Below are 72,089 nucleotides of genomic sequence, written 5' to 3'. Positions count from 1 at the left end.
TGCAAGTGAAGTGTCCTTAGAAGACCATTGCCAGTACAAGTATCTCTTCAACTACCGGGGAGTAGCGGCAAGCTTCAGGTTCAAGCACTTGTTTTTATGCGGCTCGCTAGTGTTTCACTCCGAAGACAGATGGATTGAGTTCTTTTATCCCAGAATGAAGCCATGGGTCCACTACATTCCTGTCAGAACTGGTGCCTCTAAAAATGAGATAAGGTTAGCATTGTCTGAATGGGTATGTATGACAGTACTACAAGATCTTTTGTAAAGTATCCATTCATTTTGATTACATCTAAATCGCCTCCAATGTGATCTTATGGTTAGTACTTCCATCACTGGAAATATTTCAGAAAGTGTTGTTTTAGAATGTCTGCAAGCTGCTTTGTTCCATTCGTGATGTTCTTTGGCTTTTTCAAATAATGACCTTTTCAACAATATCTATGCTTTGAAAAACAGCTAGAATGTAAAGCAAATCATATTTGGAGGGTAAGAAGTTTAGCAAGTATGAAGCATTCTACATTTAACCAATAAATCCCAAATCAGGTACAAAGAAAGAGTTACAACATTGTTGTGATGCAGCTGTTAATTTGTAATTTCTATACCTGTTCCCAAGCGAGTACTACTTGGAGGTCTCGTACAGTCCCTGCGTAACACCTGGTTCCAGAAAAATTCAATTCCAGCAAATATCAATTGATTCATTAGTAAAACACAAACTGACTAATAATATGGAATATAGTTCAATTTAATAGGAGGGATGCATGCTGTGTGAGTCTACATATAGATGTCAATCTGGAATGCCCATTTGTGGGGAAACTATATATTAGAAGTATGGATATTGACTTTTTTTTTTTTTTTTTTTTTTTTTTTTTAGTACACTCATTTGTCCTGCTGCTGGGAAGGTGTTAATGATCTAAACCAAACTCTTGTCCCATCCACTCCAACACTGATGATGCTGATGATTTCACCCTGAACGTTTCCTTATCTTTCATTTACAACTCACCCTTCAGGAAGTAAGCAAATCAATCAGGGAAGCCACAGAATGCCTTTTGATCGCTCTACAATTACTGATTAAGGCAGAGCAAACTTAGTATTGTTCAATGCCTCAAAAATATTCTTCTATGTATTAGCTTGATACAACCTACCAGATTATCCCCTTTCCTTCAGTGACACTCAGCTGTCCCCTTCTTCTACATTGAACATCCTCAATCTCTCCTTTACTTATAATCTAAACTGGAAATTTCACATCTCATCTTTAGCTAAAACAAGTTTGGCATTCTGAGGTGTGTCTGTCAGTTTTTCTCACTTCCCCACTTGCTATCTTTGTATTGGAGACTTATCCATACATGTATGGAATGTGTTTCACATGTATGGGGGGAAGGGAGGTTCAACTCATACAATTCTTTATACATGATAAAGTCAAAAGTTTTTTGTCTTGTCAACTCCTTTCCTCTAACTGATTGTCTTCAGCCACAATGTTGCATCTCTTGCTATCATCTACTACAGTCCTCATGCCAACTGCTCTTTTGATCTTCAAAAAACCATTTCCATTTTCTCACTTTTTCTGTCCACCTCTCTCAATCATTCATCCTTCTCTCTGGTAAATTCTGGAACTCTCTGCCTACTTTCATATTTCCACCTTCTTTTGACTTGATCTCATTTGAAAAGGAAATTTCAAGATACCTGCAATATTAAAAGATAAATAAAATCTGCTGTTGTGTCAGGATTGGGGAATGTGTGGAGTAGGGAACAGTCTCTCTATGAGGCAACATTGGTAGACTATAGTATGTTGTTAAATGGCTATGCTATGCAGATATGTGGCTATGTGTGCTATGGTTTAACTCTGGATGTAGTACATGATAATATTCCTTTCCAGCAGGAGTTGACAGAGTTAAGGGTGTTAATGATATACAAGTGTGTGTGTGTGTGTGTGTGTGTGTTAGTGTGGAGTGCTTTATTAGGGCTACACCATGTATGATTGTAGATAGTGTTTAACTAACATACAGAAGTGTACATAACAATGCACGTAGTATACATGACAAAGTACACATTATAACTTATAACTGCAATAGTACACTAAAATTTTAATCAATATTTAATTGGAATAACAAACTCATCATTAGTGTGAGCATTGAAATTTTAGTAAAAATTTGTTCAGAATAACAAACTAAAACTCACAGGACTAACCCAGCAGCTGTGTGAACCACTGCTTGTCTATTGGCTGCCTGTCTCTTCCTTCTTTTTTTCCTTTTCCTTGCCTTTCTTTGGTGTTCAGAGATGAGAGAGAGAGAGAGAGAGGAACTGGTGGGATTTACTATAGTATGCATATGTATGATGCAAACAATAGCTAACTGGGACTCATATTTGCCAGAGTAGCTCAAATAGGGATGATAATACGCAAAACCCAGGATCAAAAGAATTTGGAACTAGGCACAAATCTTGGGTAGGGTACTGTATATATTTGATGTGTTATTTCAAATGTAGTCATGAAAATATGCTCATTTTCTTTTTTCTTTTGAAATAATGGAATTTTTTCTTATTTTCTAATTCCCTAGAACAAATTACTTTTTTTTTTCCATTGCACATTTTTCATAATGAATGTTCATTGTCATGTGTTTCAGGTTCCAGTAATTAGATGTTGTAATATTTGAAATGTACTATTACCTTGCAAAAAATCTAATAATTTCAGGGAACTTCTTCAGTTTGCCCAAGAGAATGATCCTGTTGTTTCCCAAATTGCTGAAAGAGGTCAGAACTTCATCAAGAACCATCTAAGGATGAAGGATGTGCTATGCTACTGGAAAAAACTTCTTGTTTCATATGCCAGTCTGTTGAATTACCAACCACTTCATGAGGATAAACTGGTTGAAATTACTAAGAAGTCTTGAGTAAGGGAAAATGTATCAGGCATTCTTGAAATTATCTGTTTTTACACTTTTATGAAGTAAGTCTGTAATGTTGCATTTGCCTGGAGCATTGATCTGTGGTTATTAGGATAATGAAACTACAAATTTTCAAATTTGCTTAAGCAATGAATTATCAATCACCTTATGGTGGTTTGTAGTAAACTTCATTAAATGCATGTTTTATGAGTTAGTAGCCTTCACTCATATTGTGTTTATTTATACTGTATTATGTATTATATTGACTGCAAATCCTATTCAGCTTTCATAACAAACCAGTTCATGAGCTATGAATGTTGGCTTTGTAGTCGATAAATTGCACAGATACTCCTGACTTACGAACATCCAGAAACGTGACCAAAAATCTCTGCATGTCCAGATTTTGTCTGTTATTCCATTTGAGTTTGTTATTTGTTACATACCTGCTGCCTGTGTCACATGGCCAATACCCATGCTAATCAGCCAGGTGTACTGTAGAAATTAACTGTATGGAGGATACTGTTTGTTTTTCTTCATTAGTAGTGCCATTCCAAAGGCCTGGTAACATATTCCCAATGATTCTTAAGTAGGTGGAGTATGTTTAATGCTGAAGTTATGTTTCGTTTTATGCTCAACTTCCAAGACCATTTCTTAAGTCTTAAGCACAAAAATTAAGCACAGTTCAGATATACTTAACTGTGTGCTTAAGACACACCCAGAAAAACAAATTTTATTCAGTCTATTCACTTATAATTTAGTGACATCGATCCAAAGGTTTAAATTCATTGTATGAAAATGCCTTCATGCCTAACAATTCATATATTCATACACTTAAATCAGCACTACAGAAAGAAAGGTCCTTACCTGGTTGAGTCATTGATGATGAATGCATTGTCTGCATATATAGGACTATTAGACATTAGCAGCCTCCACAAAATAATTCTTCTGCAATGAAAGACTCCATCTCTTCATTCTCTGACCTCATAATTCATCTTAGTTTGACCTTGTCACCTTGCAGTTCCCTTCCCCTTTGTAGGCTTATCACTCCAGGATTACTCCTTTCTCTTACTCTCAGCCCTCAAATTGCTGCAGCATTTCAAAGTTGATGGATTTTGTTCCTCTTCTCAACAATGCAATTCTAACTAAAAAATGATGAAATCTTATTGCAAACCTTTTTAGTTAATTGGAAGAAATAAAAGTAAATGTCTTAGATGTTGAAAAAGTACTTAAAGTGTGTGTGTATTTACCTATTTGTATTTACCTATTTGTGTATTACAGGGCCCGAGCTAAGCTCTCTGTGACCTATCTCCTTGTCCATTCCTGTCATATCTCTCTTTCATCTGATTGACACACACCGCGTCAACGACATCACTGCTCAGTTTATTCCACTTATCAATGCTACGATGCGGGAAACTATTTTTTCACGTCATTTAGACAGATGTCCTTTATTAGCTTTTTTCCATGTCCTCGGAGATGATTACTTATGGTCACCTTTATCAACTCTCTGTCCAGTATGTCAATCTTGTTCACCAATTTATACATAGTTATTATGTCTCTTCTTGTTCTTCTCTCTTCTAATGTGGTCAGCCCCAGCTTCCTCAGTCTTTCCTCATAGTCTAACTCCCTGAATCCTGGTACCATCCTTGTTGCCAGCCTCTGTACCCTTTCCACCTTCTTCACATTTTTCTTCATATGCGGTGACCAGACACATGCTGCATATTCTAACTGGGGTCTTATTAAGGTACATAATATCTTCTTCATTATTCCTTCATCTAGGTAGTGGAATGCAAGGCCAATATTTTGAAGCATGTTGTATGTTTTCAAAAAAATCTTGTTAATGTGTTTCTCCGGTGACAAAGTGTTTTGCACGGTTACTCCTAAGTCTTTCTCCTCATTGGTCTCTTTAATTTTCTCATCACCCAGCCTGTAATCCCTGTTTGGTCTGTATCTACTTCTTCCCATTTTCATAACATGGGTCTTGTCTATATTAAATTCCATCTGCCACTCCTTACTCCACTCATATATTTTATCAAGATCTTCCTGTAACTTGTTACAATCTTCCACATTCTTTACTCTCCTCATAATTTTAGTATCGTCCGCAAACATGTTCATGTAACTGTCAATTCCTACTGGCATATCATTAACATAAATCAAAAACATGATGGGACCCAGCACTGACCCTTGTGGAACTCCACTGGTTACCTTCTTCCACTCGGACTTCCTTCCTCTCACCACTGTTCTCATTTCTCTTCCCATTAAGTAATTTTCCATCCATTTTGCTAGTTTATCATTTACTCCTCCAATCATCTTTAGTTTCCACATCAGTCTATTGTGTGGTACTTTATCAAAGGCCTTTCTCAAGTCCAGGTAGATAGCATCCACCCATCCCTCTCTATGTTGTAGTATGTCAGTCACTCTTGAATAAAAACATAATAAATTGGATATACACGATCTTCCTTTTCTGAAACCAAACTGCCTTTCACTCAGAATGTTTTCACTTTCTAGATACTCACTCCACTTAGCTTTAATTACTTCTTCACATACCTTGCACAATATACTAGTCAACGATACTGGTCTATAATTTAGCGGTTCCATTCTACTACCATTCTTATATATAGGCACAATGTCAGCTCTTTTCCACTCTTTCGGGACTAATCCTGTTCGTATGGAGGTTTCCACAATATCAAATACGGGGTTCAACAATTGATCCTTACATTCATTTAGCAACCTCCCAGATATGCCATCAGGCCCCATTGATTTATTAATATCCAGATTGCTTATAATTTTCCTTACATCTTCCTTAGTAACCATGATGTCCTGCATTTGCTTTATTTCCGTAGGCCTTCCTCCCATAAAATGCTCCTCCTTTGTAAACACTTTGCAAAAGTTGTCGTTCAAAATTTCAGCTATATCTCCAGCATCTTCATATACTTCTTCCCGTTTTTACCTTTTCTATTGCCTCCCTTTTATTTAGTTTTCCATTTATGAATTTGTAAAACATTTTGGGTCACTATCACAGTTTTCCACCACCCTCTGTTCATATTCCTTCTGTGCTGTTCTCCTTACTTCAACATATCTATTCCTTGCTGTTTTGTAGACTTCCCTTGATAATACATCACTGTTTTTCTTAAGTTTCTTCCATGCCTTTTCTTTGTTCTTTTTTGCTTCTTCACAATTTCTATTAAACCACTGTTTATTATTTAAAGTCCTCTTTCTGTGATATGGCACAAACTTTTCACAGCAGAGTTATACAAATCCATAAATTTATCGTATTTCAATTGCATATCCCTTTCCTGGTATACCACGGACCAGTCAATTTCATTAAAGAACTCCCTTATATGGTTATAATTTGCCCTAGTATAATTTAATTTTTCCTCCCTGCGTTCCACAATCTTATTCGTGCTTAATTCTGTATCCAGCTCAAAGCTTAGGACATCATGATCGCTTTTCCCCAAGGGACATTCATGTTCAATTTCCTCTTTTAGAGAGATTCCCCTGGTAAATACCAAATCCAACCTTGCTGCAACATCTTGTCCCCTGCACCTTGTTGGTGATCTCACCCACTGTGTCATCAAGTTATTTGTTGCTACCTTTAACAATTCTTCTGCCCACTCACCACCGTTCACCACTTCGTAGTCTTCCCACACTATTTCTATGCAATTAGAGTCTCCAACTATCATCACTCTATCCTTTCTGATGAGTTCTTGCTTCATTCTGTCTAGAGTATTTCTCATCACCATTTGGTACTGTTCATATTCCCAAGCACTGGTTCTGGATGGTATGTATACTGTTGTAATATTAATGTCCCTCTTGCCATCTGTTATAAGCATACTTATCACTTCCTCATTTCTCTTACTATAGTTCACCTCCTTCACTATCAGATCTTCCTTAGTAAGAACCATTATACCACCACCTCTTATATTTTTTCTATCATTTCTCCATACTTTGTAGTGTTTTACAACAAACAAGTCTAGCTTTATTTCTGGCCTTAGCTTTGTTTCCACTACACACATTATGTCCAGTTCGTTATTTCTTAGGTAATCCATACATTCTAGCCTCTTAGACAGAAATCCATCTATGTTCGTGTAAGTCACTTTTATTCCATTCCTAGTCTCATTCTTCCATGTAATGCCTATTCCGTCTATTTTATCCACCACTTCTTTAGCCTCCCATTTCTCATCCTCCAAAAAAACTTGGTCTTTTCCTCCTCTGTTCTTTCTTTATGTCTGTGTGTGTGTGTGTGTGTGTGTGTGTGTGTGTGTGTGTGTGTGTGTGTGTGTGTGTGTGTGTGTGTGTGTGTGTGTATTTACCTAGTTGTAGTTTTACAGGGCCTGGGCTTGATGCTCGTGTGGCCCCGTCTCCATATCTATATTTATCCAATCTTACTTTAAAAGTATGCACACTCGTTGCAGACACTACTTCTTCATTTAAACTGTTCCACGTCTCAATACATCTCTGCGGGAAACTATATTTTTTAATATCTCTCAGACATCTTCCTTTTCTCAGCTTTTTACTATGCGATCTTGTGTTTCGGATGTAATATTCTTCTCTCAGGATCAGTTTCTCATTATCCACTTGGTCCATTCCGTTGATCAATTTATAAACTTGTATCAGGTCTCCTCTCTCCCTTCTTTGTTCCAGGGTTGGTAGATCCATAGCTTTTAGTCTCTCCTCATATGTCATCCCTTCAAATTCTGGAATCATTCTTGTAGCTATTTTTTGTAGCCTCTCCAATTTCCTTATGTGTTTCTTTTTATGAGGGGCCCACACTACTCCTGCACATTCCAATCTAGGTCTTATTATAGTACTTATCAATTTCTTCATCATTTCTTTGTCCATAGTGAAATGCTACTCCAATATTCCTTAGCAAATTATGTTTCTCAAAAAATTCTATCAATATAGTTTACTGGTTGATTGTTTTCTTCCATCATCACTCCTAAGTCCTTTTCCTTTTTGACTTTCTCCAGTTCTACTCCATCTCCCATCTTATAGATTCCCACAGGTCATCTTTCACTCTTTCCCATTTCCATGACATGGCTTTTGTTCACATTGAATTCCATTTCCCACTTCTTACTCCATTCCCAGATCTTATTTAGGTCTTCTTGCAGTATTTCACAATCCTCCTTTTGCTTTATAACTCTGCACAGTTTCGTATCATCTGCAAACAGATTTACGTAGCTGTTCACTCCTTCTGGCATGTCGTTAATATAAATAAAAAGTACAGGCAACCCCCGTTTAACGAAGGTTCACACAACGAAATTTCGCTATAACGGTTTCATTTTACTACCATCTTGCTCGTTTAACGAACACCAAACTCGCTTTAACGAAGTTTTATCCAGGTATTTTTTTTTCCAAATTTGAAAGCCCCACCGTATCATGCAAGCTGACAGGCTTTTGAATACATCAGGAGCTGCTGGTACTAAGGCCTGCCTCAGGAGAAATCCTGAGACACCTGTAGAATAAAGATCAAGATCAAGCCTCTCGTGGACATCACAGGCTCTGCCGATACAAAGGTCTGACTCAGAAGAAATTCTGTCTCACCTGTAGCATCAAGATCAAGATCAAGATCACACGCACCACTCACTGCCCAGTCAAAACATAACAGCGTCACCTGCAGCTCATCTTCCTTAGTTCAACTTACCACCAAAACGCCCTGCAATGTGGCCTAACGTTCCTAAGAAGACCAGGAAGTGTCTTACTCTCGAATTGAAGCTGGGTATTATTCACAGACAAGAGAAAGGCCAGAAAACTAATAACATTGCTTCCCACCATGGCTTGACTCCATCTACTGTCTACTATTTTCAAGTCAAGAGACTCTATTAAGAAGGCTAGTGAGACCTCATCTTCCTTGCAAGCTAAAAGAACCACCAGAACTCGTGACTCTACAATAGATAAAATGGAAAGCCTTGTGGAAATGTGGTACATAAGTTTTGTATATGTACCATGATGCACACTTTGTTTACATTCCACAGGTTGTCTTAGTGTATTTCCTGTTTCACTCTCCTCCTTCATAAAGTTAAGATCATCAACATTATAAAGGAACGTACTACATACATTAGTGTACATTATAATGACTTAAATTAAACTACCTAAATGTTTAACTTCATAATTTTTACTTTCATTAAACCTTTTACTGTACTATGATGCACTCTCACTTTGTTTACTCTCAATGGAAGTTCAAATCAGGGGTTAAACTTGTTATAATCGGTTCGCAACAAGTTTCGCTTAAAGTTTTTAGGAACGTAACCCCTTCGTTAAACGGGGATTGCCTGTATTGGTGCCAATACTGACCCCTGTGGCACTCCGCTTTCTACTGCTCTCCACTTGGACTTCATATCTTTAACTACCGTCCTTATTTCTCTCCCCCTCAAATAATTTTCTATCCATCTCAATGTGCTTCCTTTTAAGCCATCCTTTTCCTCTAACTTCCACAGTATTCTTGCATGTGGCACTGTCAAACGCCTTTTTTAAATCCAAATAAATACAATCAACCCATCCCTCTCTCTCTTGTACTCTATCAACTATTCTAGAATAGAAACTCAATAAATTAGTTACACAAGACCGTCTTTTTCTAAAACCAAATTGGCTATTTGATATTAATTTGTTGTCTTCAAGGAATTCGATCCATTGTTTCTTTATTATTCTTTCACACATCTTGCATATTACACCAGTTAGTGATACCAGTCAGTAATTTAAAGGTTCTTCTTTCCTTTCGCTCTTATATATGGGAACCACCTCAGCTCTTTTCCATTCTACTGGTACTGTTCCATTTTCTATTGAGCATTTTATGATATTGTATATAAGACTTGCTAGTTCTTCCTTACATCCTTTCAGTATTCTGCCTGAGACTTCATCTGGTCCCATTGCCTTCTCTTCATCCAGTTCCTTCATTAACTCTTTTATTTCATGCTTGGTTACTTTAATCTCTTTCATATAGATTGTCTCTCTATTACTGTGTGGCCTCTCACATTTGGATTCCTTAGTAAAGACCTCCTGGAATTTTTTATTTAATAGTTCTGCCATACTTTTTGGGTCTTCCACCATCCCGTTCTCTCCTTTTAACCTTTCTATTGTTTCTTTTTGCCTAATTTTTCCATTTATGAATCTATAGAACAATTTTGGTTGCTCCTTACATTTTTCGAAGTTCTTTTCCTCTTCCTTCCTCACCTTAACATATTCATTTCTCGCTGCTTTGAAGTTTTCCTTATTTGCTGGATTTCTATTTCTCCACCTTTTCCATGCTCCATCTCTTTTCTCCTTTGCCTTGGCACACCTTGCATTAAACCAATCTTTCTTTCCTTCTTCTTTAGGTTTATATTTCGGGACATATTCCCTGACTCCTGTTTTGTATATTTCCAAAAATAAGTTATATTTGTCTTGCATTGTCTCTGAGTTTTCCATCTCCTCCCAGTCTACGTTTTTAAAATAGTTCTTGAGATTCTCAATATCAGCCTTTCTGTAATTTAATCGGTCTCCTTTGTATGAATCATCTCTATCTTCCTTTCCCTCTTCTATATCTATTTCTATTATTGCATGGTCACTCTTTCCCAATGGGCACTTATATCTTATATCGTCATTCATTTGTATACCTTGTAAAAACTAGGTCCAATCTCGCCGGCTCGTCGTTTCCTCTGAATCTTGTGCATTCCTTTACTCTCTGGTCCATCATATTGTCTATCATTAGGTTCAAGAATCTTTCTCCCCAGGCTTCTTCCCCCCATACCACTTTCATAATTTTCCCAGTCCACTTCTTTACAGTTGAAATCTCCTACTAATATCACTTTTCTCCTTTCTTTAACGATTCTCGTTAGACTCCTTATTGTGTCATCTATCATGTCTTTATATTCTTGATTGGTCCATGAATTTGTTTTTGGTGGCACATATGTTACAATGATTGTTAACTCTTTTTTATTAATATGCATCTTAATATACAATACTTCTGCTTTTCCTTCCCCACATTCCATTTTGTTTATCACTATCTCCTTCCTTAACATAATCATGACTCCTCCTCCTCCTTTGCCCACTCTGTCTCTTCTCCATACATTATACCTATTATCCAAGTCTATTTTGATTCCCTTATTTAGTTTTGTTTCACCCAGGCATACAATATCTGGATTTTCTTTTTTTATGTAATCTCTTAATTCTAGTTTACTTGATAAAACCCCGTCTATGTTCGTATACATCATTTTTAGTCTTTTGCCTTTATCATTTATAGTTAAACTTGTTTCACTTTTTTCTCTTTCTTCTTGTTTATTTCCTTATCCTGTCTCCTAGAATTCTCTAAAAAAATGCCTTTTTCTCCTCTTCTGACCTTTCATTATTCTTTTCCCTTACTGCTGCTGCCAGTTCATTGTATCTCTTCCTTTCTTCCTCATTTCTATTCTTCTTTATATAGATATCCTTGCAGCCTTCTGTTTCTCTAAGTTTTGTTGTTCTATATAATATTTCTTTTGTTGCTGCTTGTGATTTTAGTAGTATTTTAATTGGTCTCGTTTTTCCTTCTTGATATGGTCCCATTCTGTTTATTTCTTCTACTTCCTCTTCCAAGTTCTGCCTATCTTCGTCGTTTAAATTCTTCAGTAGGTCTTTGGCTGATTTCATTTCTTCTTTTTCTCTTTTTGGTCTATATTTTATATTTTTTTCTTTTATTCCAAATACGACTACACTCTTCTTTTTTTCTGCAATTTCTCTAACTAAATTTTCTTTTGTCTTGAGGACTCCTATCAATTTGCTTGTCATATTTTCTTCTTTTTCTTTAAGTTGTTCTTGAATCACCTCCTGAAAATCAGCCTTATCTTTCTTATCTTGGACTCTCCATGCTTGTACTTCTTTTTTAATCACATTCTGTACTCTTTCCTCTTCTTTGTTTACTAGATCTTTCAGCTTCTCTTTTTCTTAATCGGCTTTACCGAGTCCTTCTTCCATCTGCTTTTTGTAGTTAGCTACTTCCTTTTTAAGTTCTTCGTTTTCCGCTCGTAGCCTAGCTTCATTTTCTTCCACTTTTTTTTATCCTTTCTCTCAGTTTTATAAACTCTTTATCCTGTTCTTCATTCACTTTCATTTCCATATTCTCCTTTATCAATTTATCTAGTTTATATTCAATATTTAACTCTCTTTAGTAGTGAAGTAGTCGTCGTATCAAAGCCTTCGAATACACGCTCACTCTCACCAGCATAGTCATCATCAGCTTTCATTCCTTCTCTAATCTCCTGTCTGTATTTTGATGGAATCTCTTTTTCACTCATCATTCCTTAATAATTGGATGCATGAAAAAAAATGAGTCCACACTACCTGCCCAGGCCACTGTAAAAACTGTACAACTGGTATGTAGTGAAGATCAGTTGATTGTCGGAACAGCGCCAGTGCGTCCTTCCTCGACCGTGTCTCTCGTGTGTGTGTGTGTGTGTGTGTGTGTGTGTGTGTGTGTGTGTGTGTGTGTGTGTGTGTGTGTGTGTTTACCTAGTTGTATTGTACAGGGTTCAAGTGGGGCTCATAGTGTCCTGCCTCCATATCTCCATTTACCTAATTTTTCTTAAAGTTATGCACATTATTTGCTGTAACAACTTCATTAACCAAAGCATTCCACTTTTCCACTGTTCTGTGTGGAAAACTATTTTCCAATACCCTTCACACACTGCCTCATCCTGATCTTCTTTTCATGTCCTCTTGTCCTTTCATCTTCTGTCAACAGCACCAGGTCTTCTTTGTCTATGTTTTCAATGCCATTGACTATCTTGTACATTGTTACTAGGTCCCCACCTTCCCTTTTATCTTGTAAGGTTGGCAGTCTCATTTCCTTCAGTTGTTCTTCATATGTTAGGTCCTTTAATTCTGGCATCATCTTTGTAGCCATCTTATGTATCCTTCCCAATTTTCTTATATCCTTTTTAGAGCTTGGAGATCATACCACTGCTGCATAGTCCAGCCTTGGACATATCATGCTTGTGATGATTTTTTTCATCATATATTTGTCCATGTATTGAATTGCCACTGTAATATTAGTCAACATTTTATGATAGTCCAAATAACTTGCTTATGTGCTTTTCGGGGCTCAGATTTTCCTGTATGATCACTCCCAGATTTTTTCCTCTTTAGTCTTCATTATTTGTTCCTCTCCCATTAAATAGTTCCATGCTGGTCTTCTCTTACTCTTTCCTAGTTCCATTATGTGACACTTCATGGCATTAAACTCTAATTTTCACTTCCTGCTCCAGTCATAGATCTTGTTTATATCCTCCTGCAATAACAGACAGTCTTCTCTGGTTTTGATAACTTTTAGCAGTTTTGCATCATCAGCAAAATAAATTTATTTAACTGTGTACCCCAATGTGAATGTCGTTTACATAAATCTGAAACGTAATGGGGGCTAACACTGACCCTTGTGGCACTCCGTTAGTTACTTTACCCCAAGATGAGTATGTATCTCTGATCACAGTTCTCATTTCCCTACCATTTAAATAATCTCTTGTCCATTCTAGCAAAGTTCCTCGCAGTCCTCCTATGTTCTCTAGTTTTCAAAGTAATCTTCCATGAGGGACTTTATGAAAAGCCTTTTTAATATCCAGGTATACTGTGCCCATCCATCCATCTCTGTTTTCCAATCCTGCAATAACTCTCGAGTAGAAGCTTAATAAGTTTGATACACATGATCTCCCTGTCCTGAACCCAAATTATTTGTTCAATATGACTTGCTCCTCTTCTAGAAATTTAACCCATTTTTCTTTGATAATTATTTCACACAACTTCCCCAAGACACTTGTAAGTGACACGAGTCAGTAGTTTAGTGGTTCAGTTGCCTTTCCTCCTTTAAATATTGGAATTACATTGGCTCTTTTCCATTCTAGTGGAATTTTCCCTTCATTTATTGAACTTTTTATTATTTCCTTAATTGGATCCAGTAGTTACTCTTTACATTCTTTTAACACCTAGCTTGATACACCATCTGGCCCCATTGCTTTTCTGACATCCAACTTATCCAATAATCTTCCAGTATCCTCTTTGTGCACTGCAATCTCCTGTAAGCCATGGCAATGTATTGCCCTAGTAGGTTCTGTGAAATTTTCTGCAGTGAACACCATTTTGAAGCTCTCATTCATTATTTCACACATTTCCTTCTCTGTTTGGTATGTCTTCCCTTCTTTAATTATTTTTTAAATTGTTTCCTTATTCTTTGTTTTGCCATTTATAAACTTGTAAAAAAGTTTGGGTTTGTCTGCTTTTATTCACCACATCTTTCTCAAAGTTTCTTTCTTCCTCTCTCCTTACTCTAATACATTCATTTCTGGCATCCTTGTATTGCCATCTGTTATAATCATTTCTCTGTCTTATGAGTTACTTACACGCTTTATCTTTTGCCTTTTTAGCTTTATCTTTTGCCTTTTTAGCTTGTATGCATCTAGCATTGTAGCTACCAAGCATGTCTTTTTTTCTTAACTCTATAACAGGTACAAATTTTTACTCCTTCATTATATTACTGTAAGAATATGTCATATTTCCCTTGTACTGTCTTTCTGTACATAGTATTTCTCCACTCAATATCAGCAAAATAGATTCTTAATTTTTCAAAATCCGCTATTGCATAATTTAATCTCTCCTTTTTAGTCATCTCTGTAACTCATCCTATCTTCCTCCTGAATTTGCATCTCTAATGTCACATGATCACTTTTTCCCATTGGAATAAGGTATTGTATGATTTGAGGGGGCTCTGGTTTCTTTGTGAATACTAGGTCAGGCAACGATGGTTCTTCTTCCCTCTGTACCTTGTTGACTCCTCCACCCACTGGTCCATTGTATTAACCATACTCAACTGTAACACTTCCTCACTCCACTGCCCCATTACTTCCATCTCTCTCCAGTTTACTTTTTTGCAGTTAAAGTCTCCAACTAATAGTATTCTTCTATCTCTTATTATGTTATCTAGGCACTTAATCACCTCTCTTTGCATATCTTTATGTTCTTCAGTTCCCCATGTATTAATTTTAGGTGAAACATATGTAACTATAATTTTCTCTTCTTTAATTCCTTTGTTTTGATTGTTACTCCCATTACTTCCACTTTGTACTCTCCATATTGCACATCCACAAATATATTATCACAAACCATTATTAGCACTCCTCCGCTCTCTTAGTTTTTTTTTTCAACGATGCACATTACATCCGGCTTTTTCTCATTCAAATAATCCCTAACCTCCAACATGCTTGATAACAACCCATCTATATTAGCATAAGTCACTCTTATTTTCTTGCCTCCTACACAATCTTCTCTTTCTTCTGTAGGTACCACTTCTTTAGTCTCATATCCAGAACCCTCCAGTAAAAATTATTCTTCTCTATGTCCTTTTCTTGTTTTTTTTTCCTTAGCTTAAGCTCACTTCTTAGCACTTTCTCCTTTTCCCTCTTCTCTAGGTTCACCTCTCTTTTTATCCACATATCCTTGTATTCAGTATCATCAGCCAGCTTCCCTTTTCTAGCCATAATTTCCTCTGCAGCCACTTGTGATATCATTCTCACTTTCATTGGTCTCCTACCCCCTTCACTGTATCTTCCTAGCCTGATCACTTCCTCCACCTCCTGGTCTAGTTCTTGTGTGCAGTCTTGTACTTGTTTGATAACAGTTTTGGCCAATTCTCTCATTTCGCGTTATCTCGTGAATTTATTTGGATTTTTCTTTTCCTTCAACCCAAAATTCACAAAGCTTTTCTTCTTATTCACTGTATCACGCACCAGGTCTTCTTTCTCTTTAATTACCTCAATTACAGCAACTTTCGTGTTTTCCTGAATTTGTCTCTTTACAAACTCCGAAAATTTCACTTTTTTCTCTTCCTGTTCCTGCTGCCATTCATTTCGTAGTTCCTTCAGCGTGTGTGTGTTGTACAGGGTTTGAGCGGGGCTCATGGTGTCCTGTCTCCATATCTCCATTTATCTAGTTTTTCTTTAAAATTATGCACGCTATGTGCTGTGACAATTCCATTATCCAGTGCATTCCATTTTTCCACCGTTCTGTGTGGAAAACTGTATTTTCCAATATCCTTCAAACACTGCCTCATCCTGATCTTTTTATGTCCTCTTGTCCTTCCATCTTCTTCCGTCAACAGCACCAGGCCTTCTTTGTCTATCTTTTCAATATCATTTACTATCTTATACGTTGTTATTAGGTGCCCACGTTCTCTACTATCTTGTAAGGTTGGCAGTCCCATTTCCTTCAGTCATTCTTCATATGTGAGGTCCTTTAATTCTGGCACCATCCTTTCCAATTTTCTTATATCCTTTTTAGAGCTCAGAGACCATACCACTACTGCATATTCCAGTCTTGGGTGTATCATCCTTGTGATAATTTTTTTCATCATATCTTTATCCATGTAATGAAATACCATTCTTTTATAAGTCAACATCTTACATGATAGTCCAAATATCTTGCTTGTGTGTTTATCAGGGCTCAGCTTTTCTTGTATGATCACTCCAAGATCTTTTTCCTCTTTAGTCTTTGTTATTTCCTCTTCTCCCATCAAATAGTTCCATACTGGTCTTCTCTTACTCTTTCCTAGTTCCATTATGTGGCATTTCTTGGCATTGAACTCCAATTTCCACTTCTTGCTCCATTCATAGATCTTGTTTAAATCTTCCTGCAACAGCAGACAGTCCTCTCTGGTTTTGATAACTCTTAGCAACTTTGCATTGTCAGTGAATAAATTCATATAGCTGTTTATCCCAATGTGAATGTCGTTTACATAATAACTGTTTATCCCAATGTGAATGTCGTTTACATAAACTTGAAACATAATGGGGGCTAACACTCACCCTTGTGGCACTCCGTTAGTTACTTTACCCCGAGATGAGTATGTATCTCTGATCACAGTTCTCATTTCCCTATCCTCCAAATAATCTCTTGTCCATTCGAGCAATGTTCCACGCAGTCCTCCTATTTACTCTAGTTTCCAAAGAAATCTTCTGTGCAGGATTTTTTCAAAAGCCTTTTTAATGTCCAGGTATATTGTGTCTACCCATCCATCTCTGTTTTCAAGTCCTACAATAACTCTCGAGTAGAAGCTTAATAAGTTTGATACACGTAACCACCCTGTCCTGAACCCAAATTGTCTGTTTGATATGACTTGCTCCTCTTCTAGAAATATAACCCACTTTTCTTTGATAATTATTTCATATAACTTCCCTAAGACACTTGTAAGTGACACTGGTCTGTAGTTAAGTGGTTCAGTTGCCTTACCTCTTTTAAATATCGATATTACATTGGCTCTCCTCCACTCTAGTGGAACTTTCCCTTCATTTATTGAACTTTTAATTATTTCCCAAATTGGCTCCAGTAATTGCTCTTTTACATTCTTTTAACACCCAGCCTGATACACCATCTGGCCTCATTGCTTTTCTGACTTCCAACTTATCCAGTAATCTTTCAATATCCTCTTTGTGCACTGCAGTCTCCTGTAATCCTTGGCAATCCAGTGTCCTATTAGGTTCTGTGAAATCATCTTCTGCAGTGAATACCGTTTTGAAGCTCTCATTAATTATTTCACACATTTCCTTCTCTGTTTGGTATGTCTTCCCTTCTTTAATGATTTTTTTCAGTTGTTTCCTTATTCTTTGTTTTGTCATTTATAAACTTGTAGAAATGTTTGGGTTCATCCTTGCTTTTATCCACTACATGTTTCTCAAACTTTCTTTTTTCCTCTCTCCTTACTCTAATATATTAATTTCTAGTATCTTTGTACTGCTGACTATTATAGTCATTTCCCTTCTTTAAGAGTTTCTTCCATGCTTTATCTTTTGCCTTTTTTGCTTGTAAGCATCTAGCATTGTACCATGTATGTATTTTTTTCTGAACTCTATAAACAGGAACAAACTTTTTTACTCCTCCATTGTATTTCTTTAAGAATATGTCATATTTCTCTTGTACAGTCTTCCTGCACATAATATTACTCCACTCAATATCAGCAAAATAACACCTTAATTTTTCAAAATCCACTCTTGCATAATTTAATCTATCTCTTCTTTATAGTCCTCTCTGTAACTTATCTCATCTTCCTCCTGCATTTGCATCTCTAATGTCACATGATCACTTTTCCCCATTGGACTAAGGTATTGTATGATTGGAGGGGGCTCTGGTTTCTTTGTGAAAACTAAGTCAAGCAGCGATGGTTCCTCTTCCCCTCTGTACCTTGTTGACTCCTCCACTCACTGGTCCATTGTATTAACCATAGTCAACTGTAACACTTTCTCATTCCACTGCCCAGCATTATCCATTACTTCCATCTCTCTCCAGTTTATTTTTTTACAGTTAAAGTCTCCAACTAAGAGTATTCTTCTATCTCTTCTTATCATGTTATCTAGGCACTTTATCGTCTCTCTTTGCATATCTTTATGCTCTTCTGATCCCCATGTATTAGTCTTTAGTGGAACATATATAACTATAATTTTTCTTTTCAAATCTTCTGTTTTGATTGTTACTCCCATTACTTCCACTTTGTCTTCACCATATTGCACATCCTCCACACATATATTATCATGAACCATTATTAGCACTCCTCTTCCTCCTTTATCCTTCCTGTCCCTCCTCTAGGCATTATATCCTTCCTCTTTAAAGTTGACATGGATCTCATTTTTTCAGTTTTGTTTCAATGATGCACATTATATCCGGCTTTTTCTCCTTCATATAATCCCAAACTTCCAATATGCTTGATAACAAACCATCTATGTTAGTATAAGTCACTCTTAATTTATTGTGTGTGTGTGTGTGTGACTGTGAGTGTATTTAAGTGTATTTATCTAGTTGTATTTACCTAGTAGTAGTTTTATAGAGCCTGGACATTACACTCGTGTGGCCCCATCTCTGTGTGTGTGTGTGTAATTCACCACGGTCGCCTGCTGATCACCCAGCCAGTCTTCCCCATTACGGAGCGAGCTGAGAGCTCATAGACCGATCTTCAGGTAGGACTGAGACCACATCAACACACAACACACACCGGGAAAGCGAGGCCACACCCCTTGAGTTACATCCCGTACCTATTTACTGCTAGGTGAACAGGGGCCACACATTAAGAGGCTTGCCCATTTGCCTCGCCGCTTACCGGGACTCGAACCCGGGCCTCTCTATTGTGAGTCGAGCGTGCTAACCACTACACTACGCGATGTGTAGCGTAGTGGTTATGGTATGTGTGTGTGTTCGCGTATGTGTGTATACCTAGTTGTATTTGCCTAGTTGTATTGTACAGGGTTTGAGCAGGGCTCATAATGTCCTGTCTCCATATCTCTATTTATCTAGTTTTTCTTTAAAGTTATGTACACTTTGTGCTGTAACAATTCCATTATCCAATGCATTCCATTTTTCCACCGTTCTGTATGGAAAAATGTATTTTCCAATATCCTTCACACACTGCCTTATCCTGATCTTTTCATGTCCTCTTGTCCTTCCATCTTCTTCCGTCATCAGCACCAGGTCTTCTTTGTCTATTTTTTCAATGTCATTTACTATCTTATGCATTGTTATTAGGTCCCCCTGTTCTCTTCTATCTTGTAAGGTTGGCAGTCCCTTTTCCTTCAGTCATTCTTATGTGAGGTCCTTTATATCCAGCACCATCTTAGTAGCAATCTTCTGTATCCTTTCCAATTTTCTTATATCCTTTTTAGAGCTCGAAGACCATACCACTGCTGTACATTCCAGCCTTGGGCGTATCATGCTTGTGATGATTTTTTTCATCATATCTTTATCCATGTAATGAAATGCCACTCTTATGTTAGTCAACATCTTATATAATAGTCCAAATATCTGTGTGTGTGTGTTGTGTGTGTGTGTGTGTGTGTGTGTGTGTGTGTGTGTGTGTGTGTGTGTGTGTGTGTGTGTGTGTGTGTGTGTGTGTGTGTAATTCACTTGTTTGATCTGCTGTTTGATCTGCTGCAGTCTCTGACGAGACAGCCAGACGTTACCCTATGGAACGAGCTCAGAGCTCATTATTTCCGATCTTGGGATAGGTCTGAGACCAGGCACACACCACACACCGGGACAACAAGGTCACAACTCCTCGATTTACATCCCATACCTACTCACTGCTAGGTGAACAGGGCTACGTGAAAGGAGACACACCCAAATATCTCCACCCAGCCGGGGAATCGAACCCCGGTCATCTGGCTTGTGAAGCCAGCGCTCTAACCACTGAGCTACCGGGCCGTGTTTGGTCAGTATATCTCTAAAACAAGTACGTATTGTGTGTGTGTGTGTGTTTTTTTTCTCCCTACTTTCATACTGGCATGCGTACAAGCACATACATAGGCATTCACTCAGGCAAAACAACTTTACTATTTATACATATGGGTACAAAACATGATTTATAGTGGGCCTCACGGCAATTAATGGGGCCTGCAGATGGCAGCTGCGTTGCCCCACGCTACGGCAAGGCTGATGCATTGCCGCAGCCAACCTGTCTCTCGAGGCTCCCCACTGCGTTGGGTGATTCTTCTACCAATATCATCCAGTAAGTCACTGAAGTCTGGCCCGAGCACACCGCTAGTCTCCACAGCAAGCTGTGAGAAATCATACCTCCGGGCCAGGTCCTCGTAGCGACGGCGCTTGCGATGTTCGGAGGCGCGAGCCGCTGCCCCAGCAGCCAAGGCACAGTCATTAATGTGGGTGCTGCAGAAGGTGTTTATGCAGGTGGCATCCCACATCATCTTGCCTCGTCTGAAGGGAAAGACTGTAATGCCGTCTGGGCGGCGTCCATCCCCACGATCCAGGCCTCGGGATTCAAGGGTGGCCACTATCCCAGCTGCAGCCAGGCCGCGGTACACCACGTCGTTGAGAGCAGCATGGCATGGCAGGCATCCGGGATTCCGCTGGCAGGACAAACTGTGGTGGCCTAGGGCGTCTGTTAAGGCTCCACAGCGGCAGCGGTGAGGCTGTTGAACCCGCAGGCCCAGCCTCAATGCAACATTTATTCATACAGCATCATCGGGGAGGAGGAGGCCGAGACTCTCTACGGGGATAGCAGAGAGCCAGGCTCCGCTGTGTGTGTGTGTGTGTGTGTGTGTGTGTGTGTGTGTGTGTGTGTGTGTGTGTGTGTGTGTGTGTGTGTGTGTGTGTGTGTGTGTGTGTGTGTGTGTGTGTGTGTGTGTGTGTGTGTGTGTGTGTGTGTGTGTGTGTGTGTGTGTGTGTGTGTGTGTGTGTGTGTGTGTGTGAACATACCTGGAAATCTGAGGTGGGCCTTTTCACCTATGCATATCACTGTTGCATAGTAAATGCAGTGCAGTCTTTACTTATCAATACTGAACTCCAGGAATCAAATAAGTTGACCAAAGAAGCTCTCGAAGAAATGCCTCAGGTCAAGACTTTGACCTTGATCAAGGAAAGCTGTGCAACCACAAACTAACACAACTTAGTTGATAACAAATGAACAATCATATATTTAGCTAAAAAAAAAATACATATACATACATAATATAAATTAAAGAGTTACCTAGATTCAAATCACATCAAATACTATGCCTCTCAACAGACTTTTCTTGCAATACTCTAATACATTCTACCTATGTGTGTGTGCATTTATATGCATATACAGTAAAACCTCAGCTCACGACCATAATTCATTCCTAAATCCTGTTCGTCACCCGATTTGTTCATCCCCTGAATCAATTTTTCCCATAAGAATGTATTGAAATACCATTAATCCGTTCCCGACCCCCCAAAAAATCATACTTTTGTCCCTAAACCCATTCAAAATAGACCTATAATGTATGCATGACATGAACGAAATAATTATAGAAAGCCTAAATTGTTTTACTTACCTAAATGCTATCAAAATGATAATAAAATGAATAAAAAAGAAAAGGTTTTTTACTTGAGAGACTGGACGTTGATGGCATGATGGAATGGAGAAGAGGAGGATGGGGAGGAAGACAGACAAGATCCAAGAAGACAGTCATGAGAGAGGACTTTGGATGTGCGCAGCGTGCCAGAGCTACACAACAGCTGTGTAGCGTCACAAGTCAGTGCCGCTATGTGGGGCCCTGTTATAGTTAACATTGGCGTGGGAAACATGGAAAGATTGCCAGTCTTCGTCTCTGCCTTTGGAGACCCTTGCCTGCTGGGGATTGACTTCCTCACGCATGTGGGAGCAAGTTTGGACTTCCAAGAAGGGAAGTTGAAGGTACGTGGCCAGGAAGTTCCTTTAATCCTCGGAGGTGATGCTCAGTGTGAGAAGAGCGGGCAGTAGGGCGGTGTTCCTTGCCAGGCGAGTGAGGAAACAGCTGCGATGGATGTGCCACAATCTGCAGTACCTGGACATGGCCAGGATGATGATGACAGCAACACTGAGAGCCACCAGAGCAGCGAGGATAACGCCGAGGAAGCTACAGTAGAGTGTGCCGGTAACATCACCATGCACAGGGAAAATAGGAGAAAATCATGGTGGCACGGAGATTATGTTATGTAATATTTTTCGTATGTTTCTGTTTCTATTTTTTGTGCTTATGTTTTGTTTTGTTGTTGTGTGATAGCCGGGTTGGCTATCACACAAACGGCTCGCCTGCCAGCGAGCCGTTTAACTGCATTTGTCCTCCGAAATATTGTTCGTCCCCTGGGTCGATATATTGACAAATTTTTTGGTCGTCTCCCGAATTGTTCGTCCTTAGAGACGTTCGTCAAGCGAGGTTTTACTGTATGTATATATATATATATATATATATATATATATATATATATATATATATATATATATATATATATATATATATATATACAGGCAACCCCCGCTTAATGAAGGGGTTACGTTCCTAAAAAACACTTCGTTAAGCGAAACTTCGTTAAGTGAACCGATTATAACAAGTTTAACCCCTGATTTGAACTTCCATTGAGAGTAAGCAAAGCGAGAGTGCATCATAGTACAGTAAAAGGTTTAATGAAAGTAAAAATTATGAAGTTAAACATTTAGGTAGCTTAATTTAAGTCATTATAATGTACAACTAATGTATGCATGTACGTAACTTTATAATGTTGATGATTTTAACTTTATGAAGGGAGGGAGAGTGAAACAGGAAATACACTAACCAGCAACCTGTGGAATGTAAACAAAGTGCGCATCATGGTACCGCATACAAAACTTATGTACCACATTTCCACAAGGCTTTCCATTTTATCCATTGTAGAGTCACGAGTTCAGGTGGTTCTTTTAGCTTTCAAGGAAGATGTGGTCTCACCAGCCTTCTTAATAGAGTCTGCTGACTTGCTGATGGAGTCAAGATGGTGGCAAGCAATGTTATTAGTTTTCTGGCCTCTCTCTTGTCTGTGAATAATACCCAGCTTCACTTCGAGAGTAAGACACTTCCTGGTCTTCTTAGGAACGTTAGGCCACATTGCAGAGCGTTTTGGTGGTAAGTTGAACTAGGGAAGAAGAGCTGCTGGTGACGCTGTTATGTTTTGACTGGGGAGTGAGTGGTGCGCATGATCTTGATCTTGATGCTACAGGTGACGCAGAATTTCTTCTGAGTCAGGCCTTTGTATCGGTAGCACCTGTGTTGTCCACGAGAGGCTTGATCTTGATCTTTATTCTACAGGTGTCTCAGGATTTCTCCTGAGGCAGGCCTTAGTACCAGCAGCTCCTGGTGTATTCAAAAGCCTGTCAGCTTGCATGATATGGTGGGGCTTTCAAATTTGGAAAAAAATTACCTGGATAAAACTTCGTTAAAGCGAGTTTGATGTTCGTTAAACGAGCAGATGGTAGTAAAACGAAACCTTCGTTGTAGCGAAATTTCGTTGTGTGAACCTTTGTTAAACGGGGGTTGCCTGTATATATATATATATATATATATATATATATATATATATATATATATATATATATATATATATATATATATACACACACACAGTAAAACCTTGCTTGACGAACATCTCTAAGGACGAACAATTCGGGAGACGACCAAAAAATTTGTTAATATATCAAGCCAAGAGACGGACGATATTTCGGAGGACGAACATGGTTAAACGGCTCGCAGCAGGCGAACCGTTTGTGTGATCGCCAATCTGGCTATCACACAACAACCAAACAAAATATATGCACAAAAGAAAATAGAAACAGGAACATACGAAAAATATTACATAACATATAATCTGGTGGCTCTCAATGTTGCTGTCAACATCATCCTGGCCATGTCCAGGTACTGCAGATTGTGGCACATCCATCGCAGCTGTTTCCTCGCTCGCCTGGCAAGGAACACCGCCCTACTGCCCGCTCCTCTCACACTGAGCATCACCTCCGAGGATCAATGGAACTTCCTGGCCACGTACCTTTAACTTCCCTTCTTGGAAGTCCAAACTTGCTCCCACACGTGTTAGGAAGTCAATCCCCAGCAGACAAGGGTCTTCCAAGGCAGAGACGAAGACTGGCAATCTTTCTATGTTTCCCACGCCGATGTTAACAAAAAGGGGCCCCACATAGCGGCACTGACTTGTGACGCTACACAGCTGTTGTGTATCTCTGGCACGCTGTACACATCCAAAGTCCTCTCTCATGACTGTCTTCTCAGATCTTGTCTGTCTTCCTCCCCATCCTCCTCTCCTCCATTCCATCAAGCCATCAACGTCCAGTCTCTCAAGTAAATAACCTTTTCTTTTTTATTAATTTTCTGATCACTTTGATAGCATTTAGGTAAGTAAAACAATTTAGGCTTTCTATAATTATTTCGTTCATGTCATGCATACATTAAAGGTCTATTTTGAATGGGTTTTATGGACAAAAGTATGATTTTTTGTGGGGTCTGGAATGGATTAATGGTATTTCAATACAGTCTTATGCGAAAAATTGATTCAGGGGACGAACAAATCGGGTGACGAACAGGATTTAGGAATGAATTATGGTCGTGAGCTGAGGTTTTACTGTATATATATATATATATATATATATATATATATATATATATATATATATATATATATATATATATATATATATATATATATATCCAAAGAGCTGGCCAAGTCAAGATGACAAGGCTCATTATCTTTTTGAATTATGCAGAGAAACCTTTGGCATCAGTCTTTCAGCCCAGTCATTTTCAGTTTAAACACATTAATAAATCTTGCAAATTTAGTTTTGTAATTACTGAGGTAGTTTTGTAAATGTAAATTAGCTACAAACTTCAATAAAATGCTTGAAATGTGAGCAGGTAATTACATTTGAAATGTGTGATGTGCAAAGAGCATCATCTCATCAACATGATGAAAACATTGAGTGAATTTTTTTTTTTTTTTTTTCTTTGTGTAGGAAGGGGCACTGACCAAAGGCAACAAAAACAGGTATTAAGAAAAAGAATAGAGGCCCACTGAAGTGCTGATCTCCATACAGTCAGAAGAGCTTACCAAAAACAAAGGATTAGTGTCTTGAAACATCCCTCTTGAAAAGAGTTAAAGTCATAGAAAAGTGGAAATACAGAAGCTGGTAGGGAGTTCCAAATCTTGCCAGAGAAAGGGATTAATGATTGAGAGTACTGGTTAACTCTTGCATTAGAGAGGCGGACAGAATAAGGAGGAAAGAAAGGTCTTGTACAGTGGCACCGTAGAGGGAAAGGAAGCATGCAGCTAGTAAGATCAGGCGAGCAGTTGGCATAAAAATAGCAGTAGAAGATAGTAAGGAATGCAACATTGTAGTGATGAGAAAGAGGCTGAAAACAGTCAGTTAGTGCAGTGGAGCTAATAAAACAGCTTTTAATTCCACCTGGTCTAAAAGAGCTGTACGAGTGGAGTCCCCCCCCAAAAAAGCGCGTGCACGCACGCACTCACACACACACACACACACACACACACACACACACACACAGATATATATGACATATTCCATGCATAAACAGGTAAGGTCCCTGTACAGACTTACCAGTTACAGAATTGAGAAAAACTGGCAGAGACAACTCAGGACACCTAACTTCACAGAAGGTGTTTTAGCTGGAGATGAGATATGAAGTTTCCAGTTTGTAGATTATAAGTAAAAGACAGACCAAGAATGTTCAGTGTAAAAGAGGGAGACAGTTGAGTGTCACTGAAGAAGAAGGGCTAATTGTCTGGGAGATTGTGTTGAGTCGTTAGAAAGAGGAATTGAGTTTTTGAGGCATTGAACAATACTAAGTTTGCTTTTTCCCAATCAGAAATTTTAGAGAGATTAGATATCAGATATTCTGTTGCTTCCATGCAAGATCTGTTTACTTCTGGAAGGGTTGGTCGTCTCTGAAAAGACATGGAAAAGCGTAGGGTGGTATCATCAGCATAAGAATTGATAAGACAAGAAGTTTGGTTTAGAAGATAATTAATGAATAATAGGAAGAGAGTAGGTGATAGGATAGAACCCTGAGGGACACAACTGTTAATAGATTTAGGAGAATAATGACCATTTACTAAAGTAGCAATAGAACAGTCAGAAAGGAAACATGAGATGAAGCTGCGGAGAGAAGAACAGAAGCCATAGGAAGGTAGTTTGGAAATTACAGCATTTTGATATGTTATTGATATGTCTAAGGCAAATGCAAAAGTTTCACCAAAATCCCTGAAAAGGATGACCAAGACTCAATAAGGGAAGCTAATAAATCACCAGTAGAGTGGCCTTGACAGAAACCATACTAGCTATTAGATAGAAGATTGTGAAGTGATAAATGTTTAAGAATGTTCCTGTTGAGGATATATATAAAAAAACTCTTTAGCAAACATTTGAAAGACGAGGAGTTCAGCTTTAGAATTTTTTTTTAAGAGGGAAACCAGCCAAGGGCAACAAAAGATTACAAAAAAGGCCCACTTGAAATGTTAGTTCCTTTAAAGATTGGTAAAGAATTAGCCAAAAGTCAGGGACAAATGTCTTGAAACTTCTATCTCTAAAAGAAGTCAAATTGTAGGAAGATTTGGGATGATTTCAGGCAGAAATATAAACAGAATGAGATTTAGGTGATGGAAGGATCAAGTATCTTTCATAAGCCACCTCTATATCATGCATAGCACAAGAAACATTTAGGTTGAGAGAAAAAAGTGAGAAATGTATACCTCCATACCAGTGTCACCTCTGTTGTGCACTCAGCACAGAGGCAGGTTTTTGACATGGAATCAGTATTCATTCCATCGAAAATCAGTATAATATCTTCCTTAGAATACCCCATCAGCTAGCAAAGGTATCACCAGAGCCACCTCTGCTTTGGGCGATCATGTGGAGGGATTGGAACTATAGGACAAGAAACAAATATGAGATTGTGATTGGAGGAGACCAATGGAGAAGATAGGGTAACAACATAAGCAAAAGGATTATAAGTTAGGATATGATCAAGAATGTTGGGCATATCTGCAAGATGGTCAGGAATATGAGTAAAGTGTTGGTTGCAGCAGTTGCTGTAAGTCATAGAGAATAGCAAAGTTAAAGGCTAGTTCACCAGGATGGTGAGTGAAGGGAGAAGAAAACCACAGCTTTGATAAACACTGAAATCTTCAAGGATGAAGTCAAGATGTGCTCCACTTTGGAAATTAATGGGGGTGTCTAGTGGTATTTTTTGATTAATATTTTCAAAATTGGACAAAAAAGTTTTTTTCACTCAGGATGTCCAGGATAACTTAAATTACCAGACAGCAAGGCTTATTTATGTAAAATTAAATCCCTTCCCACCCAGATGCCATTTTGAGCCACACTGCCACACACAAGACATGCTAGTACGTATCATATTGTTCTCTCCTCTTTTGTTCAAAAGCCAAACAGATGTTCTTAGAAATTACTACAAACACAATATATCAAGAAAGAAACTTTTGAAAAAGTACAGTCATAGTGGAAAGTTTGGGTGCAAGATGTAAACAACTGTGACCTTTAAATACAATAGACATTTAACCCGCTAAGACCGATGGCCGCAAAATTCGCACCCTTCCATTACCGCAATTATCATAAAAAAAATCAACTCTTATAAATTACTCTGGAAAAAAATCTGCTGTTAGTAGACATGACAATGCATCATCCTACAAGTTTTTATTGCTCTACTCACTATGGTTGTCTCAGAATAATAACCGATAATTGGAGAAGATTGTGGTAGCGGCAACTCGGGGGAGGTGCTTTTATGTGTATTCTTACATAATGTAAGGCACTGCTCATGTTTTTAAGTGTTTTCACATGTTTTTCGTGTTTTCACTCATATTGGCTGATTATAGTTACGTATGTTTTTATCAAGCGTGGGTGACGATGTTGTCACAATAGCGGGGTCGGGATCTACCTCCAACCTGTGCACTTTGCGTCTTGTCCCGCCTTGTCTATCACTTTTATCACTACACTTTAGCTTCCTCTTAGCACCAGTAGCCATAGTTGTAAATAATAGTTCCTTAAATAAGTAAATACGTAAATAATTATCACCGCGACACGACGCTCACGCACCTCACAGAAATTTGCGGGAGACTAGCTGGCTAGAGCGGTGTGCTTCCTGGGAGCCGACAGTACTACCATAGGCCTACGTCATGACCAAATATAGCAGCGCTACCAATGCTAGCACGGTTTTTATTAGCGCTCAAAGTAGCTGCCCCATTTAAGGACTATCGGAAGTGTGCTATGCAGCCGTATTTAAGGCCTGTCGGACTTTACGGGTTAAAGACATTTAAATGGTACATGATATACCTTATTTGCAAAGTGATTTTTCTTTAAGCTTGATGACCTTCTCCAAACATGCTGGGATGCTTCTTGCTAGTTTTTCTACATGACTGGGAATAATATCAAACCAAACATCTTGTATTTATATTTCTAGCTTTGCTACAGTCGAAGCATCACGATCTTCAAGCTGTTTTTAATATGCCGCATGTGCTGTATGGGATTCAGGTCTGGTGAATTCCCAGGCCACTTTTTGAAGTAGTTTACACCACAGTCCTCTAACCACTGGGTAACAGACTAAGCTGTGTGAGCAGGAGCTCTGTCTTACATAAACCAACTAGCGTTACACTTTTCAAAATTTTCAGGCAGGTTATCACACAATAACTCGAAATAACTGTGCTGATTTATACTCATTTTTTTTCAAGAAACACTAAAGTGCCAACTCCACCAAACCCAAAACAACCCCACACCATAACACTTGGAGCATGCTTTACCACTTTAGCTGTATAGCATGGGTCATCGGGATCAGACCCCCTGGGGCACCTCACACACACGAATCTGCAGCCTGACAATGACACCACAAACATTGACTCGTCACTCCACAAGACTCCACACCCAATCTTCTAGGGCTCAATCTCTATATTTCTTATAAAAAGCTATGCAATCACATATGTTTTTCACACTTAGCAAGGGAAGAACTTTGGCACAAAAACTATGATATTGTAAATCTTTGAGTAAATGATCAGAGATACATCTTACAGACACATCCTGAAGCAGTGAAGGATTACTCTCCTTCAGTTTTCTAGCTGTGAGTACTGGATTTTTATTCAACTGCCTCCTAATAACCTTAGAAGTACGATTTGATATCTTTCTTGGCCAACCAAAGTGAGACTTGGGGGTAGGAATGGTGTCACCTACCCATCTCGAAATTTCTTGATCTACTTTTGAACTTGCCACACTCCTATTCCTACATGAGTGGCTTATCTTTACAATTATAGCCCTCCTTATAAAGGGTTATAATAGCAACAACTGTGTCTCTTCCCAGCTCTTTACCACTTCCCATTTCAGGTAATGAGGCAAAGGACAAAGACCACCGCAAAAAAACGTGCAATCCATGTGATATATGCTTGCACATGACACCACATGGGCCTGGGAGTAACTAAATAGAGTTGCCAAGTCGTGCATATTGTCTCTGCTAAATAGTGGTACAAACCATACCATTGAAAAATAGCGAAAAGTTTGGTCGCAGATTATGTATTTTTTGTGTTTTGAGTTTAGCGAAAAGTTTGGGCGCCCTGTAATTTTGGGGCCAAACTTTCCACTATGACTGTACAACTAAAGAGCAATTTTTTGTATTTAGAAAATTTAAGAAAATTTAAAAAGAAGTGGAATAAATAAAATACAAAAATTAAAGATGAAAAATACCTGATTTTCAGACAATAAAAAATATAAAATTTTATAAATACAAAATGCAGATATGTAAACAAAGTTTCTATAGTATTTTTTTAAGTGATTGGCTGAAAAATCAAGTCTATGTTTGAGTTCCTCCAATGCTTCACCCAAATTCCATTGAATTCACAAATTCTAATTAATATACAGGCACCAACAAACAACATACTAAAATTTCACACCCACTGGACATCACATGCCCGCTAGACCTCCCACTAGACACCTCCCTTAAGTAATCAAAGAATTTATCATAGTCAGAAATTATGTGAGAGTTATACAGCAAAGATAAATATGAGAGTTACTCTGTAGTCAGACGATTCAAGAATGTGGGCATGAGACCAAGTTAAGTCGTTGCATGCAACAAATAAAATTGTACTAATTTCTGTCAACTAAATTTCACCATAATTATAAAGTAAAAATTTTAATTTTTAAATGTGCATCTTCTGCAATTCTTGTAATTCACTTTCTGAGGAACTGCCACCTGTTTGTTCTGGCATTGTGTCAATCATATTATTTCCAGCTTCCTTTGGTAATTCATTATCGTTTTTCCCAGTAGTAGTGGTTGTGGTAGCTGTGGTGGAAGACTCTCCAGATGCTTGCTGAGAGCCACGCTTCATAGCTACAGCAGTCGTGTATGCCGGACTGATAGGAGGTTGGGTTGGTGGCAAATACTGATAACTTTTACCATCCTCCATCTGACATAAAAAAAAAGTTGATTTAAAAAAATTATAATAAATATGTTAAGTGTTCACAAAATTATAATAAATATGTTAAGTGTTCACATTTTTCATTTCTAATTTACATATATTTTCTTTTAGTGGCAAAAGTGCTACATCAGTGTTTCTTACTTGTAATGGGTAGTTCATGTCAGAGTCATAGGCAGACAGGTCCCCACATGCCAGGAAGGGTACAATGACACGGTTTGGTCCTTCTAGGTCCTGCCATGATCCATCATAGCTCAGGTCTAGCAGAGGGTTTACCATGGTGGGAACATAGCCCTCTGGTGGTGAATAGTTTTGGCAAACAACAAAGGATTCTGAAAATTTTTAAACACTGTAAATTATAAAGCAGCAAAATGAAAAAGGAGTTGTCAATACAATGCATTACAGGTAACTCTCGATTTATGCGATAGATGCATTCCAAGAGGTATTGCGTATATCAAAATTCGCGTAAAACAAACATGTAATTCTCATAAGAAACAATAGATAATAGGAGGGATGCGGTCCAAAAAAATCGTACAAAATACTCTTATTTATTTGGCTAAATTAACATGTTTTTATTATTTATCATTCTAAATTACTAATGAAATACCGCGGTATTTCATTAGTAATTCACTATCACTCAGTGCCACGGAGTCGAGGTTATCCTCATGGCATAAGCGTATATGAATACTAAGATATGATATCCATTATAGCAGGCAATAGAGGAATGGAAATCTAAATATCGTGGTGAAAGTAACACGCAAGCTAAAAGGGTCACAAGATGAAATGGCCAAGTCGCCGCGAGTCTCCGCCTCGTCTGTGGCCAATCTCATCTCTGCTTTATTTTTTGGTATTCCATGTAAGATTTCACTTTATGCATTACAAAACAATCCTTTCTTGGGGGCAAGATTTGTAAAAAGCTAATAGAAATGTTGTTTTGTGAACATAAATGCATATATAAGACAGTAACACCACCTCAAGAGGTGGTGTTCCCAGCAACCTGAGAGCAACCTCATAGCAACCTCGTTACCATCCCTCCAAGAGTTCATGGATGCCATTTCGCGGCAGGAGGTTGCTCTGACGTTGTTAAAGTTTCTTCAGTCCAGCTCCTGGCAGCCAATGAGCACTTTTAGGCGGGCTACCAACCTCCACCCACCAACAGCAACAAATCTTTGTGAATGCTATTTTACAAAGGTTGGTATGTGAGCAGGAAGTTGCTATGGAGGTTGTCTGTACCAACAGAGACAACAACCTGCTTCTTGGATCCGGGGTCGGACCTCCCACCTATCGGCCAGCTGCGGAACTCTCTGGCATGCAGTTTGAAATTGCATCTGGCACTCAGTTTGAAAATGTGGTTGGGCCAAATTAAATTAATTATAATATTTTTTCGGTCGCGTTATAAAAAAAACGTGTAAATCAAACACATAAATCGAGAGTTACCTGTACATTCTTCAATTTAAAATGTATCTATGAGTATGCAGTCAACACAAAACAAGAGGGAAGGTTCTGCCTTGATGAAATTCCCACCTATGCTTGAGTTGCGGGAAGATCTTGGCTTGGTCACACTGACATGATTAAAGAATATTTTCAATTGTGCATAGAGGAGAGTGACATCCTTGCCACGGAAGATCTTGGCTACAAATGTGCCACCTTCCACCAAGACATGGGTGGTTATGTTGAGGGCAGCCAACAGCAACTGTGCTTGCACATACTCATCAAGATCATGTAGGCCTGTCACTGGGTGGAAGATGAAACATGTATCAAATAATAACAATTTGACTAAGTTAAGGGCATATCATGCATTTCTCTCTCCCTATGCAAGCTTGCACACAATCAGCTTTATTTACTGAGTCACTCCCCTATGTTACACCATCTTTAACAGCTTCTCTGCCCAAATCTAAATCCTTGTGGTCTCTTACCTGACAACACCTCATATCTTTTCTGGCCAGCCCCAAAATGCTCTATCACAAATATTCATCCTCACTTTTTTACCTAATTTCTCTCTCACATCTCATTTACTCATTCAAATGATACCATACTCTGCTGCTCTTCAAAACACTACCGAAGCATTCAAATCCCATTTTACTTTATGGTTCTCCATTTATAAATTACATCACATCATGCCAATCATTCAAAGATGCATCACACACCCATTTAACCATCCTGATCTCATTGTACTTTATCCTAGTACATATAGACATCCTCTTCCTTCACTATACTGACTTTATTAGCATGATTTATTAATCTTTCACAAGCTGTGCACAAGGACAATCTAAAAGGGTAATGGTACTCAGACAACAATAAATGTCAAAGAGATTTAATGTTGTGAACACTCAAGTGCCCTGTGTAAGCAGGATCCTTCCCCTTAGAGCCAAACATCCCTCTCCTATGGTGCCACAGATGAGTGTTGTGATAGATATACAGGAGAGAGAGAGAGAGAGAGAGAGAGAGAGAGAGAGAGAGAGAGAGAGAGAGAGAGAGAGAGAGAGAGAGAGAGAGAGAGAGAGAGAGAGAGAGAGAGAGAGAGAGAGAGAGAGAGAGAGAGAGAGAGAGAGAGAGAGAGAGAGGGGGGGGGAGAGCACAAAACCCACCTTATATCAGGCACTTGAAACTAAAAGGTAACAAAGTAAAGAAGAGTATAAATTACTTATCCTTCTTGTCCTGCCTAAGAATCAAACCAAAGTGCACTTGAGATTAAAAGGGGACAGAGTATCTTATCTTTCTTGTCCTGCCTTGGAGTCAAACCAAAGTCCTATCTGTTGTGGAATGAGCATAAAAGCCATTGCATTACAGCAGTGGTTCCCAAACTTTTCAGTTGATTTTCCAGTTCAACATGCCACATTAAGTATGCTAGCCTTTTTATAGGATAATATATATACATACCTGGCTATGTCTATCTCAGTTGATGCTCACTAAGAAAATAGCTCCAAAACTGAGGCAGGTTCAGGCAATGAGTGACATAGTATACTATAGTCTTCCACATCTAAACACGGCTTTCTGTTGGTGCTCCTTAGGCAATAGTAGGCCTTCCAGCTCTGCCAAGTCTACATGAACTAGCAAATTATAGCTCCGTGTGCATAAGTAAGAGGCATATAAAATGCTTTAACAAAAATCTAGTATCATCAAATATTAAAAGAAAATAAATAGAGAAGAAATATGAACGTTCCACTCTTGCAATATGCATATCACAATAACAAATACTGGCAGACCTGTGTAACAGTGTTGCTTTGAAAATATAATCTTAATCAATGTTCACCATAGTCCTTAGTAAGACAAATGGTGCAACAACTGTGTATATAATACAAATGAACATCTAAAAAAATTAGGTTCTTCATATGTAAGATGAAATATTTTTTACTCTCATGAGGCAACACTCATTACCGTCCAAGGTGTGGCCCGTCTGCGAGACACAGTGGGGGACAAGGTCACGTGTCACAGTGGTATATACCTATCCGCACACACACACACACACAAACACAGTGCAAATTTAAGGATGGAAATTAAATATAGACATGAGAAAGGATTGTCAGAGAGAGAGAGAGAGAGAGAGAGAGAGAGAGAGAGAGAGAGAGAGAGAGAGAGAGAGAGAGAGAGAGAGAGAGAGAGAGAGAGAGAGAGCACAAAACCCACCTTATATCAGGCACTTGAAACTAAAAGGTAACAAAGTAAAGAAGAGTATAAATTACTTATCCTTCTTGTCCTGCCTAAGAATCAAACCAAAGTGCACTTGAGATTAAAAGGGGACAGAGTATCTTATCTTTCTTGTCCTGCCTTGGAGTCAAACCAAAGTCCTATCTGTTGTGGCATGAGCCCTCATACTCCCCTTCCTCCACCTACCCCCACTACCTGCTCAGCAACCACTCCATTGCTTTCTGCGTATGGAACATGCAGAGGGGAGGAAGGTGGGTATGTGTCATGTGAAACAGGTAAGTGTGCAAAAATATTTTTTATACTTGAAAAATAATTTGTTGCACACCCCTGTTTCACATGACTAAGAAGATTCCCACATTAAAAGGTGGTGGGTGCATGTATAACTGAGATCCCCCCCAAAAAAAATAAAACAAAAAATAACAATAGCCTCAGTACTTACATCCAGACTTGGAGCAAAGGAAGAGGAGCAAGGCAAGGCTAAGACAGTGTGCTCTCCCCCACAAAGCTCTGGTGAAGCATAGCGAGGCATAGCATGCCACCTTAAGATAGTGCTCATATCACAATGCCACCTGCTGCGACTATCGGGCCGAGAAAAAAGGTGTCTCCATCTGAACGCTCGGCGTCGTGAAGATAATGTTTTGCAAAGATGGAAGGTGTCCTCCAGGAAGCTGCATTGAGAACAGCCTCCACTGATTTATTCCTCCATAAATTAAGGGAGGTGGCAATCCCTCAAATATCATGTGCTCTCACTCTCAGAGGCATCAGTAGGTTCTCGGGCAGTGAGCGGTGGGCCTGCAGAATAGTTTCTCTCAGGAGATAGGCCAAAGCATTCTTTGAAAGTGGTTTTAATTTGTCTGCAGGAGAGACAAACAGGTCAAAGAGGTTTCTAGGTCTTCTTGCCACGTTCCCCATCCTTTCCCTAAAGATAAGCAGAGCCTGAACTGGGCACAGAAGGCGTTCTTCATCATCAGGGCACACGGCCACTGCCAAATTTTTTATCCTGAATTCCCTAGGAAGAGGATTGCTGGATGTTTCTGTCTCTGCGACAAATTCTGGAAGATAAGACAGGATGATGTCTTTGCCTTGCTGAGTAAGCTTGTATGACAAGGCTTGTAACTCACCGACCCTCTTAGTCGATGGTAGCAAGACAAGGAAAAGAGTCTTCTTCGTAAGATCTCTGAACGAAAAGGCTCTGAGAGGTTCGAAGGGAGCCAGCGACAGTGCCTTTAGCACTACATCCAGGTTCCATAGTGGCGGTCTTACTACCCTTTTTGGAACTTGTGTTTCAAAGGATTTAATAAGGTTCTTCAAAACTGGGTCCTCTGTCAGGTTGAAGCCTTTTAGGGAGAAAACACTATTCAGCATGGCTTTATAGCCTTTAATAGCTGAGACAGAAAGGTGACAAGACTCGTGTAAGTATAGGAGAAAGTCTGCGAGCTTCTGGCTGGAGGGGCAGGAGAATGAACGGCCTGTGTTGTGACACCATTGCCAAAACCTCTTCGACTTATGTTGGTAATTCAAAGTAGTGGAAGGTCGTCTAGCCTTTGCCACTGCCTTCGCCACTCTCCTGGAATATCCTCTGTACCGGAGAAGACGCTCGATAGTCTCCACCCTACTAGCTGCAGCACGTGGAGATCGTGGTGAAACCTGTGGAAGTGAGGTTGACGTAGCAGGTCCTTCCTGATGGGGAGCTTCCTTGGCGTGTCGATGGAGAGTTCCACTAGATCCGTAAACCATTCCCTCTGAGGCCAGAATGGGGCCACTAGTGTAAGCTTGACTCCCTCTGAACTGCGGAGCTTGTTTATCACCTTCCTGATGACATGGAAAGGGGGAAACACATACAGTTCCTTGTGTTCCCAAGGAAAGAGAAAGGCATCCGTTGCTATCGCCATCGGGTCAGGAAATGGTGATACGAAATTGGCTAGCCTGTAATTCATCTGTGTGACGAACAGGTCCACCATCGGACAACCCCAGAGTCTCCACAGGTTGTCGCACACCTGCTGATGCAGCATCCACTCTGTGGAAATAACCTGGTTCCTCCTGTTGAGGCAATCCACTACCACGTTGTTCTCCCCTCTCACGAACTGAGTAAGAAGGGTCACTGCATTGTCCTCTGCCCACTGCAAGGTCAGTTGGGCTTTGTGGTTGAGCTTGGCTGACCGTGTCCCTCCTGCTTTCTTGATGTACGACACTGCTGTGGTGTTGTCTGACACGACTGCTATCGTTCGTCCTTGCAATACATCCTCGAATGCCTGAAGCCCAAGACATATCGCTCTCAGTTCCAGGAGAGTTATGTGCTCTTGTTGTTCGGGAGGTGACCAAACGCCACATGCCTCATCATCCAGAATAGATGCTCCACAGCCTTCTAATGAAGCATCCGTGAACAGAAGTAGTTCTGCGTTCCACACCTCCAGTGACTGACCTTGAAGCAAGTTCGCAGGGTCTGACCACCACTGAAGGTCGTCTAGAACCTCCCGAGACATAAGTACTCGTACCTGATGGGAGCTGCTGTCCCTCCTGTCCCAGTGATTGGCAAGCTGAAACTGGAGGCTCCTCATCCTGCGTCGTCCTCCTGGAACTAGGTGGGATAGCGACGAGAGGTGGCCAAGAAGTACTAGCCATACTTGTGCTGAGGGCTGTGGCTGAGTCTTGAAACCTCGTATAGACTCCAGCAAATTGAGAATTCGTCTTTGTGCTGGGAAAACCTTCAAAATCGTTGAATGGATGTCCATTCCTAAAAAGGTTATGACCTGTTTGGGTTCGAGATCTGACTTCTCCCAATTTATCTAGATATTGAGAGTGTCGCACAAATCTAGGAGCATCTCCCTTGACCTCATTGCTCCCTGACTGGTGGTGGAGAGAAGTAACCAGTCGTCTAAGTAGCGGATCAAACGAATCCCTTGTTGGTGTAAATCCACTGAAACCAGAGCCATCACTCTCATGAAGACCTGAGGTGCCGTCGACAGTCCAAAGCAGAGAGTTCTGAACTGGAAAACTTGGCCCCACCAAGTGAATCGAAGGTACTTCCTGCTCCCCTGATGGATGGGAATCTGGAGGTAGGCATCCCGCAGGTCGACTGACAGCATCCAGTCCTCCTTTCGGATGGCCGACATCACCGATGCACTTGTCTCCATCCAGAATCTGGTTTTGCGGATGTACTGGTTGAGGGTGGAGAGATCAATAATGGGGCGAAACCCACCTATAAGTTTGGGCACCACGAAGACTCTGCTGTAGAACCCTAGGCCAACGGTTGCCTGTTCTATCGCTCCTTTTTGTATAAGGGATTGTATCTCCTGTTCTAAAGCCTTGCCTTTCACCGAGTTGAGAGAATAACTCCCAAATTGTATTGGGAACCTTGAAAGTAGAGGTTGACTGACAAAGGGGATGTGGTAACCGTCTCTGAGGACATCCACTATCCATGGTTCAGCTCCCTTCTCTAGCCACTTTTCCCAACTCTGTGAAAGGTATGCCGTTACCTGAGAGGTCAAGGGAAGAGCCTCCTACTTTCGAAAACCCTTCTTGCCTTGGGCCAAAGAATTATGGTCCATGTGTGGATAAGAAGACAAGACAGGACGTTCTGGCTTCTTAAAAGGATAGGCCTGCCTTCGTGGTTGCCTGTACCCAGACGTAGAGGGTTTAGTCGCCAGAGGTCTGACCAGAGGTGACTCAACCTGCTGAGGCCTCTTCTTGAGTGCTGCAGCGGCAACTTCGTGAAAGGATTTGGTAGAGAAGGCATCAGCATTCTTCCTAGCCTAGTTCACCTTGTCATCCTCAAACAGGAAAGCGGAGTCCACTAGTGACTGCATGAGGATATGTTTATCCGAAATGAAGAATGAAGAGGGGAGATTCCTTAACACAGCTTGTCTCCTGAAGGTCAATAGGTTAGCCAAAACTGTAGTGGTCTCTTTAAAAGCAGTCTGCATAGCCTGTTGCATGCTAGAGACTGCTTGTGCCATCAAGGTATCCTTATTAGGTACAGAATCTCCCAGTTTAACCAGTCTTGAGACTGACCCCAAACATCCAGAACTAGAAGTTCTGCACTTCTCTTATGCCACATACTGCTTCCTCTAAGTAGAGTAAGTCGGTGGCAGACATGTTAGGGCGGATATCTGACGCATTTCTGGGCAGGAAGTGAGCGAGGGAAGGGTTAACCACAGCACCCTTTCCCTTTGAGTCATCATCACTGACCACATACCACTTTCTCTTTGGCCTGTGTGTATAAGGTAGGGCGGCTGTGTTGTCATCGCGCAAGCGATCAGCAACCCACTGATCCACGAGGCGGGCTGAATTCGTCAAGGAGCACGACCAGAGAAAGGTTATGAAGGTGTCTCTTACTTGCAGTAACACAAAGTCTTCCTGTCCCGGCCCAGGTGCACGGTCGTGTCATGTCTCACGAACACCTTTGGCCTCACCAAACTGGTCATAGATAAAGTTTAAAGCTTTAAGAAGTCTGAGGGCTCACTCACCGTTTATTGTTCCTCCTCTTCAGATGTTTGGTATAAGTCTTCATGGGTAGCGTGCCGAGGATCGCAAGTGACTGGCAGGAGGGTGCGGGCGCACCGACTCACCTACATTGGGATGCCACGGAGCCACTGAACTCTGGGCAGCCCAGTTTCCTTCCTCTAAGGCTGGAAGGGTGGAATGGCTGGGCACTGATCGTATGTTATGGCAGAGACCCATACGACAGTCAGCTGAAATTTGCCCATCTACTGAACAGTGAGGAGCGTGGCTAACTTGGACTGCCGCCACCTCAGCTGATCTCTCCCGTGCTGGCAGTGTGGCTGTAGCCTGTCCGCCGTTGCAACGGGGCGGGTGAGATTGCGTGGTAACATGGACCAGACTGCAATGACACCTCTGTCACTAGATGAGCACTCACCTCATGAGCGCTTAATTCGTCCTGTAAGATCCTTAGCCACTCTCTTAGCTTTCTTGACAGGAGAAGATGCGATATCATCTCCCAGACGGCTATCGTTCACACGAAACTTACCACCCAGTGAGATGTCTGTCGTAACCTGTACAGGAACACTGTCATGTTAGCTACTTGAACCCTGAAACCCTAAGCATTCAGCACTAGGGGAATGGGGAAGTCCTGTATAACCCACTGGCGACCGTCCCTCACCGACCGAACCAACTTGTCTCACCAGCGTGAGCTCTCTGTCGCCGGGGGTGGGTGGAGCGCCGGATGTGACCGCAGTCACCAGTGAGGGAGCTGCAACAGAAAAAGATAGTTAAGAACTGCCTCCTCAACTACCTCTTTAACAACCTCTCTGAGGGTGGTAGGCTTGTTAACACCAGCCATACCAAGAAAGTTAGTGAACTGAGACATCATATTCAGCATATGAGACATCTGTGTATGGAAATCCTGGGCAGGAGGCCCTACCTGAGAGGCTGACGGCCCTGGGTCCATGCTGGAAGGTGACGAAACCACAGAATCATCTAGAACTTCACCTCCTAACTCGGAATCCACAAACCTGTGGGAAGAGCATGACGAGTGTAATGCAGAAGAACGCTTCTTGCTGTAAGACTTGCGTTTAGCCTCCAGTTGACGTTGGTGTTTGCAAGCCTTTAGCAGCGTCTTGTTGTCCCACGTCTGACACTCCGCACACCTGTTGTCAAGAGCACAAACATGGCCCCTATACTTCACACAGAGATTGTGGGGCTCCAGAGAAGCACAACTTATCTGCCTGATGCAATCCCTGCCCTTGCAAGTCCTGCGTGTACGCTTGGGAGGGGGGGAAGGATCCACAGCCAGCCCATGACTGCCCAAAGTAGACATGCTGCACCAAAAGCCGGTTAGCAGGAGCGCCAGGGTCAGAGGTCCAGTCCTCACGGACGCAGAAAAGGTAATGGAGTGGTTGCTGAGCAGGTAGTGGGGGGTGGGTGGAGGAAGGGCGGGTATGAGGGCTTCCCATTTTCTATGAACCCTACCTCCTCTTCCTCCACTATGAGGAAGTTTTAGGGGGTTCTTATATATTCTGCATCAGGGAAAGAGAAAGTCCACCTCTCTCCTAGTCATGTGAAACAGGGGTGTACAACAAATTAAAATTAAATTGGTCTACCCTAATTCCAATTACTACAGCAATGTTTTCTTGATTTCCATTACTTTTGATTTTTTCTGTCACCTCTCCATTACACTCACCCTACTAACCACTGGCAACACAATCACACATCATGCTAACCACTAGGGATACCATCACACTGTAAAAATAGAAGCATCACCTCACATAATACTAACCATCAGGGGCACCATCACACACAACCAACTGTGCCTTGTCACCCTGAAAGTGGCTGATGATGGCCTCTGCAGTGCTGGTCTTGGTGATGTCTCCTTGCAGCTGAGTGACACCAGGTAGGGGTGCCATTGCTTGCAGGTCTACTGCCACAATCTTTACAGAGGATGGGTCCTCTGCACTCCCCCTGAACGAGGTAGGAACTACTGTGCTCAGTCATGTACGAACCTTATTATCTTAGACTGAAAACTGCTACTATAATAATCCCTCATTAAGAAGGATTGTGATACAAAAACACCACTTGTAATGGACAAAATATGTGATATCCTCAGTACAACATGGTACTATTGCTTGAGTATGTTAAACCAAACATGTGTCATACAAACAGCATGATTTATGGGGGGAAAAAATATGTACTAGAAAATTAATTTCCAACTAAATAGACTTGTTTCATGTATCTAAAGACTGGAAATTAATATCCAGTTCATAGCTGCATACCGAAGCCTTACCACAGTTCATGCAAGTACCAGAAAAAAAAACTGATTGACAACTCATGTTCTTCAATGACCAAACTGCATTCAATGACTTGGGGATTTGAGTTTAATGAAATTCAACCAGAAAGACAATTACTATCAGTTGAATTTTAGCCACCTTCAAACCAGTTACATCATTCTATAAGTTGTACAATATCAATGACCTATTTGCTAGAAAAAAAAGCACTGCTAAATATAAATTACTTTGGGACGTCACCAAGTTTTTGGCAAAATTTGAAGCAACAATGTTCCTTTACATATTTCATCATCACATGCAATGATAATACAATGAGCAAAAGTTACCCATACACCTAAACACCGACTGATTTAGAACACAACGTTGAACACAAATAATTACAGGTAACTCGATTTACACGACAGATGCGTTCCAAGAGGCATCGCGTATTTCAAAATTTGCATAAAACAAACTTGTTATTCTCAAATGTCTATACAGTATTTTTATATAAATATTGAACATTTTCATGATCAGTCATAGAAAAGATAACTCATAATTACAGATTTTTGCATATAACTTTCTATTCTACCATTATTGAATCAATAACATAACACTCAAGACTAAAGATTGCTAAAAAGAGGAGCTCTTACCTTAATGTGCGGGACAGGACTTGGCTCCAGCTTCCTGGTGCAGCACACAAGTCCACCACACGGTTCACACCTGCACCAGTGAAATGCTGCATCAGATAAAGCAATTGGAGTCTGGTGAAATCATCTTATTCCTATTCTCTTTGATCTATCCTGAGAGGGCTACTCAACCCAGGGGGTCAAACCTTTTCTTCTTTCCACTGTCCATACTACAGTAGACTTCTCTGCAACCCTTGTCTATCTTATACTCCTAAATACAAATCAATGATGAGATGAGGGTAAATGATGATAAACAAAATGAAAACACCAGTGTACCATTTAAGTCTTCAGAGTTTACACTCTTCTTTTTCTTTATTTAAGAGAGCCACGGGGCAAGGGCAACAAAAACGTCAAAAGATCCCAGTTCCCTAAATAGACTGCCAAAAAGAAAAGTAAAAAGGCAAAGGATAAGTATCTTAAAACCTTCCTCTTGAAAAAGTTTAAGTTATAAGAATGTAAAAATACAGAAACAGACAGGGAGTTCCAAAAGATCACAAGAGAAAGGTATGAATGATTGAGAATACTGGTTAATTTTGGCATTTGAAATATGGACAAAAAAGGGGTGAGAGAAAGTAGTCTTGTGCAGTGAAGTTGTGGTAGGAGGGGAGGCATGCAGTTAGGAAGATTAGGATAACAATTAACATGAAAATACCAATACTGTAGAAGAAAGCATGAGATATGACATTGCAGTGTTGAAAAATGAGTAGTATGAATAAAATTCCCTAAATACAGTGGCCCCTCTACATACGAGCTACTCTATTTACAAGAAATTTGAGACACGAGATGTCTTTCGAGCAAAAATCTTGACCGACATGCGAGAGAAAATCCAGTTATGAGAATTTCCAGATGCTCCCGCTAGGTGGCCAAGTGGTTGAGACCGCCCAGCATCAGCTAGCTTGTCCCAGCAGTTAGGACGTGTGTTTCCCACCATACAGACCTGATCCCGCGCTCTTCTGTTGTGTTGTTTTTATCACATTGATCTCCTTTTTGTGGCTTTTTTGTGACCCTAACCATGAGTTCTAAAAAAGGAAATCGAAAGGTGTCCTCTGAGAAAAAAAAAAGATGATGTCAATTGAAATGAAGCAGGAGATAATTGACAAACATGAGCGTGGTGTTCGTGTGAGTGATCTCGTAAAGCAGTACAATCGGTCATCATCGACGATCTGTACGATATTGAAACGGAAAGATACCATAAAAGCTATAAAACTGACCAAAGACGTGACTATTCTTTCCAAATTGAGGACCAACATCCATGGCGAAATAGAGACTTCTGTTGTTGTGGATACGCAAAAATATACAGTGGAGACTCAATACTCGAACTTAATTAGTTCCAAATGGCCGTTCGAGTATTAAAAAGTTTGACTATTGATACCTATAAATGAGGTACGTAATTCATTCCAGCCATTACCAAACCCAAGTTTAGAAAAAAGCAGTGGTTTAATTTTGCAGTCACCGTTAGCATTGACGCACAGAAGCAGGGTTAACCTGTCTTTCATGGGCTTGTGTCCTGGCAAACATTTTTCTTCCTTTGTTATATAATATAGATCATGTTTGGTAGTTTTTTTTTTCCAAAACAGGCCAGTTTCATCACAATTAACCCCTAAAACTCAGGAATGTTGGGCTAACTCAGGAGGTTTGGTGAGAAACACACAAAATACCCTTTAATCACATACTGATTACACTTGAAAATTCAATAAACGAGTGAGAACAAATGGTGTTCTGCCCACAAGCAACTCTTCCTCTTTGCAATGCAAAAAACCAGAAGTCTCTAGATGCTATGGTTACCAAAATATCACAGGTTGAATGAGGTGGTACCATCAGTGTACGTGGCCTTGGGTCCGATTGGGTCCAGTGGCATTGGCTAGAGCGATAGAAAACGGACCCCTTGTATCCTCTCTCTCTCTCTCTCTCTCTCTCTCTCTCTCTCTCTCTCTCTCTCTTAAAATGTTCACAGAGTGATCTAATTTGTATATTTTTTGCAATAACATATATAAAATACATACAATACGAGTTACTGGTGGTGGTGGTGAAATGTCCTCCCCTTCGGTTGTTGAACCTCCTTTATCCGTATCAGAGCCCAGAACATCACTATCTTTGCTTTCTATTATTGTAGAAACTGTTAATTCCAAAGCCCTTCTGATACCATTCTTCTTCAAAAGTTGTCTTCCCACAACATGGCGAGAGAACTGAGATGTAGAAGTAAGGCGTGGGAAAGGTGGCGGAATCGGACACTGTGAAATCACTGTCGCTCCCACCATCCATCGTGGGAGTTGGTGACACAGTGACATACAGCACATGTTTACTCATGACTTGGGGGCTCGCCGTGCCTCACAACAGAATTAATTTCAGTTCTTTTCTTGAAATTCACAAACCACCCTTTACTTGCTTTAAAATCATCATTGGAGCCAGATGTAGTATCAGAAATAAGATCACAATCCAGCAGCTTAGCCTTCGCACAAATTATGCATTCTGACAAAGAATCACCAGCCATCTGCCTTTGGTTTATCCAATCAACAATTTTTCCATTTCTTCCACTGCAGCAGGTCGCTTAAATTGTCTTTTCACACCAATTGCCACATGAACTCTTTTAATGAGCTCTTTCTTCTTCAGTATTGTGCCTATTGTAGATTTAGCCATACAGTACTCAGCTGCAAGATTGGTTATTCTTTCTCCTTTCTCGTATTTATCAATAATCTCCTTTTTCCTTTCGATGATTGTCACTTCATTCTTTCTTGTAGGCTTATTCTCACCACTAACAAGCCTCTTCGGTGCCATTGTACACTTCTAAATGAAAAAAAAAAAAAAAAATGCAGAGAGAAAGCGCAGGACAATGTTATTCTTACAACAGTGAAGGATAAATTGGCTGCGGTGGACCAGCAGGGCATGTGGGGCAGCGGGAAGGGAAAGACCTATGTGGATGGACGTTCGACTAATAGATATTTTCTCGAGTATTAAGTCAAACTTTTGCGTTTGACTATTGAAAAGTTCGACTATTTAGACGTTCGAGTATTGAGTCTCCACTGTATATATATATACAGGCAACCCCCGTTTAACGAAGGGGTTACGTTCCTAAAAACACTTCGTTAAGCGAAACTTCGTTAAGCGAACTGATTATAACTGATTTGAACTTCCATTGAGAGTAAGCAAAGCGAGAGTGCATCATAGTACAGTAAAAGGTTTAATGAAATTAAGAATTATGAAGTTAAACATTTAGGTAGTTTAATTTAAGTCATTATAATGTACACTAATGTATGTATGTAACTTTATAATGTTGATGATCTTAACTTTATGAAGGGAGGAAGAGTGAAACGGGAAAGACACTAACTGGCAACCTGTGGAATGTAAACAAAGTGCGCATCATTGTACTGCATACAAAACTTATGTACCACATTTCCACAAGGCTTTCCATTTTATCCATTGTAGAGTCAAGAGTTCAGGTGGTTCTTTTAGCTTGCAAGGAAGATACGGTCTCACCAGCCTCCTTAATAGAGTCTGCTGACTTGAAAATAGAGACATTATAATATGGAGTCAAGATAGTGACCAGCACTGCTATAGTTTTCTGGCCTCTCTCATGTCTATGAATAATATCTAGCTTCATTTGGAGAGTAAGAGACTTCCTGGTCTTCTTACGAACACTAGGCCAATTGCGGGGCGTTTTGGTGGTAAGTTGAGCTAGGGAAGACAAGCTGCTGCTGAGGCTGTTATGTTTTGACTGGGGAGTGAGTGTTGCTTGTGTTGTCCACGAGAGGCTTGATCTTGATCTTGATCTTTATTCTATAGGTGTCCCAGGATTTTTCCTGAGGCAGGCCTTAGTACCAGCAGCTCCTGGTGTATTCAAAAGCCTGTCAGCTTGCGTGATATGGTGGGGCTTTCAAATTTGGAAAAAAAATTACCTGAATAAAACTTCATTAAAGCGAGTTTGGTGTTCGTTAAACGTGCAGATGGTAGTAAAATGAAACCTTCTTTGTAGCGAAATTTCATTGTGTGAACCTTCGTTAAATGGGGGGTTGCCTGTATATATATATATATATATATATATATATATATATATATATATATATATATATATATATATATATATATATATATATATATAGATAGATAGATAGATAGATAGATAGATATATATATATATATATATATATATATATATATATATATATATATATATATATATATATATATAGATAGATAGATATAGATATATATATATATATATATATATATATATATATATATATATATATATATATATATATATATATATACAGGCAACCCCCATTTAACAAAAGGGTTAGGTTCCTAAAAATCTTCCATTAAGCAAACCGATTATAACAAGTTTAATCCCTGACTTGAACTTCAATTGAAAGTAAACAAAGCGAGAGTGCATCATAGTACAGTGAAAGGTTTAATGAAAGTAAAATTATGAAGTTAAACATTTACTCAGTTTAATTTAAGTCATTATAATGTATACTAATGTATGTATGTACGTAACTTTATAATGTTGATGATCTTAACCCCTTCAATACGGTGACGCCTATGTAGGCGTCATGAAGCCCTAGTAGCATATACAGTGACGCCTACGTAGGGGTCATATTTCTTTTCTGAGCTTTCTTCAGTTCAGTTGTCCCGTATAGTGTGTTGGATACCAACTACACTCGCCGTATGCTGTCCTTGAAATCTTAGTGCTCCTCCCACCATCTTTGTCTCCACCAATCACTAAAGATAAGCTACATGCGTCCCGCCTTGTGTCTAAAATTACCCAATGGCATAGACTGTTCCCATCTCTCTCTCTCTCTCTCTCTCTCTCTCTCTCTCTCTCTCTCTCTCTCTCTCTCTCTCTCTCTCTCTCTCTCTCTCTCTCTCTCTCTCCTCCCCATCTCCCTTTCCTCCTCCCCATCTCCCTTCTCCTCCCCTCTCCTCTCGAAGATAAGTTACATCGCCCCGCCTTGTAACATTCGTGAAACACACACACACACACACACACACACACACACACACACACACACACACACACACACACACACACACACACACACACACACACACACACACACACACACACACACACACACACACACACACACACACAACATACAAAACAACAAATTTTCTAATCTCTCTCTCTCTCTCTCTCTCTCTCTCTCTCTCTCTCTCTCTCTCTCTCTCTCTCTCTCTCTCCTCCTTTGTTTCCTCTCCTTCCCTCCTCCCCTCTTCCTCTCGAAAGATAAGCTACATGCGTCCCGCTTGTGTCTAAAATATTAGCAAATGTCACACTCACTCTCTCTCTCTCTCTCTCTCTCTCTCTCTCTTTCTCTTTTTCTCCGAAGAGAGAAGCATCCACTTTCCTCTTCGAAGGCGATATAGTGACAAAAAAATAGCAGCATAATACACAAAGACGACAAGTATGACAAGCTTGCACGAGTTTCCCGCGCTCGGGTGCACGGCACTACAACCCGTATATCATACAGGCAGGCTTTTTTAACATCCGGCACGAAGGGGTTAAATTTATGAAGGGAGAGAGAGTGAAACGGGAAAGACACTAACCGGCAACCTGTGGAATGTAAACAAAGGGCGTATCATTGTATCACATACAAAACTTATGTACCACATTTTCACAAGACTTTCCATTTTATCCATTGTAGAGTCACGAGTTCAGGTGGTTTTTTTAGCTTGCAAGGAAGATACAGTCTTACCAGCCTTCTTAATAGAGTCTGCTGACTTGGAAATAGTAGACAGTAGATGGAGTCAATGCTATTAGTTTTCTCACCTCTCTCATGTCTGTGAATAATATCCAGCTTCACTTCGAGAGTAAGAGACTTCTTAGCAACGCTAGGCAACATTGCAGGGCATTTTGGTGGTAAGTTGAGCGAGGGAAGACGAGCTGCTACTGACGCTGTTATTGTTTTGAACAGGGGGAGTGAGTGGTGCGCGTGTTGTCCACGAGAGGCGCTGGTGTAATCAAAAGCCTGTCGGCTTGCATGATACAGCGGGGCTTTCAAACTTGGAAAAAATTACCTGGATAAAGCTTCATTAAAGAGAGTTTAGTGTTCGTTAAACAAGCAGATGGTAGTAAAATGAAACCTTCTTTGTAGTGAAATTTCATTGTGTGAACCTTCGTTAAGCGGGGGTTGCCTGTATATATATATATACACAGGCAACCCCTGCTTAATGAAGGTTCACACAACGAAATTTCGCTACAACGAAGGTTTCATTTTACTACCATCTGCTTGTTTAACGAACACCAAACTCACTTTAACGAAGCTTTATCGTCTTCCCTCACTCAACTTACCACCAAAACGCCCTGCAATGTCGCCTAACGTTGCTAAGAAGACCAGGAAGTCTTTTACTCTCGAAGTGAAGCTGGATATTATTCACAGACATGAGAGGCGAGAAAACTAATAGCATTGCTCGCCACAATCTTGACTCCATCTACTGTCTCTACTATTTTCAAGTCAGCAGACTCTATTATCCCTTTCAGGGCGCAAATAGGTTTTTGGGTCATGTCTGTGAGACGCAAATTTGGCCGAAAAATTGAGGTTTGTAAAAATGAAAAAATCAATATTCTCATGCATAATAGAGTGTTACACATCTACTGTAAATAATTTAGGTCTCTACTCATCCTGGAAAGTGGTGCAATAATGATGGGAAGTTGGCTTTCTGGTGGTACATTGTGCGCTGTTGAGTACTGCCATCGTAGCGGGTGGTTATTTTCCGCTGCAACTTGTGCAGGAGTTCTCACTATATTACACAGAATTTTCTGCCTGATTTGAACTGCAGTTGCTCAGAACTGCTCCAAAATGTGCTAGGGTAATTATTTTTCACAGCTGTGCATACATTATGCCCACACAAATAATATAAAATACGTTTTCAGAGTGTTTTCTTGATGTACATACAATCATGAGCGAGGATACTCATGCCCATATATGGTAATATACGAAATACACAATATACTACCAATAAACGAATAATATCTGGCATATCTGCTCTCTAACAACAAGATTTGATCATTACTCTTGTTATTACTGTAAATAAATGCACAAATAGCCACTAACGACGTCGTAAAATTATAATAATTGTGAAAAAAGGGGCATCTGATAGTCTACTGTGTGGATGCCATTGTGACTATATTTTTCTTACCACGCAACTGATGGTGCATCCCAAGAGTCGAGGGAGGGTGGGAGAATGTCATCTGGCAACTAGCAGCAGCCAGGAGGTGCGTGGTTTAATTTTGTGACTCGTCAAATATGGGACCACGATCGTGGACAGGAGGCATTTCCCTCAAAGTCACGATCGTGGTCCGCAGCACTGAAAGGGTTAAGAAGGCTGGTAAGACCGTATCTTCCTTGCAAGCTAAAAGAACCACCTGAACTCATAACTCTACAATGGATAAAATGGAAAGCCTTGTGAAAATGTGGTACATAAGTTTTGTATGTGATACAATGATGCGCCCTTTGTTTACATTCCACAGGTTGCTGGTTAATGTCTTTCCTGTTTCACTCTCCCTCTCTTCATAAATTTAAGATCATCAACATTATAAAGTTACGTACATACATACATTAGTGTACATTATAATGACTTAAATCAAACTGCCTAAATGTTTAACTTCATAATTTTTACTTTCATTAAACCTTTCACTGTACTATGATGCACTCTCGCTTTGTTTACTCTCAATGGAAGTTCAAGTCAGGGTTAAACTTGTTATAATCGGTTTGCTTAACGAAAGTTTTTTTAGGAACGTAATCCCTTCGTTAAGCAGGGTTGCCTGTGTGTGTATATATATATATATATATATATATATATATATATATATATATATATATATATATATATATATAGCCAAAAATGCAATATCCCAATTGAACAACTAATGGTGAAAATTGTTATTGGTGCCGCAACCACAAATTTTACTCCTAATATCCCTCATTTTTACTTTTTTTTATTACTGTATAATCCATTAGCACCAAATAAATTAAATAAATTCATAAACAACATTTTACAGCTAGGGTTCTGTCTTGTCTCATTGGTTTACGTTTGGCGATGGTAGGAGGACGGCGTGGAGGGTTGGTGGTCATTGTGAGCACAAAACACGGTAGAATCTGGCTATCACTGTCTAGTGGGGAGGACGCGCAATCAGAGACTGTGTTTCATCTTGGCGGGTAGGCGGTTTTGGCCAATGAGCGCTCAGATATCCCATGATGTCATGGCTGGGCGCAATAGCAGACATCTGAGGTCGCGATATTGAAATTTTAGCAGCTTTTCATGGGTGCGTGATAGCAATAAAACGCGATAGCTGAAGTCGCAATAGCCGAGGGTTGACTGTAGTGCAGTAAAAAAATCTAGTTTTTCATTTAAAATTAACTTTAATTTTAAGTGTAAGTGCTTATGTATCGACAACAGTCTCTCGCGCTTCCTCACTCCTCCCGCACCTATCTCCCTCACTCTTCCACCACCACACATACAACTCCGTTAGACGCTGCCAACTTCCTCCATGGTAAGTGCTCATAATAAAATTTTATTTTGTTAATATCTTTTTTTTTTTTTTTTCATACCATGTGGGCTTTTCACGGGAATTTATGGGCTAAAGGGGATACTTTTTGTGGTACCTCCTATCTCAAAGCCCACCCGCTAGGAAATCGTTGCCCCGAGTGAGGAAGCCCAACCTACACTCGGACCGTGGACAGGATTCGAACCCGTGCGCTTGGAGACCCCTCAGATCCCAAAGCACGCATGGTTCCACTGTATCTTATTACTGTATTTTTATGTTTAATTACTATTTGAATGTGTTTTTAGTAATTGGAAGATGTGTTTTATAGTTATTTGGGGTTAACTTGGACGATTCTGGAAGGCCAGGAACAGATTAATTGGTTTTCAGTTATTTCTTATAGGGAAAATTCATTCGAGATACAAGCTCGACCCAGGAACGAATTAATCTCATATGTAGAAGGGCCACTGTATATGAAGCATACTCCATACATGGAGGTATAAAACCCCTGTACATGATAGTATTATTAGTGTTAGCATTAAGTGTGTTACAACATGTATAAGGCAGAATACAGTAATACAGTAAGGTCCCGGGTTACGTCGGTCTCGAGTTACGCCAAACTCGTAGTTACGTCAGTCGACTATAAGGCAATTTAAGATTAAAAAAACTAAAAATTTATAAATCGTAAAGTGCGGGATTTATTGTTATTGTTGGTGGTTGCCCGCCACACCGCCCGCCTCACGCTTGAATACAATAACACCCTGCCTCAGTTCCACCACACCATCGCCCCTGGCAAGAGTGTTATCCTACTTCTGCGTTTACTGACTCAAGTTCTTAGTATATTGCTCAATGGCACTAAAGAGAAAACTTCTTAGTGACAGCAGTGATGCTAAGAAAAGGAAAACCATTATGCTACAAGAAAAAGTGGACATAATTAAAAGACATGAGAAGGGAGGCAGCAGCTGTGTGTGAGGGAGGGAAGAAGAAAATGAGAAGCCAGTTATCATGACAACGGGGAGGTTGACGACCTTGAGGGCTCGCACACCCATCACAACAATAACAACTCTGGAGCCTTCGCCTGGGCCACACGACACTCGCAGCTGACTTGCACCGTCTGCGCCTGTCTGCTGATCCCTATTGCCCTTTCCTATTGCATTTCCTGCCCCGCTGCCCACGCTTCTACTCCCACCGCACTGCACTACGCTCCCAGCTGTCCGCCCTGTGGGCGTCACAACATTCGACCTGCCCACCCTCGTGGCGGCCTCAGGCGTCCAACCCTCTCGGCAACCTGCAGTCCTTCGCATTCGTGGCCCTAATCAACAAAAAATACATGCTTGAAATGTACGGAAACTTGAGTTACGAACAAAATCGACTTACGTCATGTTTCAGGAACGTAACTTTGACGTAAACCGAGACCTTACTGTACTCTGCTTAACGAACAGGATAGGGGGTGTCAAAGCTGTTCGTAGAGCGGAAATTAGTTAAGCAGACGTAATTTTCCCATAGGAAATAATGGAAATAGGGGGGATGCATTCTGGGCTGGTCCCCAACATACCACATGGGTTAAAATAAATAAATAAATAAATAAATAAAATATATATATATATATATATATATATATATATATATATATATATATATATATATATATATATATATATATATACAGTAAGGTCCCGGGTTACGTCAGTCTTGAGTTACGTCAAACTCGCACTTACGTCAGTCCACTATAAGGCAATTTAAGATTTAAAAAATTGAAAATTTATAAATCATAAAGCGCGGGGTTTATTGTTATTGTTGGCTGCCAGGCGTCACTAATGGTTATCCACCACACCGCCCACCTCATGCTTGAATACAATAACACTCTATGTACCTCAGTTCCACCACACCGTCGCCCCTGGCAAGAGTGTTCCTACATCTGCGTTCGCTGACTATCTTAATATCTTGCTCAATGGCACCAAAAAGAAAACTCCTGAGTGATAGCAATGATGCTAAGAAAAGGAAAACCATTACGCTACAAGAAAAAGTGGACATAATTAAAAGACATGAGAAGGGAGGCAGCAGCTGTGTGTGAAGGAGTGAAGAAGAAAATGGGAAGCCCGTTACCATGACAACGGGGAGGTTGACAACCTTGAGGGCTCGCACACCCATCACAACAATAACAACTCCGGAGCCTTCGCCTGGGCCACACGACACTCGCAGCTCAGTTACACCGTCTGCGCTGTCTGCTGATCCCTATTGCCCTTTCCTATTGCATTTCCTGCCCCGCTGCCCACGCTTCTACTCCCACCGCACTGCACTACGCTCCCAGCTGTCCGCCCTGGGTGTCACAACATTCGACCTGCCCACCCTCCTGGCGGCCTCAGGCGTCCACCCCTCTGGCAACATGCAGTCCTTCGCATTCGCGGCCCTAATCAACAACAAAAACAAGCTTGTGTTTCATATTCCTACATACTTGTAAATAATATAACAATATAACCTTTTACTTACCTGAATAACCATAAAAAACTATTGGTTGAAAACTCGATAATATGCTTAGAAAGTACAAAAACTCGAGTTACGTACAAAATCGACTTACGTCATGTTTCAGGAACGTAACTCTGACGTAACTCGGGACCTTACTGTATATATATATATATATATATATATATATATATATATATATATATATATATATATATATATATATATATATATATTTCTATTTGCTTTTTACAAGCCTTGCCCCCAAGAAAGGATTGTTTTGTAATGCATAAAGTGAAATCTTACATGAAATACCAAAAAACAAAGCTGAGATGATGAGATCGGCCACAGACGGTGGAGACTGCGGCGACTTGGCCGCTTCTTCTTCTTGTGACCTTTTTAGCTTGGCGTGTTGTCTTTCACCACGATATTAAATTTGTTTTCACTCCTCTATTGCCTGCTATAATGGATATCATATCTTAGTATTCATATACGCTCATGCCACGAGGATAACCTGGACTCTGTGGCACTGAGTGATAGTGAATTACTAATGAAATACCGTGGTGATAGTGAATTACTAAAGAAATACCGCAGTATTTCATTAATAATTCATTATCACTCAGTGCCACAGAGTCGAGGTTATCCTCATGGCATGAGCGTATATGAATACCTACTATGATATGATATCCATTATAGCAGGCAATAGAGGAGTGGAAACAAATTTAATATCATGGTGAAAGACAACATGCCAAGCTAAAAAGGTCACAAGAAGAAGAAGCGGCCAAGTCGCCGGAGTCTCCAAAGACTGTGGCCGATCTCATCATCTCTGCTTTATTTTTTGGTATTCCATGTAAGATTTCATTTTATGCATTACAAAACAATCCTTTCTTTGGGGCAAGGTTTGTAAAAAGCTAATAGAAATGTTGTTTTGTGAACATATATGCATATATAAGACAGTAATACCACCTCCAGAGGTGGTGTTCCCAGCAACCTCAGAGCAACCTCATCACCGTCCCTCCAAGCATTCATGGAAGCCATTTCGCGGCAGGAGATTGCTCTAAGGTTGTTAAAGAATCTTGGGTCCAGCTTCAGGAGCACTAGAGACAGGTGGGGAGTCAGACAATCACAGCAAAGCTGCCACGTTCGGTCCCTCACCCAGCAAATTCAAACCCAGAAAATTCATTAAAACGGATGTGGTTGTACGTTATGCGGACTTTTTGGTCTAACTTTATATACTACATTAAATTGGAAATTCGTTAGACGAACGTTCGTTAAGCGGAGTATTACTGTAGAGTAAAGAAAGTATTTAGCATGGTATGAACTGGCATCTGGGGCAGTGGAGTCAGGGGAGGACACAACCTGGGTTAAGGGGATGGCTCTCTCCTCTGGATCTTGGTGGGGTGGGGACACAAAGCAGGTGAGCAGGGACTTGCCACAGGACCTAGGTGACCATGCGTTTTGATCAGGTGGGTGGTGTTTTCCGGGGAGATTCAGGGAAGGTAATTCAGTGAATGGATGGTGTTTTTATGTGGAGTTAAGTGGTGGATTTGAGTAGGGAGAGTGTGTTGGGTGTTGTTTGTCCAGAGTCCCACGTCACTTTTCATGGTCTTTGTTCTAATGTAATTTACTTTATTTCAAATAAATATAATATTATTTAGGAAAAGTTTTTCTTTTTAATGATAATCCTGGCCTGCTACAATGATATATGGAGGAATTGAGTTTTTGAAGAATGAACAATACTTAATTTGCTGTGCCTCAATCAAAAATTTTGGAAAGATCATAAGTGAGATATTCTGTGGCTTCCCTGTGTGAGCTGTTTAATTCATGAGGGATTGAATGTTTGCATAGGAGTGAACAGAAAAAGAAGTTTGGTTTAGATCATTGATGAATAATAGGAAGAGAGGACAAAAGAACACTGTTAATAGACTTAGGAGAAGAACATTTACCACGTCAGCAATAGAATGGTCAGAAATAATAAAAACTTTATACCAGACACTACCAAATGTCTTTGACATGCTTAGGACAACAGCAAAAGTTTGACTGGTTAAGGTGCAACCATGGAGGCACAATATCAGAGAACAATATGAGGGATCACATCAGGTCTATAAGCATTCTGAAGGTCAAAGCCAGTGAGGGCATGGAAAACATCACTGTGAAGGCTCTTAATGGGTAATGAGGGAGAAAGAAAGGGAGGAACAAGCCCTGAATCATCTAAGATAGGAAAAGAGAAAGAGTGAGTAATGTATACTTCCATGCTAGACACTATCCCCTCTGTTATGCAATTAGCACACAAACAAGTCTCTAACATGGAAGCAGTTGTCATTCCAAGGAAAATCAGAGTAATACCTCCTCCAGTCCCACTAATTAGCAGATGCAAATGCCAGAGATACTTCTGCTTTGAGAGATCCTGGACACTGACTGGAGTGATGAGGTTTTGATAGGAGTCCAATGCAAAAAAACAATTGACAGCATAAACAAATGGATTAGAGAATAGGAAAAGATGAAGAATGCTGGGCATACAAGTAGGGTGTTGCACCAGTTGCTTCAAGTTGTGGAAAATAGCAAAGTTAGAGGCTAGTTCACCAGGCTGGTCATTGAAGGAAAATGAATGTCAAAACTGATGAAGAACATTGAAGTCTTGAAGAATGTAGATCTCTGTGAAAGGACACACTCCAGATGTGCTCCACTTTTGAAACTGAATTAAAAAATTTTTTTATAATCAGAGGAATTGAGTGAGAGGTATCCACCACAAACAAAATTTGGAGGATTCAAGAGGATGGGCATGAAATCAAGTTAAATCACTATGCATATAAACATACCATCTAGATTTGGATTGAAAAAGAAGATAGAGAAAGTAGGAGGGATCAGAAAAAAGGAGTTGTAGTCAGCTGCTTCAGACACCTGCATCTTGTTGAAGAAAAGATGAGGTTTAGTAAAGGAGAGGTTGGGTTCCACAGACTGAAAATTAGATATAAGGTTACAAATGTTGGAAAAGTTTGTGAAGAATAAGTTGAAGGGGCAATTTACCAGATAAGCTAGGGATTGGAATACAGCTATGAGTCCCACAGGAAACCCCACTGGATTAAGGTTTAGAAACTACAAGTAGTAAAGATTGGGAACATTGTAGGATTAAGTCAGGAAACATGTGGGATTAATCCTGAGGTTACATCTGTATCAAGTTAGAATTTAGAGGATTAGGAACCCACTATAATTACACAAGAAACTTTTTAGGCCTGTAATGTTAGGTTATCTAAGAATCTTTCAGAATTAAGTCAGGAGATCTAAACACCCAAAGGTTCTATTATTTTCTCACATCTATTACATCACATTTATTCATTAAATTTTCCTTTATCTTTGTTAAATTTCTAGCATTACACCATAATCCCTATTTCCCAATAAGCTTGTGGACATGTGGCAATGCAGGATTTTTGGGTGGGTGAACCAAACTGGCAGAATTTAGTGATAGGGCCTATGAATGGTATACAGAGCTAGGGATTTTTCCCTAGATATTTAGTAAAAATAATAAGACATGTACTAAATGATTTATAAACTAAAGTTATCAGCAAATTTTATTTCCCATATCCAGAAACCCTATGAGGGAGATGCAGACTCAACAATCTCTCTCAAGGATACTAATTTACCCTGGTCAGGCTAGTTAAACAGAAACTCCAAGAGATAAAGTCCTCAGAATCTAGTAATGTTCTAGAGACTACTAATTTATTATTCAACCATAGGAATGGATCTAGGAAAGTTTTAGGAAGGTGACCATGTCTAAGGGTTTTTATCTATTCATATTTTAGGTTCTACTTATCAGTAACACTCAGTATTTTATTCATGACCAGACCAAAATTGGTATAATCTTACCAATAGTACCTATTAACAAAGCAGTAAAATATTCACATTTAGTGATGAATTACTTTATGCACAATACATTTCTTGTGGTTTCATTTTGGGAGGATGGCCTTAGTGTGCCTCATACAGGCTTTCACAGTCTGGTAGGTGCCTCACAAAATCTAAGTTTACAATGATGAGGCTTGTCTTGAGGCAAACAGAAGTATGAATGTGTTCAGATGTTGGTGAGCAATCGGGCACTATGACATGAGAACAGTGTCCTAGTGGGGTGGTCCAAGGGATGGATGAAGTCCCCATGGTTAGGATAGGTTTCTGATTGGTTAGGTTAGGCTACATTATGTTACGTTGAGAGGGTAAATACGAAAAGCAAGTCCTTCCTCCTTATCATCACTAATCTCCTCTCCAAGAACACGCTTGGAGACCTTGAGGGAAAAATTCCATTATTTCACAAAAAAAAAAGTCGTACGTATTTTGCAGAATATTTGACAAAGATTTGCTCTAGACTATCTGGATGGGTACAGCCCCCAGGACCCTCCTAGTTACTAACCTAACCCTATGAAAACCTAACCTAACTTAATTTTAACCTATATACAAAATGTAGCAAAGCACTGGCAATGCTGCTCACTTGAGATGTACCGATACCAAAATTTTGGCTGATTCCGATACCGATACCGATACCACCTAATTGGGCCGATACCGATACTACTACCGATATTGATACCACTGATACCGATACTACTACTTATAGTGATTACTGCACTGGACACCAGGATGAGTTGGTGGACGGCGAGCGTTATCAGATGGGAGGCTTTGTTTTGGGGGATGCTGTAAGTCCTTCTGAGAATGTTTGTGTAATAGGAGCAATTCTAGAAGCTTTTTGAAGCAATTTGCAAAGGTAAATTACTCAGTAATTGGAATGAATATCTTCTCATTCTTCTGATTCTTGTCAGTTATTTTAAATTCTTACTTCTTACTCCTTTAGTGACCATTAGGTCTTGTGCATTTTCATTATTAATTTTATTGAAGATATTTTGACGATCAAAAATATTTTTTAAATTATTAAAATTGTAAAACAGACACAAAATATTAGCAAAAGAAACTCATTTTGTTGTGTATGTTTCTCTTTAATTAAATCTAACATCCTTTGATATTAATTCATTACACATTAGTAGACCAATTTAAAAAAAATGAGCTTTCACCTTATCTTTTCAATTAAATAGAAAAAAGCTTAGTTTATTCTAATTTTCTAGTGTATTACTATGATCTTGAATAATTAATATGCAACAAATTATACACAATGCACATGATTACAAAACAGAATCATTACTTTCTTAGTTATGAAATTTTTACATCCTTAGGTTAACACAAGTAACTCAAAAATTAAACTTGCATTAAAATTAATATACATATATAATTCAAGCTTCCACCTATTCCAGTATGATATCTTGGAAAAGGCTAGAACTAGCACTGTTAATTATAAATCAAATAAGAATATGCTGTTATTTACAATAATGCAAAATGCCTAACTATATATATATATATATATATATATATATATATATATATATATATATATATATATATATATATATATATATATGTATATACCAAATCATTTTGTTGGATTCTCAATATCTGAAGTTTGACATTCTTAGATTATAGTTAAAAAACATAAGCTTTTCAGCTGTGTGAACTTTGTGTGGGTGGAGGAGCAGCGTCTGACTGAGAGACAGTGAGAATGCGTGGTAATTCATGACCGACCGTGTGACAGGATGCCGGAGTTCAGCCTATATGCGTTTCAAACACGTCCAATTTAGAGGTTGTGGCTTATTACCACAGAAAACAGTATTCTATGACATACGGTAATCACCACAGAAACTTAATACGCCATATTATATTAATTTGGTATCATCAATATCTTATATCGAATATATCACTAAGTAGTAAATTCCTTTTAGGTATTGGAAGTATCGGCATAAAATAAGCCGATACCGATACCGATACCCAAAAAATGGGCCGATACTGCCGATTCCAATATCAATACCGTTGCATCGGTACATCTCTACTGCTCACCAATAACAGCAAGACTCACCACAGCCGCTCCCTCCTAAGAGACTAACATGGTGCTGCCACGTTGCACTCCTTCAAGGAAATTACAAAAATGTCTGGCATCTGATAATACTCACAATTTGGTTAGGAAAATCAACTCGTGATGAACTCACAGTTAAACATGTTGTTTGTGAAATCACAGTCAGAGCACTGGGTATCCATGATGAAAGCAACTTAGCAAAAAAATGGTAGAAATTGACATGGTTCACCCTCCCTCAAGAGAAACAAATGCATTACTAAAAGTACCTCCTGGCATGGTGGGCTTTCATTGGATGTCCTACAGTCGAAAGTCTGTGATTGGATTTGCTGTGATACATCATTTAACTAACTACCAGCATGGTGGGCTCACATTGGACATCCATGACATGTGATTCATAGACACCACAAATCCCACAGGACCCACAATACCCTACAAATGTAAATAGCCACAAGAAGAAGAGGATGAAGACTGCATAATACCACTAACAGGATTCTGTTTCTGATGCAGATCTGAATTTTCTAAGGCATCACCATAAGCCAATAATAAGTCTATATATAGATTGACATCTATATATAGACTCTGCTGCAAAACTGAACAAACAATTGAATCTATATAGACTCTGCTGCAAAACTGAACAAATTACATTTACATATAGCCTCTGCCACAAAACTGAACAAACAACTGACTCTATATACAAATGTTATTTATGTCTGATTGGTGATAAGATATGTCAATAAATTTTTATTAATGTTTGGATGTACTCACATCCAGGGCTTGTGACCTGGATGTAACTTACCCTTTTCTTTATATTTTTCACATACTCATTTTGTACTGATTTATTTTTAGGGAACACTGCTAGCATATAGTACAGTTTTTTCTCCATGATGAGATAGACTGATAATAAATAAAACTAAAATAGATAAAAATTCACAATATTAAATTATATGCGTAGAACATACACCACTGACAGCACAAGTAATGACAAGCCTTGAGAGGCAATGTTAGCAAGTGTCTGGGTATTTTAGATGTAAAATAATTACTTATTTTATTATTTTGTTACTTGTAAGGAATTGTCTATATATAGACAATGCTACAACTTAGTGCAGTAAAATAAGAACAAATGTCTATATATAGATGATCCAACAAAAATTCCCAATTTTGAAATGTCACCATATAGATCCTCCGCCGGGAAGGGTTTAACACAACATGTAGTTGTTTTATGTGCTACTGAGAAGGACCAATTCTAGTCATTAACACTAACCTAACTTAAACATAAACCTAACCTAACCCAAACTAAACCTAGTCTAACTCTATTTCTGGCATGATGTGTTGATTTTCAACAGCATCAATAAGTGTCAATAATAGCTGACCTTGCAAAAACAATTTATAAAAGTAAAGTACAGTTTAAGTATACTACCACAACAAGTAGTCATGTCATGAGTTACTGAAAAAGGTTAATCCGTAAACATCAACAAACTCCACAATAAGAAAATAGTTAATAAAAGCGAGTGGTCTTAAAAACAGTGACCAAAATCTGCTAGAAATACGAAAAAAGATCACTTAACTCCAAAGAAAGTAGTGACTAACAAAGGTGCAGCCTAATACTACAATAACGTCCATACACTATTTATATCATCAAAAAAAGTATTCCTTACTGGGTTTGTAACCTGAAACAAGCCTGTAAATAAATTCTATGTGGTAAAAAAATATTCCTTACTGGGTTTGTAATCTGAAACAAGCCTGTAAATAAATTCTATGTGGTAGAGAAAAACATAACCACCTCTGAAGCTCTCTAATCTCTTCTTACCTTGAAAAATCTTAAACTCTTCATTGATCTGTATGAGTTTGAACGCACTCCTGGCCCTCCATCCCTCCTCCTTGGCCAGTCTGTAATAAATGTCACGCTTGTCTTTAGAACTGCGGCCCATTTCCACGTGTTTGGTCTTCTTCTAGGAGGACGTGTTTGGTCCATCAGCTGATTAGTGACGGCCAGTGTGTCTTTGCAACGAGCTTTCTCTCTCTCTCTCTCTCTCTCTCTGTGTGTGTGTGTGTGTGTGTGTGTGTGTGTATATATATATATATATATATATATATATATATATATATATATATATATATATATATATATATATATATATATCTAGGCTCATGTCATTTTCCTGCAGTACCTGACCTATGTTTGTTTCATGTTTACAGGGAGGCCGGCATGCTCCGACCTCCTTCCTTTGTTGTCTACTTTTACAATAAAATCATCTCTCTCTCTCTCTCTCTCTCTCTCTCTCTCTCTCTCTGGATGCATGTACAGGCACCCAAAACCATGTATTGATTCCTTTAACTACGTTATATAAGTGACGTGCGGAGACATGTATCAATGCTGAAGAAAACTTGCTTTGTTTTACCTAGGTAGGACTACCTAAGGTGACATGCATGATAACCTACTTGTCCCAAACAACAAATCATCTTGAATTATCTATAAAAAAAACGAACGCTCCAAAAGCGTTCGCCCACATAGGCGAACGCCTTTCAAGGCTGTTCGCTTCTGCTTGCTCCTCAGAGTCACGTGATAGCGAACACTGACGCTGATTGGATGAGAGACGAGTTGCCAATTTTGTTAGTTATAAATCAATAAAAAAAAATACTGTTACGAATGTGTGTGTATGTGCTTTGTGAGTGTTAGCGCGATGCGATTGAGTAGTCTGCAAGAGAGCGAGTGCAAGGCGAGACTGGGAGACGCACGCTCCGTTAATTAAGACGTGCTGTCTGCTGCTGTGGTCTGTTGTGCCCGCCCCTGGGGACGCCTGTGGAGTGCCTGAGTGCCCTGTGTGTGTGTGTGGAGGCTGCCCTGTGATGTACTGTGAACTGAGGACTCATTAAAGGACGTGAGTAAGCTGGTGTTTCTCTGTCCGGCGGTGCCCGCCATTACCCCCCATTGTGTGCCTCGTGCTGATGTGTTCCTGTGTGCTCCGAACCCTTGACAACGAAGCTGACGCAGCCAGTGAAAGTGGACAACCACGGGTGAGAAGGTAACAGTGGTGTCAGGAGTGAGGATTTAGTGTCCTGTGTTTTACCGTGCTTGTGGTTGCTTGTGACTGGTTAGCGTGATGGAGCATGCTGAGGCTAATGGTGGTGGTGGTGAGGCTGAGCCGGGTGAGAGGAAGCCCGACCAGCTCGAGCTGATAACGTCTATGCTGGCGTCTATGAGGGCAGAACAGTCAGAACAGGCACGGCGGCAGGCGGCACACACACGGCCCGGTAGCTCAGTGGCTAGAGCGCTGGCTTCACAAGCCAGATGACCGGGGTTCGATTCCCCGGCCGAGTGGAGATATTTGGGTGTGTCTCCTTTCACGTGTAGCCCCTGTTCACCTAGCAGTGAGTAGGTACGGGATGTAAATCGAGGAGTTGTGACCTTCTTGTCCCGGTGTGTGGTGTGTGCCTGGTCTCAGACCTATCCCAAGATCGGAAACAATGAGCTCTGAGCTCGTTCCGTAGGGTAACGTCTGGCTGTCTCGTCAGAGACTGCAGCAGATCAAAACAGTGAATTACACAGCAGTTGGTGAAGGTGCTGCAGTCTAGCCTGGGCTCCTTGAGGGCGGAGGCGCAGGATTACACCGATCGTTCCTGCGAAAGTGTACGAGGTGAACTAGTAGAGCAACATCTGTAGGGTGACCTGCAGACGGTGAATGGCGAGCTGGAGAAGGACCTGCAGGCGCTGCGGGATGAGGTGAGAGACATAAGGCAGTGCGCCAACCGGATATGGCGGGGTGCCCGTGGCCCGACAAGGAGTGTTTCATTAGCCTTGGGAGTGTCGCTTCTGCCCCTCCTGATGCCGTGGACGGGGACTGGGGCCTTGTTGGAGCAGCGGGCCCGTGGAGGGCTCCTGGGGGCCCACCAGCGGCCTCGCGGCCTTTGGGAAACGCGGGTTTGTTGGCGACTTGGCGACAAGTTTCCCGCCATCTTCCCTTTCTTCCCTGTCCGGCATGGCGCGCGCGCTGTCTTTGTCACCTCCACCTTCACCACCTCGCTCGCCTTTCCCCTGCTTCAAGTCTCGCAAGCCTGCCGAGTACGACGGTAAGGTAGCCTGGGAGTCCTATGCTGCCCAGTTTGATCTGCTGGCGGCTGCACAGGGCTGGGACCAGGCTGAGAAGGCCTTGCAGCTAGCCACAGCTCTCAGGGGTCCAGCTATCGAGGTGTTTGGCCACCTCCCGCCAACGCAGCGTGCCTCTTTCCCTGACGTCGCTTCGGGCACCGCCACCAGGCTGAGGTGTATCGTGCCCAGCTGAAGAAGAGGACGCGGCAGAGGGGCGAGACGCTGTCCTAGCTGGCCCACGACGTAGAGGCACTGGTGAGAAGGTCGTACCCAACGGCCGGTGAGGAAATGGTCACCGTGTTGGCGAGTGGTGCTTTCCTGGATGCCTTGGTGGACCACCAGCTGCAGATTTATGTGAGACAGGCACACCCAGCTGACGCGCAAGAGGCTTTGGCTCGTGCAATGGAGTTTGAGGCCTTCATGCAGACCGCGAGCTTCCTGTCTACCTTCGCTCGGCCCTGCAGTGACGTGAGAGGACGCAAGGGTCAAGTGAAGAGGAGGCCAGCGTCATGTGCGGCGAGCCCGGGAGCGTTCGGCGGGCGGTGCTGGCGGTGCGATGAGAAGGGGCACGTGAGGACCCAGTGCCCGAGGGAGCGAGGGGCGCGCTCTCTCGACCTGCCTGATCGTGTCGCCTTTCAGCCCTGCTGCGAGGACTGCAGCGAAGCTGGACACCGCTCCAGCGCTTGTCCCAGCCCGAAGGAGGTAGTGTCAGCGGGAAATGACTACAGGCTGAAGGCAGGGGCCGTCTCTCAGCCGGACAAAACTACAGTGCCCCGGCTTGTGTGAAGTGTCACTACTCCGTTGGCAGGTGAGAGGCCCGTGGACGGGAGGCCGTGTCGCATGACTGTGGACAGCGCCGCAGATCACACGCTGGTGCGGCCAGGGCTGGTGGAGGCTGAGTGGTTGCCAGACTCGCCTCAACAGCTGTGTGGAGTAACGGGGGACTGCATGTCGCTGCAGAGTCCGGTGAATGTTCGTGTGCTTGTAGGTGGCGTGGAGGAAGACATGCCGGTCTTCGTCGCTGACCTGGACGAGGAGTGTTTACTAGGATACGACTACCTGACGAGGATGGACGCCTGTGTTGACTTCAGGCAGAAGAGAATGATGGTACGTGGCCATGACGTGCTTTTCCTTCGTGAAGTCAGGCGTGACGAAGCGACTGAGGCTGCCCCCACCCACCGAGGCCCGCGTTCAGTGCCGTTTAACACGTGTGATGAAGGAGGCAGAGGGTCTGGTGGAGCCTGTGAGTAACCTGCGGCTGGCTGACGGTTTGTCACTTGGAAGGATCCTCGTAGGAGCGGGGAAGGAGTTAGTCACTGTGTTACTGGCTAACTTCTCTGACAAGGCTCGAAATATACCCGCCGGCACGCCGGTTGGGGCGTGTGAAGAGGTGCAGCGGACCGAGGCGCGGCGGCAGGGAGAGCGGCCGTGTATGGCGGGCCCGCTGTCGGGCTTCCTGGAGGACCTGGCGCAGCGGAGCGCCACCCACCTGAAGGAGGCGCAGATGGAGCGGCTCGCGGAGGCCCATCGTGAGGTGCACGGCAAGCTGAGGACGGGGAATCGCGCTATGAAGGAACTGTACGACCGCCGCATGCGAGACGTCAGGTATGCAGAGGGGTACAGGGTGTGACTGCACAACCCCCGACGCAGTCCTCTCGCCGAAGCTGCAGAGCCCCTGGGAGGGGCTCTATACCATTGTGGCCGTGCCCTCGGCGGTCACGTACAAGATCAGAAGAGGTCACAAGCGGGCGTTGGTAGTGCACGTGGATCGCTTGTGGCGCTACCACTGCCCTGGTCACTTCTCCTGGGGTTCAGATGAGCCCGAGGAGGAAGGAAGTGCCGAAGAAGATGTCCCGGAAGCGATGGAGGACGTCCCCAAGGTGGATGAGGAGGCAGTGGGCGGTGATTCAGGTGAGAGCCAGCTGGTGGTGGAGACTGCTGCTCACCCTGTCCGTCACCGCCGGCCTCCTGTGTATCTGAGAGATTTTGAACTGTCCTAAATGTTCTAGTTTACTTTGTATGCATTTTGCCTTTCTGTTTTATAGTGTGAGGAATGTCGCTTTGTGAGTGTTAGCGCGACGCGATTGAGTAGTCTGCAAGAGAGCAAGTGCAAGGCGAGACTGGGAGACGCACGCTCCGTTAATTAAGACGTGCTGCCTGCTGCGGTAGTCTGTTGTGCCCCTCCCTGGGGACGCCTGTGGAGTGCCTGAGTGCCCTGTGTGTGTGATGTACTGTGAACTGAGGACTCTGTAAAGGACGTGAGTAAGCTGGTGTTTCTCTGTCCGGCGGTGCCCGCCATTACCCCTCATTGTGTGCCTCGTGCTGATGTGCTCCTGTGTGCTCCGGACCCTTGACAACGAAGCTGACGCAGCCAGTGAAAGCGGACAACCACAGGTGAGAAGGTAACAATACTATTAATTATGAGGCGCTTGAATAATTATGAGGCGCTTGAAAATATGATAAGTATTATTATATAAAGGAAATAAATTTAGTAACTGTTTACTGATATTGAAATTCATATGAATTCTTCTTGTGCTTTGAATTAAATGAAAACAAAGTCTTGCACTCTCGAAACATCTGGGACTATGCACTCTGGCTGGAGTTGGGTGCATTCTAGCTCATGCTACTCATTTCAAAACTTTTGACTTAGACTTTGACTTCCAGTTATGTGAGAATTTCGTAGGTTACGCATTATCTAAGCAAAGTAGAGTAAAACCTCGCTTGACAAACGTCTCTAAGGACAAACAATTCGGGAGACGACCAAAAAAATTGTCAATATATCGACCCAGGGGCAGGCGAACCAAACAAAACATAAGAAAATAGAAACAGGAACATACGAAAAATATTACATAACATAATCTCCGTGCCACCACGATTTTCTCCTGTTTTTCCTGGGCATGGTGATGTTACCGGCGCGCTCTACTGTAGCTTCCTCGGCGTTATCCTCGCTGCTCTGGTGGCTCTCAGCGTTGCTATCATCATCATCCTGACCATGTCCAGGTACTGCAGATTGTGGTACATCCATCGCAGCTGTTTCCTCGCTCACCTGGCAAGGAACACCGCCCTACTGCCAGCTCCTCTCACACTGAGCATCACCTCCGAGGATCAAAGAAACTTCCTGGCCACGTACCTTTAACTTCCCTTCTTGGAAGTCCAAACTTGCTCCCACACGCGTTAGGAAGTCAATCCCCAGCAGACAAGAATCTTCCAAGGCAGAGACGAAGACTAGCAATCTTTCCATGTTTCCCACGCTGATGTTCACTATAACGGGGCCCCACATAGCGGCACTGACTTGTGACGCTACACAGCTGTTGTGTAGCTCTGGCACGCTGCACACATCCAAAGTCCTCTCTCATGACTGTCTTCTTGGATCTTGTCTGTCTTCCTCCCCATCCTCCTCTCCTCCATTCCATCAAGCCATCACGTCCAGTCTCTCAAGTAAATAACCTTTTCTTTTTTATTCATTTTATTATCATTTTGATAGCATTTAGGTAAGTAAAACAATTTACGCTTTCTATAATTATTTTGTTCATGTCATGCATACATTAAAGGTCTATTTTGAATGGGTTTTATGGACAAAAGTATGATTTTTTGGCGGGTCTGGAACGGATTAATGGTATTTCAATACATTCTTATGGGAAAAATTGATTCAGGGGACGAACAAATCGGGTGACGAACAGGATTTAGGAACGAATTATGGTCGTGAGCTGAGGTTTTACTGTAATTGTGAAATATAAATATGATAGGATATTTGCACTGCTGCTTGATAATGACATGGTTATAGCAATATTGTGGAAGATTTGGGTATATTTTTTAATGATGGTGCTCTGAAAACTTTGGGCGAACGAACACACATCATGGCCTCTGTGACCAATGAAACAATTTGAAGGAATGTACAGCAAAAATGTCTCGGCCAATGTAACTACTGAATGACAAGCAGTCACTAGTGGTGTAACGCCTTATCTGGCATATTGTGTATTAATGGATACTGGATATATTACCTGTAATACCTCAAAAAGTAGGAAAATGTGACAGGGGAACTGATACCCGGGATCTTAAGACTATCCACCTCTCTTATTAATTTTGGTCTCAGTACCGCCATAGGCGCTCACATATTATAAAACAATTTGGTTAATCTTTATAAAAGGTCCGTGTCACGTACAAACACGAAACTCATATGTAGAAGGCTTGGTGACCTTGCCGTAAACATAAAAATAATTGAGGTGCACGCGTTTAGTTTGGCCGTAATAGCACTTGAGAGTTCGGCGAAGTAGGAATTTTTTAAAGTCCAGCGAGCTCTGCACCAGTGTTGAGTAAACACTGAAATGATTTTTAATTGTTTATAACAAATTTGTGGGTATAAATAGGGATTTGTGGGTAGCAGCATATAAGGATTTCATGGTATCTATAGAGCTAATCCCTCCAGTCACGCGCTCCCACTCGAGAGGCATAACATTATCATTTTTTAGGTTCCTTGTTAGTTTGTTATGGTACGTTAGGTTAACGCCCTAGCAGGGGGTTCACGGCGGGCTGCGCCCCCCTCGTATAGGTTAGCTTAGGTTAGGTTAGGTTAGGTGTGAGGGAGGGGTCCAGGAGGCGCAGCTCCCACGATTAGGTTACATTAGGTTAGGTTATGTTAAGTTAGGTTAATGCCTTAGTGGGGAGATCCAGGGGGGCTAGGTTACATTAGGTTAGGTTAGGCTAATGCCCTAGTAGAGGGGGCTCCAGTTAGGTTACATTAGGTTAGGTTATGTTACGTTAGATTAGGTTATGCTTGATTAGGTTAAGTTGGAAAAACTTGAAATATTATGGAAAATCTCCGTAGCGTTTTGGATGCCCATATTGCGCTTATTTTCCCCACCAAAACCCCCGATTCCCTACAGGCCCCCAAGCTTGTTTGGGGGGAGTGGGGGGATGGAGGAGAAGGGAGGGACAGACTTGTTATAAAGAATTACCAACACTTTTTTTACACTTAACAGATTTACCTGTGACGTCTGTGACAAGATGTTTTTGAACAAGGTAGACGCAGATCTGTACTACAAAAATCATTTGGACATGTACATCCAGCCTCTGTCACGTGTACCAGGGCCGTCAGAAATTTATAACCTGCAGAAATTAAATGTGTAATGTTTTATTTGAGCCTTGCCTTCAATTATCCCATTCCCATAATAATATTTTTACATTACGCTTGGCGTGATCCTGCGACTAAAGAGTACAATAATTTTTCCGGCGAGCGACGAGGGAGATTCGTCTGGCAGTGTTACTGTCGTTTTCAGTAGAGGCGTTCGCTTCTGGACCGTTCGCCTTCCACAAAGTGTTACTGAAAACGCTTTTAAGAGTAGAGTATCAAAAATATAAAATTAGATATGCGTAACAAGAATATAGTCGAAGTAGATAAAAAAATACATATATATTACACCTTATTGTATTGTTACAACACCCACTGTACCTTCGACCACTCACCTTCAGGCAGGACAGCAGGTTCCACCACAACACCACCAGTCAGCAAGTAAAGGTTCCACGACAGCCCAGCCAGACAAGACAGGCTCACACAGGCAGGGGGCAACACAAAGCGTTAGGTCCTTTTAACTCCTTTAATGCAAAGTTCTCAGGCACTTACAGGGCACCAGGACGCTCCAGGGCAAACAGGACACACTCAGGCACGCCGACAGGCAGGCACAGGCACTCAAACACTTGCAAAACCCCCCGAGAATCACACAGGCGCCAAGGCAGGTCTCAGTCACAACAACCACCACCCTCGCTGCTCACTCTACTCCCGACAACACAATTCCCGCCAGCTCCTCCCCGCCCGCGCCACATTCAAACACACAAACCCATACACACACACACTCGTAACACTATCCCCCCCTTACAAAGCAGTCGACCCGGCTGCTACACATTCACGCACATTCATCCTCTGAGACATAGTAATCTAGCAAATATGCAGGACGTCGCCGCTCGTCGCGGACGCTGTAGCGGCGAAGTAGCGGCGGCTGGCGAGCTCGCAGCTGCACCCAACGAGCCATCTTCATCCTCAGCAGGTCCCGGCTCATGGCCCACAGCCTCGCCCACATCACCATCAGGTTCCTCTCCGTCCTCGTCCACTTCGTCAACGTCCTCGTCGCTACTGTTGGGGCCCACGCCCTCACCTTCGCCGTCGCCCCAGGAGTAGCGCCCCGGACCATGGTAACGCCACAGACGATCAACATGGACCACGCACGGACGCTTCCTTCCCCACTGTATCTGGTAGGTGACGTCCGACAGGGCTGCCAACACAGTGTACGGCCCCTGCCAAGGGCTCTGTAGTTTCGGCGAAAGCCCTCGCTTCCGGCAGGGATTGTGCAGCCACACTCGGTCACCAACGGCGTACTTTGCGTCCCTCATGCGCCGGTCGTACGTCTCCTTCATGGCCTGGCCCGCTATCCTGAGCTTCTCACGTGCATGACGGTGCACCTCCGCCAGGCTCTCCTGCAGAGCCGCTGCGAAGCCAGAGGTGACGGTGGGCAAGCTCACGTCTGGAGGCCGCCCAGTGGCCAAGTCCACCGGCAGCCTTAGCTCCCGGCCAAACATGAGACGGGCTGGTGTAAAGTCCGTCGCCTCGTGCACGGCAGACCTGTAAGCCATCAGCATGGCCGGCAGCTTGACGTCCCAGTCCTCCTGGGACTCGTCACAATACTTGGCAAGCTGCTGTGCGAGGGTGCGATTAAAACGCTCCACCATCCCGTCTGACTGCGGGTGGAGGGGCGTCGTCCTGTCTTTCGCACCCCCAATAGTTCACAACACTCGCGGAACACTCGAGACTCAAACTCGCGGCCCTGGTCGGAATGCAACTCGGTCGGCACACCGAACCGGGTAAAGAACTCGTTCACCAGCACGCTCGCGACGGTCTCGGCTTCGTGGTTAGGGAGTGCATATGCCTCAGGCCACTTCGTGAAATAATCCATCACCACACATATGTACCGGTTGCCCCGAGGCGTGAGGGGCAGCGGGCCAGCAATGTCAACAGCCACCCGCTCCATCGGAGCCCCCCACACTGTACACCTGCAAGGGAGCCCGGTTCTTTCTACCTGGCCCCTTCTTCGCACTGCACACGTCACACGCTCTACACCACTCTAACACGTCACTACGCATGCCTACCCAGTAGAAGCGCTGACGCAACCGGCACAGGGTCCTTTTCTCGCCCGAGTGGCCACTAGTAACGCCGGCATGCAACTCCCCTCAACACTTCCGCTCGCCACACTCGGGGAACGACCACTACCCACGAGTCACGGCCTACACCACCCAACACGAGCCACCGTTTAACTAGCACCCCACGATCGTCCAATCGCAACGTCTCCCACTGGTCAACTAAGCACTTGGTGGCGGTACTTTCCATCGCCACAGTTTCCCAGCTGGGGCGTTCTCCGCCAGCCTCCAGCCACCGGATGACAGGAGCAAGGTCCGTGTCCTCGCGCTGCGCCTTGCGCCACCTGTCATCCGCCTCAGGAACACTATCACGCACCTGGAGACGAAGGCACACAGGGTCGGGGTCCTCCCGGGCACAGTGTGAGCAGCCTGCCTCACACGGGCGTCGGCTCAGACTGTCAGCGTTGCAGTGGACCCGCCCCGGGCGGTGGACGATGCGGTAGTTGTACTGCTCGAGCCGCCCCAACCACCGCGCCAACTGGCCCTCCGGCACCTTCAGCGTCTTCAACCACTGCAAGGCAGCGTGGTCGGTCCGGACGGTGAACTCAGCGCCGTAGAGGTACGGGTGGAAGTGCTCGAGACTCTTCACCACCGCCAGCAGCTCCTTCCTCGTCACGCAGTAGTTCCTCTCGGACTTCCTAAACTTGGCGCTGTAGTAAGCCACCACGTGCTCCTTCTCGTCCTTCACCTGTGACAGGACCGCCCCGATGCCCTCTGCACTGGCGTCGGTGTCCAACAGGTACGGGAGCTTCGGGTCTGGGTAAGGCAAGACCGGCGCCTCCACCAGGGCCCTCCTCAGTCCCTCGAAGGCGGTCTGGCACTCCTCGTCCCACAGGAAGCTCACCCCCTTTCTGGTGAGTCGGTGAAGAGGAGCTGCTAGGCTGGCGAAGTCCGGCACGAAGCGGCGGTAGTACGTGCACAACCCCAGGTAACTCCTGACCTCCGCCACGCTGGTGGGAACAGGCCACTTCTCCACGACGGCCACCTTCTGCGGGTCAGTACGCACGCCGTCCCGACTGACAACGTGTCCCAGGAACGGCACCTCATGCTGGAAGAGCGAGCATTTCTTAGGGCTGAGCTTGAGGTTAGCCTTCCTCAACCGCTGCAGCACCTCCTCCAACCGCTCCAGCTCCTCGTCGAAGGTGCTCCCGAACACGATGACGTCGTCGATGTAGACGAGGGCCGTCCTCCACTGCAGGCCGTCCAACACCCTCTCCATCAGCCGCTCGAAACATCCAGGGGCATTGCAGAGACCGAAGGGCATGACATTAAAATGCCACAACCCCTGCCCGAAGGAAAAGGCAGTTTTCGCCTTGTCTTCCTCCGTCATCTCCACCTGGTGGTAGCCTGACTTCAGATCGAGCGTGGAGAACCACCTGGCCCCCACCAGCGCGTCCAGCGTGTCGTCGATCCTCGGCAGGGGGTAAGAGTCCTTAACAGTCACGTCATTCAGTGCCCGGTAGTCCACACAGAAGCGCTGCGTGCCGTCCTTCTTCTTAACCAGGACTACCGCTGAAGACCACGGACTATCCGACCGCTCAATCACCCCCTGCGCCGCCAGCTCGCCGACTGTCCGCTGCATCTCCTCTCTCCTGGCTGGTGCGATCCGCCGAGGCGGGCACTTGATGGGCGCACTACTTCCCGTGTTAACGCGGTGCTTCACCAACCCCGTGCGACCCAAGTCCAAGTCACCCTTGCTGAAGACGTCCGCGTACTTAGCCAGGGTGTGGCGCAACTTCACCGTCTGCGCCTCGTCCAGGTTCCCGGCGCTCCGGTGCGCCAAGTCCTCCAGGAAGTCGGGCAGTGACTTCTCCGCCGCGGACTCTGCATTCTCTGCCGACTCCTCTGGACGATCCACCTCCTCACAGGTACCAAGCTTGGCACCAGCGGGAATCTTCCGGGTCTCGTCGGAGAAATTAGCCACGAGGACAGTGACTAACTTTTCCCCGCCCCACGAGACTCCGCGCCACCGACACACCGCCAGCCAGTTGCAGGTTCTCGCCAGGCTCCACCATGCCGTCCGCTCCCACCATCGCTCGTGAGAGTCGACACCGGACCCTGACCTCCGTCCTTGGGGCAAGGTGCACTCGCTCAGCCACTACTACCTCAGCGCAGCCGACCTCCGGAAGCAAGGGCACTTCTTGACCGCGCACCCTTACCAGCCTCCGTCCAAGGTCGACACAAGCCTTGCTCTGCAGTAAGTAGTCAAGGCCCAGCAGACACGGTTCCTCCAGGTCGGCGACGAACACAGGCAGACGCTC

At 41.9% G+C, this 72,089-nt stretch overlaps 2 protein-coding genes across 3 annotated transcripts in view; one reads left to right on the top strand and one right to left on the bottom strand.

Annotated features, from left to right (window-relative positions):
- LOC123516009 (O-glucosyltransferase rumi homolog) overlaps positions 1 to 3,395 on the top strand; it is a 21,140-nt gene extending 17,745 nt beyond the window's left edge. The window contains exons 7-8 of the mRNA XM_045274998.1: positions 1 to 213; positions 2,684 to 3,395. The exon at positions 1 to 213 is cut by the window's left edge and continues 20 nt beyond it. Of these exons, the coding sequence (XP_045130933.1) occupies positions 1 to 213; positions 2,684 to 2,882 (412 nt within the window). The 3' untranslated portion in view covers positions 2,883 to 3,395. The remainder of the gene's footprint in view (positions 214 to 2,683) is intronic.
- Positions 3,396 to 28,851: 25,456 nt separating this feature from the next.
- Positions 28,852 to 60,562, bottom strand: LOC123516008 (putative tRNA (cytidine(32)/guanosine(34)-2'-O)-methyltransferase). 2 transcript variants are annotated; one of them, XM_045274997.1, is made up of 6 exons: positions 60,364 to 60,562; positions 41,632 to 41,701; positions 40,498 to 40,679; positions 32,139 to 32,348; positions 30,759 to 30,946; positions 28,852 to 30,605 (listed from the first exon to the last, which is right to left on the bottom strand). In XM_045274997.1, the coding sequence occupies exons 1-6, from the start codon at positions 60,482 to 60,484 to the stop codon at positions 30,339 to 30,341; spliced, it is 1,038 nt and encodes a 345-aa protein (XP_045130932.1). In that variant the 5' UTR covers positions 60,485 to 60,562; the 3' UTR covers positions 28,852 to 30,338. The 2 variants fall into 2 exon arrangements, 1 of the variants encoding a protein (XP_045130932.1); XR_006678048.1 differs by lacking the exons at positions 28,852 to 30,605; positions 30,759 to 30,946; positions 40,498 to 40,679; positions 41,632 to 41,701; positions 60,364 to 60,562 and adding an exon at positions 34,702 to 38,722 and having other exon boundaries at positions 32,209 to 32,348.
- Positions 60,563 to 72,089: the final 11,527 nt, after the last annotated feature.

This window comes from Portunus trituberculatus, chromosome 40, assembly GCF_017591435.1.
Source record: "Portunus trituberculatus isolate SZX2019 chromosome 40, ASM1759143v1, whole genome shotgun sequence".
In the NCBI taxonomy this organism is placed as follows: Eukaryota; Metazoa; Arthropoda; class Malacostraca; order Decapoda; family Portunidae; genus Portunus; species Portunus trituberculatus.
The sequence above is the reverse complement of the archived record's forward strand: the minus strand, read 5'-3'. Positions and strand labels throughout refer to the sequence as shown.

What these genes read in the sequence shown, in the direction of transcription:
- LOC123516008 (XM_045274997.1), bottom strand. Translation starts at nt 60,484, where the DNA reads ATGGGCCGCAGTTCTAAAGACAAGCGTGACATTTATTACAGACTGGCC. An exon ending in GTCCTGTCCCGCACATTAAG is followed by an intron (nt 40,680 to 41,631) that starts GTAAGAGCTCCT and finishes TACCTCGTTCAG; the next exon opens with GGGGAGTGCAGAGGACCCAT. An exon ending in ACATGAACTACCCATTACAA is followed by an intron (nt 30,606 to 30,758) that starts GTAAGAAACACT and finishes TTTTTATGTCAG; the next exon opens with ATGGAGGATGGTAAAAGTTA.